The following is a 62,972-nucleotide window of genomic DNA, read 5'->3' as shown; positions in this document are numbered from 1 at the left end:
TTTTATTTGAAAGGCAGAGTTGAGAGAGAGAGAGAGCGAGAGAGCGAGCGATATCTTCCATCCATAGTTCACTCCCCAAATGGCCACAACAGCCAGAGCTGGGCCAGGCTGAACCCAGGAACCAGGAGCCAGGAGCTTCCTCCAGGCCTCATACATGGGTGCAGGGCCCCAAACACTTGGATCAACTTCCGCTGCTTTCCCATGCACATAAGCAGAAAGCTGGATCAGAACCAGAGTGGCTGGGACCCAAACTGCTGCTTATATGGGACACTGGCACTGCAGGTGGTGCTTAACCCACTATGCCACAGTGCTGGCCCTTGAAAAGGTGACATTTAAAAAGCCAAGCATGAGTGATAAAAAGCAGCCAGCCACGAAGCAGGTGGTTATACTTGCTGTGTATTTTAAGTAAACAAACTACTGAGGCTAAAGGTCAGTAAACCACATCTCATGGGCTAAATTTGATACACTGAATATTTTTTAATTTCATGTATGTTAAGTATTGTTTTTACAGTTTTAAATATTTGGAAGAAGAAAATCCATAGAAGGGGCCGGCACTGCGGCATAGCAGGTAAAGTTGTTGCCTGCAGTGTTGGCATCCCATATGGGTGCTGGTTTGTGGCCCAGCTGCTCCACTTCTGATCCAGCTCTCTGTTATAGCCTAGGAAAGCAGTAGAAGATGGCCCAAGTCCTTGGGCCCCTGTACTCATGTGTGAGACCCGGAAGAAGCTCTGGGCTCCTGGCTTCAAACAGGCTCTGCTCCAGCTGTTGCTACCATTTGGGGAGTGAACCAGTGGATGGAAGATCTTTCTCTCTGCCTCTCTGTAACTCTACCTTTCAAATAAATAAAAATTTTTGAAAAAAATATAAGAAGAATATTTTGTGACAAGTCAAAGTTACATGAAATTCAAATTTCAGTGCAAATAAAGTTTTTTTTGGAATATGATCAGGCTAATTCATTTATATATTGTTTACAGCTGCTTTGTGTTATAACAACAGACTTGAGTAGGGGCAACAGAAACCATATGTGCAAAAGGTATAGAATAGTTATTATCTGGCCCTTTACAAATGTTTGTCAGTCCCTTGCCTAGACTATAGGAGGTGAAGATAATGAAATGAGATGAGGCTGGAGGTATAGCATAGAAAAGGATTATTCAAGATCTTAAAAAACAGTAACAACAGAGATTGCTTTGGGGGAGAGGCACCAAGTAGATGGAATAGGGAGGGAGTTTACTGCTCTAGTCTAGGTGAAGACAGTTTTAAAAAAATGTGGAGAGTGCAATCTCAGGGAAGAGTTAGGGAGAAAATTCCAGAGGAAACTCCATGCAAAGTAGAGTAACACTGTGGTTCTGTGTGGAGGGTGTGGACGCACACAACTCAGGACCCCAGCAGCTGAGAGCCTTAGCACCAGCTTTGCAGAGTGAGATGAAACCAGACTGCAGCAGTCCAAGCCACTGGGGCGATAAAGCAGCGGGAAGAGCCAGGCATAAGTCTAGCTTGGAGTGCTGGGGGAGAGTATACCTGCCAACCTAGAGAAATGAAAAAAGGGGGAAGGTTCCTCTCTCCCTGACTACCTGGAACTGTTGTCCTGTAACTAGCCAAGGGTGGATGGCCATATTGGACATCTGCACCAGCTGCACCAGCTTGTGTCTGTGAGCCCTGCAATGAGCTGAGAGGAGATGATTGAGCCTGGCTGGGAGAATTGACAGGGGGCTTGGTGCTCATGACTGTGGGAGCCTTGTGTACTGGGACTGTGAAAACGCTGTGGCTGCATGAGAGGGTGCAGGGTGTGGCAATCACTGCGGGCAGCTCCACACCCTCTGGGCTCATTGAATCCTTGGTGAGGGTCATTGCTGTGGGATCTGTGCTTACACCAAGGACTTCACAGATCCTTTGTGTGGTTCTTGTGGCAGTCCAGATGAATATTGTACTTGCTGGGCTAGTGCCCAGGCATTGGTCCACTTGGTCGAGAGGAAGTGAGTATGAAACTACACCAACAGAGTAGAACAAACCTCTCCTCCTATAACAAAAGAAATTTACCAGGCCCAATTTGGGAGTCATATTGGACACTCCCCTTACCATGGAGCACCGAACAGAGCTCCCTGGCCACACCCAGCACACACCTCTGGGTATTCACTGAAAGAGCAGACACTCCACTAATCCACAGAGGCATAGTCCAAAGATAAAAGCCATCACAGGGAAAAAAAACCCCAATATATATGCCTAAAAATAAACACAGAAATTCAAGAAACAAGAATAAGGAAGACAACATGATGCTGCCAAAAGAATACAGCGACACTTCAATACCAGAGTGTGAAGATAAAGAGATTGAAAAAAATGCCAGACATAGAATTAAAAATATTGATCATAGGATTAGAAGCAATCAGAAGCAAATCCAAAAGCTAGAGAAATCCATACAAAACACGAAAGAAAATTTTTCTCGTAAAATTGGGATTTTAAAGAGAAATCAAAATGAAATATTAGAAATGAAGAATTCAATGCATCAAGTAAAAAATGTGGTGGAATGCCTTAACAATAGAATCAGTGAACAGGAGAAAGAATATCTGATATAAAGGACAAGTCTCTGGAAATTTTAGAGTAAGGTTAAAAACAAAAGAAGAAATTAGAAAACTAAAAAACAGTGTTGGAGATCTATGGGATACTATCAAACAACCCAACATATGGGTCTTAGGAGATCCTGAAGGCATGGAAATAGAGAATATATTAGAAGGCCATTTTGGTGAAATCATTACAGTAAATTTTCCTAATTTGGAGAAAGAAAGGGACCTCCAAGTGCAGGAAGCACATAGCACTCCTAATAGACATGACCAGAAGAGATCTTCACCATGATACATTGTGGTCAAACTCTCCACAGTACAGCATAAAGAAAAGATTCTAAAATGTGCACAAGTGAAATGCCAGATTACGTTCAGAGGATTTCCAATTAGACTCACAGATGACTTCTCATCAGAAACCCTACAGGCTAGGAGAGAATAACGATATATGTTCCAAGCCTTAAGAGAAAAAAGGTGTCATCCCAGAATATTGTACCTTGCAAAGCTCTCATTTATGAATGAAGGTGAAATAAAACCTTCCATAACAGAAATCGAAAGAATTTGTCACCACTTGTCCAGCCTTACCAAAGATGCTTAAGGATGTGTTACACACAGAAACACAGAAGCATGGTTATCACTATAAAGAAGGTGAAGGCAGAAAATCTCCCAATAAAAGTACAAAGGAAATCCAAAGTAAACAATAGGACTATTTAAGGCAAAATGGCAAGGCCAAGTTGTAACTTATCAATAGTCACCTTGAATGTAAATAGATTCAATTTTCCTGTTAAAAGATATGGCCTGGCATAATGGATTAAAAAACAGAACCCATCTATTTGTTGCCCACAAGAAACATATCTCACCAACAAAGATGCATGCAGACTGAAAGTGAAAGGATGGGAAAAGATATTCCATGCCAATAGAAACCAAAAAAGAGTAAGTGCAGCCATCTTAATATTAAACAAAATAGACTTTAATACAAAAACTGTTAAAAGAGACAAAGAAGGGCACTATGTAATGACTAAGGGATCAATTCAACAGGAAGACTTGACTATTATAAACATATATGCACCTAATAACAGGGCACCTAGCTACTGAGAAGAAATGTTAATGGATCTAAAGGGAGACAGGGGCTCCAGTACAGTAATAATGGGGGATTTCAATATCCCACTTTCAGCAATGGACAGATCAACCAGAAAGACAATCAGCAAGGAAACAACAGTTAATTGACATTATAGACCAAATGGACCTAACTGGTATCTACAGAAAATTTATTCCTACCATTTCAGAATACACATTCTTCTCATCAGTGCATGGATTTTTCCTAGGATAGACCACATGCTAGGTCATTAATCACATATCAGCAAATTAAAAAATCGGAGTCATACCATGCATCTTTTCTGACCATGAGATGAAGCTGGAAATCAACAATTCAGGAATATCAAGAACATATGCAAACACATGGAGACTGAACAACATGCTCCTGAATGAACAGTGGGTCATTGAAGAAATTTAAAGAGAAATAAAAACATTTCTGGACACGAATGAAGATGACAATACAACAAATAAAAACTTATGGGATACAGCAAAAGCAATGTAAAAAGGAGAGTTTTTAGCAATTGGTGCCTACATCAAGGAATTGGAGCAGCACCTAACAAATGAGTTATCAATACACCTCAAGGACCTAGAAAAACAAGAGCAAACCAAATCCAAAATTAGTATGTGAAAAGAAAGAATAAAACATAGAAACAAATAACAAAATTAAAGCAAAAAAATCCAAAAGGTCAGTGAAACAAAGAGCTGGTTTTTTGAAAAAACAAAAACAAAAACAAAAACAAAAACAAAAAAACCAAAAAAACCCCACCAACTATCTAAAAAAAATAGGCAGAAGATCCAAATCAATGAAATTAGAGATTAAAAATGAAATGTGACAACAGACACCACAGAAATAAAAATAATCATCAGAAATTACTACAAAGAACTGCATGCCAACAAATTGGGAAACAGATGAAATGGATAGATTCCTGGACACATATAACATACCTAAATGGAGCCATGAAGACAAAGAAAACCTAACAGACCAATAACCAAGACAGAACTCAAATCAGTAATATAGAGCCTCCCAATCAAGAAAATCCCATGACTGGATGGCTTCACTGCTGAATTTTACCAGAAATTTAAAGGATTAACTCCAATTCTTCTCAAGCTCTTCAAAATAATTGAAAGGGAAGGAATCCTTCCAAACTTATTCTATGAAGCCAGCATCATCTTAATGCCTAAACCTGAAAAAGATACAACAGAGAAAGAGAGCTACAGGCCAATTTCCCTGATGAACATAGATGCAAAAATCCTCAACAATGTACTAGCCAGTAAAATCCAACAACAGATCAGAAAGATCATTCACCCGGACCATGTGGGATTTATCCCTGGGATGCAGGAATGGTTCCACGTTTGCAAACCAACGTGATACACCACATTAACAAACTGATAAGTGATATTATTATCTCAATAGATGCAGAGAAAGCATTTGATAAAATACAACACCATTTTATGATGAAACCTTTAAGCAAATTGGATATAGAAGGAACATTCCTCAACACAATCAAGGCAATTTATGACATACCCACAGCCAGTGTCCTATTGAATGGGGAAAAGTTAGAAGTGTTCCCACCAAGATCTGGAACCAGACAGGGATGCCTACTCTCACCATTGCTATTTAATGTAGTCCTGGAAGTTTTAGCCAGAGCCATTAGACAAGAAAAAGAAATCAATGGAATACAAATAGGGAAGGAGGAAACCAAACTATCCTTATTTGCAGATGACATGATTCTATATATAGGGGATCCAGAGGACTCCACTAAGAGACTATTGGAACTCACAGAAGAGTTTGGTAAAGTGGCAGGATATAAAAACAGCATACAAAAATCAATAGTTTTTGTATACACAGAAAATTCCATGGCTGAAAAAGAATTTCTAAGATCAATCACAACTCACAATAGCTATAAAATTTAAATACATTGGAATAAATTTAACCAAAGTGGTGAGAAATATCTACAATGAGAATTATAAAACATTAAATAAAGAAATATAAGAAGACAGAAAAAATGGAGAAATCTTCCATATTCATGGATTGGAAGAATCCATATCATTAAAATGTCCATACTACCGAAAGCAATTTACAGATTCAATGAAATACCAACCAAAGTACTAGGGACATTCTTCTCAGATAGAGAAAAAATGATGCTGAAATTCATATGGAAATACAGGAGACCCCAAATAGCTAAAGAAATCGTAAACAACAAAAACAAAGCAGGAGGCATCACAATTCCAGATTTCAAGACATACTACAGGACAGTTATAATCAAAACAGACTGATACTGATACAAAAACAGAGGGGAAGACCAATGAAACAGATAGAAATGCCAGAAATCAGTCCATTCATCTACAAACAAATGGTGCTGGAAAACTGGATCTCCACACGCAGAAGTATGAAGCAGGACCCCTACCTTACACCTTATAAAAACTCCACTCAAAATGGTTTAAAGACTTAAATCTATGACCTGATACCTTCAAATTATTACAGATCGCTGGGCCAGTACTGCAAGCCACTGGCATAGGTGAAGACTTCTTGAAAAAGGTCCCAGAGGCACAGGCAATTAAAATAAAAATTGACAAATGGGATTATATCAAATTGAGATGCTTCTGCAGTGCAAAAGAAACACTCAGCCTAGTAAAGAGGCAACCAATGGAAAGGGAGAAGTGACTTGCAAACTATGCAACTGATAAAGTATTAATAACCAGAATATTTAAAGAGACAATAAACTCCACGACAACAAAACAAACAACCCTGTTGAGATGGGAAAAGGACTTAAACAGGCATTTCTCAAAGGCAGAGAGCCAAATGGCCAACAGACACATGAAAAAAATGCTCAGGATCACTAGCCATCAGGGAAATGCTAATCAAAACCACAATGAGGTTTCACCTCACCTCAGTTATAATGGCTTTCATATTGAAATCAAGGAACAATAATGCTGCATTTTCTTGTAAATAAAATTTATTGTTAAAAGAATCATAAATAAGTACTAAATTTTTGTTAATGATATTAAGGTAAACATCATTCACAATAATATCTTAAAAATAAAATACTTAGATTGTATTTTATTTTTTTTAACTTTTATTTAATGAATATAAATTTCCAAAGTACGACTTATGGATTACAATGGCTTCCCCCCCATACCGTCCCTCCCACCCACAACCCTCCCCTTTCCCACTCCCTCTCCCCTTCCATTCACATCAAGATTCATTTTCGATTATCTTAATATACAGAAGATCAGCTTAGTATACATTAAGTAAGGATTTCAACAGTTTGCTCCCACACAGAAACATAAAGTGAAAAATAATAGATGATTTTTTTTAAATGATGATGAAATCAGATCAGACCTATTGTCATGTTTAATCCCAGTGAGAGTCAAGTTGGGAATTGATAATTTCTTTTTTTTTTTTTTTTACAGAAGATCAGTTTAGTATACATTAAGTAAAGATTTCAACAGTTTGCACCCCCATAGAAACACAGAGTGAAATATACTGTTTGAGTACTCGTTATAGCATTAAATCTCAATGCACAGCACATTAAGGACAGAGATCCTACATGAGGAGTAAGTGCACAGTGACTCCTGTTGTTGACTTTACAAATTGACACTCCTGTTTATGGCATCAGTAAATCTCCCTATGCACCAGTCATGAGTTTCCAAGGCTATGGAAGCCCCTTGAGTTCTCCGACTCTTATCTTGTTTAGACAAGGTCATAGTCAAAGTGGAGGTTCTCTCCTCCCTTCAGAGAAAGGTACCTCCTTCCTTGAAGACCTGTTCTTTCCACTGGGATCTCACTCACAGAGATATTTTTGCCAGAGTGTCTTGGCTTTCCATGCCTGAAATACTCTCATGGGCTTTTCAGCCAGATCCGAATGGCTTTAGGGCTGATTCTGAGGCCAGAGTGCTATTTAGGACATCTGCCATTCTATGAGTCTGCTGAGTATCTCACTTCCCATGTTGGATCACTCTCCCCTTTATTTATTCTATCAGTTAGTGTGAGCAGGTACTAGACTTGTTTATGTGCTCCCTTTGACTCTTAGTCCTTTCATTATGATCAATTGTGAACTGAAATTGATCACTTGGAATAGTGAGATGGCATTGGTACATGCCACCTTGATGGGATTGAATTGGAATCCCCTGGTATGTTTCTAACTCTACCATTTGGGGCAAGATGGCGGAATAGTGAGGGCGTGCACCGATAGTCCGGGAAAATTTAGTTTAATAAAAGGGGAGTTACGGTAGCCTCAGAAAAAAGAACCAGGAAAATATTGCAGAGGAAACTCTTCTGGATCGAGTGGCAGTGAATCGGAGGACCTACTGGGAGAACAAGGTTGCCCACCGTGCGGAAGCCGAGCCGCGGGACCGAGCCGCAGAAGCCGCAGGGTCTGCGTGCCAGTGCTCGAAGGGGAGTACATGCCACACAGACAACAGCGGGGAGACTTGCGACGTCCAGGGCTCTGAGTCCACACATCGGCGCTGGAGGGGGAGGTGAGCTCAATAACCCGAGACATTGGTGGGGAAACGGGGGTCAGAATCTAGAGGGGGGCCGGAAAGTGCAGCAAACTCACTACCAGAAAGAAGGAAAAAAGCTTGGGGGTTTCTCTTTCCCCTAACCTTGCAAAGGTTGCAAGGCTGCAAGGCTTGAAGAATTCGCAAGAGACAAAGTGCAGGCCCCCTCTCTGGATTTACATATCAACGGGGGAGAGCTAAGGAACTGAGTCACTACAATTCAGTAGCCTAGGCAACCCAGTGGGAGTCCAGAGGAGCCTAAACAGACTCTGTGGGTAGAAGCCAGAGACTGGAAGCTAAATACCATCAATTCTGCACAGCCATGCCGTGCGGTGTTACTTACCCCCTGAATAAAATAAATAAATAAATAAATAAATAAATAAAAAGAGAGAGATTTACCACGCATAACCTGAGGGTGTCACCTTTGCACACCCTTAACCAGGAAGAACCAAGCAGAGCTCTCAGGCCGCACCCATCTCAAGCCTCCAAGGCTCCTCCAACAACAGGCAGTCCACTTAACACGGACATAGTATAAAAAAAAAAACGCACAGTGACGAAAGAAGAATTAACTATGCCAAGTAACAAACACAGAAATCGAGGGAACAAGATCAACGATGACACTATGATGCCTCCAAATAAACAAAACACCCCAAACCAAGATTATGAAGATGATGAGATAGAAGAAATGCAAGATATGGATTTCAAAAAATTTATGATAAGAACATTTAGAAGTTTTCAAAAGCAAATCCTTGAACTACAGAAATCCTTATTGGACAAGATTGAAAATCTCTCTCGTGAAAATGAAATTTTAAGGAAGAATCAAAATGAAACTCAGAAACTAGTAGAACAGGAAAGTGTGATAGTGAAGAGAAATCAAAATGAAATGAAGAGCTCAATAGATCAAATGACAAACACATTAGAAAGCCTTAAAAACAGAATGGGTGAAGCAGAAGAGAGAATATCGGACTTAGAAGATAGAGCACAGGAAAACATACAGTCAAACCAAAGAAAAGAAGAGGAAATTAGAAATCTAAAAAATATTATTGGGAATCTACAGGATACTATTAAAAAAACCAACATTCGAGTTCTAGGAGTTCCTGAAGGCATGGAGAGAGAGAAAGGATTAGAAGGCCTTTTTAGTGAGATACTAGCAGAGAACTTTCCAGGTTTGGAGAAGGACAGAGACATCCTAGTACAGGAAGCTCATAGAACCCCCAATAAACATGACCAAAAGAGATCCTCACCACGACACGTGGTAATTAAACTTACCACAGTGAAACATAAAGAAAAGATCCTAAAATGTGCAAGAGAGAAACGTCAGATTACTCTCAGAGGATGTCCAATCAGACTCACAGCAGACTTCTCATCAGAAACACTACAGGCTAGGAGGGAATGGCGAGACATAGCACAGGTGCTAAGAGAGAAAAATTGCCAGCCCAGAATATTATATCCTGCAAAGCTCTCATTTGTGAATGAAGGTGAAATAAAGACCTTTCATAGCAAACAGAAATTGAAAGACTTTGTGGCCACTCGTCCGGCCCTGCAAAAGATACTTAAAGATGTGCTACACTCAGAAACACAGAAACAGGGCCATCAATATGAAAGAAGGGAAAGGAAGAACACCTACCAGTAAAAGAGCATGGGAAGCTCAAAGCATATACTAGAAAATATTTCCGGGAAAATGGCAGGGCAAAGTCACTACGTATCAATAGTCACATTGAACATTAATGGTCTGAATTCTTCAGTTAAAAGACACCGTTTGGCTGACTGGCTCAAAGAACACAACCCAACTATTTGTTGCCTACAAGAAACACATCTCTCTAACAAAGAGGCATGCAGACTGAAAATGAAAGATTGTATTTTATTTTTAAGATATTATTGTGAATGATGTTCTCTCTGATTGGCGACAACTAACTGAGCACCAAAGGGGAAACTTGTTGAAGTGAAATGGACACTGTGAGAAACAGTGACTTGATCAGCTCTTGTCCTGACGGTTGATGTACAATGTAATACTTTATCCATTTTAGTATTTTTTTTGTTCTAGTACCATTGGTTGAACTCTGTAATTAACACACAATTGTTCTTAGGTGTTTAAATTTTAACTGAAAAGTGATCCCTGTTAGGAATTTGGAAAACATTATGTTGCGTGAAATAAGCCAATCCCAAAAGGGACAAATACCACTTGTTCTCCTTGATAGGTGACAACTAACTGAGCACCAAAAAGGAAACCTGTTAAAGTGAAATGAACACTATGAGAAACGGTGACTTGATTAGCCCTCACCCTGACTGTTGATGAGCAGCTTAATATGTTATCCCTCTTAGTATTTTTTTTTGTTTGTTCTACTTAATACTTTTGGTTGAATACTGTAATCAATACACAATTCTTCTTAAATGCTGAAACTTAACTGAAAAGTGATCGCTGTTAAATATAAGAGTGGGAATAAGAGAGGGAAGAGATGTGCAATTCAGGACATGCTCAAGCTGACTTGCCTCAAACGGTGGAGTTAGAAACATACCAGGGGATTCGAATTCAATCCCATCGAGGTGGCATGTACCAATGCCATCTCACTAGTCGCAGTGATCAATTTTTGTTCACAATTGATCGTAATGATAGGACTAAGAACCAAAAGGATCACATAAACAAGAATAGTGTCTGCAAATACTAGCTGATAGAATCAAAAAGGGAGAGAATGATCCAACATGGGAAGTGAGATACTCAGCAGACTCATAGAATGGCAGATGTCCTAAATAGCACTCTGGCCTCAGAATCAGCCCTTAAGGCATGCGGATCCGGCTGAAATGCCCATGAGAGTATTTCAGGCATGGAAAGCCAAGACACTCTGGGGGAAAAAAAAACCTAAATGAAAGATCTCCACGAGTGAGATCCCAGTGGAAAGAATGGGTCATCAAAGAAGGAGGTACCTTTCTCTGAAGGGAGGAGAGAACTTCCACTTTGACCATGGCCTTGTCTAAATATGATCAGAGTCAGTGAACTCAGGGGGCTTCCATAGCCTTGGCAGCTCATGACAAGAGCCTAGGGTGATTACTGATGCCATAAACAAGAGTGTCAATTTGTTAAGTCAACAACAGGAGTCACTGTGCACTTACTCCTCATGTAGGATCTTTGTCCTTAGTGTGCTGTACATTGAGATTTAATGCTATAACTAGTGCTCAACCAGTATTTTTCACTTTATGTTTCTGTGTGGGAGCAAACTGTTGAAATCTTTACTTAATGCATGCTAAACTGATCTTCTGTATATAAAGAGAATAGAAAATGAATCTTGATGTGAATGGAAGGGGAGAGGGAGTGGATAAGGGGAGGGTTGCGGATGGGAGGGGCGTTATGGGGGGGAAGCCATTGTAATCCATATTCTGTACTTTGGAAATTTATTCATTAAATAAAAGTTAAAAAAATACTTAGGTAGTGATACATTTAGCAACAAAATGTATAAGACATTTGTTCTAAAATTATATCCTCACAGAAATTAATGAAAATATAAATTAATGGGGAGCAATAGTAGCTCTTGACTCAAAAGCCTCACTATTGTTTTTCATTTTCTCTACAGTGAGGTCTAGATTAAGTGTAATCACAGTGAAAATCCAAGCAGGTTCCTTTGTAGATATGCAAAAGGTGACATGAAATTTTTTTGTGGAAATGTGATAGACCTGAAGTAGCAAAAGCCAACCTTGAAAGAGAAGAGAAAAATTTGAAGCACATATTCTACCTGACTTTAAAACTAACTATAAACTTAGTAATAAACATAACCAAGACAGATTGATACTCATGACAGGACAAACTGATCAACTGAACTCAATAGAACAGAACCTAGAGTTCAGGAATAGACTCATACACATATGGTCAAAAGGTTTTTTTATAAGGGCACCAAGAAATTCAATGGGAAAAAGAAAATTTTTTATTTAAATATTGCTTCAGCAATCTCAGGGAAAGGTTAGGAAGAAAACTGCAGTGGAAATTCCATGAAAGGAAGAGGGATGCTGTGAATCTGCACAGAGGTGCTGGATGCGCAGGATGAGCACAGACACAAGACTGGCCCCCAGCAGCCAAGAACCTGAGTGTCAGCTTTGGAAAGTGAGGTGAGACCAGACTGCAGCAGCCTGTGCCACTGGAGCTATAACAGCAGGGAGGGCCTGGCGTGAGATGGGCCTGGAGCCCTGTAGGGGACAGGATACCTACAAACCAAGCAGAAAAAAGGGACATGTTTCTCTCTCCCCATCCTGGTGCCCAGAAACTGACTGAGAGAAGGTGGGCACGATTTTGGACATATGTAACAGTTGCACCAGCTCGTGTCCATGTGCCCAGCAATCAGCTGAGAGGAGATGCCTGAATCTGGCTAGGAGCATTGACAGGGGGCTGGACATGCATTTGGGACTGTGAAGTGCTGCAATGTTCCCAAAACATCACAGTTTCTGGGGCTCAAACTGCCTAGTTGGAGAACCCACAGCAGATGGCTCTGGAAGCATCTTTGCTTCTCTGTGGACAGGATAGACTAGCGGGATAGAGAGGATCCTTGGCATGATGTGCCTGTAGGAGCTTTGTATCTGAGACTGTGGGAACACTATGACTGCACAAGATAGCACAGAGTATATCTATGTCTCTGGGCAATCACTGTGAGTGGCTCCACAGGATCAGAGCTCCCTGATTGCCTGCAGCAGGTCATTGCTGCAGGATCAGTGCTCACAATGAGGACTGCACAGATCCTTTGGGTGGTTCTTACAGAAGTGTGGGTGAGTAACACTCAAGCATTGATTGCCTTGGAAGAGAGGAGGTGAGGGTGTGACTATGCCAATAGAGCTGATCAACACTCCTTTCTGAATAAAGAAAATATCTACCATGCTCAACTTGGCTGTCACCTTCAATACTTGCCCCACCTGGAGCACTAAACAGAGCTACCTGGTCACACCCAGCACACACCTCTGGGTATTCACTGAAAGAGCAGACATCCCACTAAGCCATAGAGGCCCAGTCCAAAGATAAACGCTATCACAGGAAAATAAAAAACCAAGTATCCCCATAAATGCCTAAAAATAAACATAGAAATTCAAGAAACAAGAATAAGGAATACAGCATAACCCCACCCCCAAAGGAACACAACACTTCAATATTAGTATGTGAAGATAAGAAATTGAAGAGATGCTAAAATCAGATTTCAAAAGATTAATCATATTATTACTCAGAAGCAATCAGAAGCAAATCTACAAATTGAGGAAATCCATACATGACATGGATGAAATTTTTTTCCCATGAAATTAAGATTTTAAAGAGAAATCAGAATGAAATATTAGAAATGAAGAATTCAATAGATCAAATAAAAAATGCAGAGGAAAGCCTTAACAACAGACTTGGTGAGGCAGAAGGAAAGAGTATCTGAGCTAGAAGATAAATCTTTGGAAATTTTACAAGCAGGCCAAAAAAGGGAGAAATTAGAAAACTTAAAAGCAGTGTTGGAGATTTTTGGGGTCAATCAAATGACACAACATATGGGTCTTATGAGTTCTTGAAGGTGTGTAAAGAGAGAATGGACTAGAAGGCCTATTTAGTGAAATGACTACAGAAAACGTCCCCAATTCAGAGAAAGGAATGCCTAAATATAGGAAGCACATAGAACTCCTAATAGATATGACCAGAAAAGATCTTCACCATTACACATTGTAGTCAAGCTATCAACAGTAAAACATAAAGAAAAGTTTCTCAACTGTGCATTAGAGAAACACCAAATTACTTTCAGAGGATCTCCAAGAAGACTCATAACTGACTTCTCACATGAAACCCTACAGTTTAGGAGAGACTGCCAAGACTTAGTCCAAGTCTTAAGAGAAAAGAGCTGTCAACTTAGAAACCTGTACCACACAAACTCTCATTTATTAATGAAGGTGAAATAAAGACATTCCATAGCAAAGAGAAATTGAAAAAATTTGTCACCACTCATCCAGCACACAGAAACATAGTCATCACTATGAAAGAGTGTGAAGGTAGAAAATCTTCCAGTAAAGGTACAAAGGAAATCCAAAGTAAACAATAAGATTATTTATGCAAAAATGGCAGGGCCAAGGTGTTACTTATCAATAGTAATCTTGAATGTAAATGGCCTCAACTTTCCACTAAAAAGATACAGACAGGCTAAGTGGATTAAAATACAAGACCCATCTATTTGCTGCCTACAAGAAACACACCTCACCAACTAAGATACACACAAACTGAAAATGAAAGGATCCTAATGGAAACCAAATATCCTAATATCAGACAAAATAGACTTTAACATAAAAACTGTTAAAAGAGATGAAGAAGAGCACTATGTAATGATTAAGAGATCAATTCAACAGAAATATGTGACTATATGGCCGGCGCCGCGGCTCACTAGGCTAATCCTCCGCCTAGCAGCGCCGGCACACCGGGTTCTAGTCCCGGTCGGGGCGCCGGATTCTGTCCCGGTTGCCCCTCTTCCAGGCCAGCTCTCTGCTGTGGCCAGGGAGTGCAGTGGAGGATGGCCCAGGTGCTTGGGCCCTGCACCCCATGGGAGACCAGGAAAAGCACCTGGCTCCTGGCTCCTGCCATCGGATCAGGGCGGTGCGCCGGCCGCAGCGCGCCGGCCGCGGCGGCCATTGGAGGGTGAACCAAGGGCAAAGGAAGACCTTTCTCTCTGTCTCTCTCTCTCACTGTCCACTCTGCCTGTCAAAAAAAAAAAAAAAAGAAATATGTGACTATAATAAATGTATATGCACTCAATTACAGGGCATCTGGCTATTAAAAGAAATGTAAATGGATCTAAAGGGAAATGTAGACTCCAATACAATAGTAATGGGGGAATTCAACAGCTCTTTCATCAATGAACAGATCAATTAGACAGAAAATCAACAAAAAACAGTTAATTGACACTATGGACCAAATGGACATAAACTGATATCTCCAAAATTATTCAACCCATAGTTGCAGAATACAAATTCTTCTGAGCAGTGCATGGAACATTATCTAGGATAGACCACATACTAGGCAATAAAACAAGTCTCAGCAAATTCATAAAAACTGAAATCATGCCATGCATTTTCTCTGACAACTATGGAATAACGTTGTAAATCAACAACTTAGGAATCTCCACAACATATGCAAACACAAGGAGACTGAACATGTTCCTGAATTAACATTGTATAAAAGAAGAAATAAAAAATTTATAGAAATGAATGAAGACAATAATACAACACATAAAAACTTATGGGATACAGCAAAAGTGATGTTAAGAAAGAAGTTAACAGCTGGCGCCGTGGCTCACTTGGTTAATTCTCCACCTGTGGCACCGGCACCCCAGGTTCTAGTCCTGGTTGGGGTGCTGAATTCTGTCCCAGTTGCTCCTCTTCCAGTCCAGCTCTCTGCTGTGGCCCAGGAGTGCAGTGGAAAATGGCCCAGGTCCTTGGGCCCTGCACCCGCATGGGAGACCAGGAGGAAGCACCTGGCTCCTGGCTTCGGATCAGCGCAGTGCGCTGGCTGTAGCAGCCATTTGGGGAGTGAACCAATGGAAAAAGGAAGACCTTTCTCTGTCTCTCTCTCTAACTCTGCCTGTTCAAAGAAGAAGAAGAAGAAGAAGAAGAAGAAGAAGAAGAAGAAGAAGAAGAAGAAGAAGAAGAAGAAGAAGAAGAAGAAGAAGAAGAAGAAAGTTTATAGCAATTGGTGCCTACATGAAGAAACTGGAAAGGCATCAAATAAATGAGCTATAAATGTATGTCAAGGACCTAGAAGAACAACAAGAAACCAAACCCAAAATTAGTAGGAGGAAAAAAATAATTAAGATTAGAGAAGATGGGGGCCGGTGCTGTGGCTCACATGGTTAATCCTCCGCCTGCGGCGCCGTTATCCCAAATGAGCGCCAAGTTTTAGTCCTGGCTGCTCCTCTTCTAGTCCATCTCTCTGCTGTGGTCCAGGAGGGCAGTGGAGGATGGCCCAAGTGCTTGGGCCCCTGCACCTACATGGGTGACCAGGAGGAAGCACCTGGCTCCTGGCTTCGGATTGGCGTAGCTCCGGCCGTAGCTGCCATTTGGGGGTGAATCAATGGAAGGAAGACCCTTTCTCTCTGTCTCTCTCTCTCACTGTTTAACTCTATCTGTCAAAAAAAGAGGAGAAATAAGGAAAATTGAAACCAAAAAAGGCAATACAAATGCTCAGTGAAATGAGGAGCTGGTTTTTTGAAAAAAATAAACAAAATTGATACACTGTTTGCCCAATTAACCAACAAGAGAGGGAGAAGATCCAAATCAATAAAATTAGAGATTAAAAAGGAAATGTAACAACAGACACCACAGATATAAAAAGAATAACCATGAGGGTTGGTGCCGTGGCTCACTTGGCTTATCCTCCACCTGTGGCACCGGCACCCCAGGTTCTAGTCCCGGTTGGGGCACCGGATTCTGTCCCGGTTGCTCCTCTTCCAGTCCAGCTCTCTGCTGTGGCCCAGGAGGGCAGTGGAGGATGGCCCAAGTGCTTGGGCCCTGTACCCGCATGGGAGACAGGAGGAAGCACCTGGCTCCTGGCTTCGGATAGGCGCAGTGCTGGCCGGAGCGGCCATTAGGGGAGTGAACCAACAGAAAAAGAAGACCTTTCTCTCTTTCTCTCACTGTCTATAACTCTCTCTCTGTCTCTCTCTCTCACTGTCTAACTCTGCCTGTCAAAAAATTAAAAAAAAGAATAATTATGAATTACTACACAGAGCTGTACGTCAACAAATCAGCAAACCTAAAAGAAATAGATAAATTTCTAGACACACAAAATGTACTTAAATTGAGTCATGAAGACATAGAAAGCCTAAATAGATCGATAACCAACATGGAGATTGAATCAGAAATAAATACCCTCCCAGCAAAGGAAAGCTCATGGTTCATGTTCTGACTGCTTCACTGCTGAATTCTACCAGACATTTAAAGAAGAATTAATTTCAATTCTTCTCAAGCTAGTCAAAACAATTGAAAGGGATGGAATCCTCCCAAGCTCTTTCTATGAAGCCAGTATCACACTCATTCCTAAACCTGAAAATGATACAACAGATAAAGAGAACTATAGACCAATTTCTCTGATAAGCATAGACACAGAAAATCTCAATAAAATACTAGCCAATCATTTGTGACAACACATCAGAAAGATGATTCACCTGGACCAAATGGGATTTTCCCTGGGATGCAGGGATGGTTCAACATTCACAAATCATTGAGATACACCACATTAACAAACTGAAAAACAAAAACCACTTGATTATATGAATAGATTCAGAGAGAGCATTTGATAAAATACAACATCCTTTCATGATGAAAATCTTAAGCAATCTGGGTATAGAAGAAACATTCTTCTACACAATAAAGGTAATTTATGACAAAACCATGGCCAGTGTCCTACTGAATGGGAAAAAGTTGGAAGTATTCCCACTAAGATACGGAACAAGGCAATGGTACCCACTCTCACCATTAGTATTCAATATAGTTCTGAAAGTTTTAACCAGAATCATTACAAGAAAGAGTAATCAATGGGATACAAATCAGGGAGGAGGAAGTCAAACTATCTCTCTTTAGAGATGACATGAGTCTATACATAGCAGTTCCAAAAGCCTCCATTAAGACAATCGAAACTCATAAAAGAGTTTGGTAAAGTAAAATAAGCCAATCCCAAAAGAAATATACCATATGTTCTCCCTGATCTGTGGTAATCAATAGAATACCTAAAAGGTAATCTATAGAAATCCAGTTTACACTTTGAGATGCAATGATTTTGAACATCCCTGTCTCGTCTGCTGAGGAACAGTGTTTTTATTTTTCTTTATTCATATTATGTGTTGATCTCTGTAGTTATTATAAGGTTAATATTATTGTATAAAGTTTTAAAAATAGATCTTTGTAAAAAATAAGAATGGGGGCCGGTGCTGTGGCTCACTAGGCTAATCCTCCACCTTGCAGCGCTGGCACACCGGGTTCTAGTCCCGGTCGGGGCGCCGGATTCTGTCCCGGTTGCCCCTCTTCCAGGCCAGCTCTCTGCTGTGGCCAGGGAGTGCAGTGGAGGATGGCCCACGTGCTTGGGCCCTGCACCCCATGGAGACCAGGAGAAGCACCTGGCTCCTGCCTTCGGATCAGCGAGATGCTGAACCAATGGCAAAAGGAAGACCTTTCTCTCTGTCTCTCTCTCTCACTGTCCACTCTGCCTGTCAAAAAATTAAAAAAATAAAAAATAAAAAAGTAAGAATGGGACTAGGAGAGGGAGGGAGTGGGAGTGTGGGTGGGAGGGTTGGAGAATCACTCTGTTCCTAATTTTGTATATATGAAATGCATGAAGTGTATATACCTTAAATAAAAGTTTTCTAGGTAAAAAAACCAGTGCCTTAACCCTTGAATTGCCAAATGAAAACAACTACTTTGATCTCAAATTATAGCATACAAAAATAATTTGAGGTAGGCTAACATCTACACAATAAACCTAAAAATACAGGAGCTGACGTTGTGATGCAGCAAGTTAAGCCAGTTCGAGTCCTGGGCACTCCACTTCTGATCCAGCTTCCAGCTCATGCACCTGGGAAACCAGTGGAAGATGGCCCAATTACTTGGGCCCCTGCCACTGGTGTGGGAGATCTGAATGGCTTTCCTAGCTCCTGAGTTCAGCCTGGCCATTGCAGCCATTTGGGATAACAAACCAGAGGATGGAAGATCTCTCTTTCTCTCTCTCACTCTGCTTTTCAAATAAATAAAATATACATCTTTATAAAGCTAAAAATATGGGCTGCCTGTAGTGCCAGCATATGGGCTCTAGTTTGAGTCCCAGCTGTTCCACTTCTGATCCAGCTCCCTGCTGATACACCTGGGAGAGCAGTGGAGGATGGCTCATATACTTGGGTCCCTGAACCCACGTGGGAATCCTGGAAGAAGCTCCTGGTCCCTGGCTTTTAACTGGCCTAGCTGCTGCCATTGCAGTCATTTGGGGAGTGAGCTAGCAAATGGAAGATCTCTCTCTGTTTCCATCTAACTGTTTCTCTCTCTGTGTAACTGTGCATTTCAAATAAATAAATAAATAAATCTTTTTGAAAAAATCCCTAGAAATATGAGATTATTAGTAAAAATATAGGATAATATACTCACAAGAGGACTAAGGGATTCATAAAACACAAAAAGAACTAGCCATAAAAGGTAATACTGGTGTACTGGATTTCACAAAAATTAAAATCCTGTTTATAATATATATACCATTAAGAATATAAGTATGCAAGCTAGAGACTGACAGAAGATATTTGGAATAGGTATGTATAATAAAGGATTGGCTCAAGACTATATAGAGCATATGCATATCAATAAAAAACAAGTCAATAGAGAAAAAACCAGCAGGATAGGGAAGAGTGAAAATTTGTCACAGAGAAACAAAAATTAAACTGGAATAATTTTATAAGTTATAGCCCTAGAATCAGTGAAATACCTACAATCATGAAGCAAATGCTCAATGAAGCAAAAGGCATAAAACTTATTCTCAGTGTGGGCATTGTGGCATAGTGTGTTAGGTTGCTGCTTGGGATGTCCACATTGTACATCAGAGTACCTAGGGTTGAGTCCAGCCTCCATTTCTGACGCAGCTTCATGCTAATGCACATCTTGGGAGGTAGCAATTGATGGCTCAAGTATGTAGGTCCCTGCCACCCATGTGGGAGACTCAGAGTTCCTGGCTCTTAGCTTTAGCTTGGGCTAGCCTCAGTTGTTGGAGGCATTTGGAGAGTGACCCAGCAGGTGAAAGATCTGTGTCTCTCTCTGTCTCTGTTGCTATGTTTTTCAAATGAATAATAATACATAAACTTTAAAAACCCTTAGTTTAATAACCCATTAACCTCAGTTCCTTTTACATAGTACAGCATGTCTCATTTTCAAGAAAAAACTCCAGGCCGGCACCGTGGCTCAATAGGCTAATCCTCCGCCTGTGGCGCCGGCACCCCGGGTGCTATTCCCAGTCGGGGTGCCAGATTCTGTCCCGGTTGCTCCTCTTCCAGTCCAGCTCTCTGCTGTGGCTCAGGAGTGCAGTGGAGGATGGCCCAAGTCCTTGGGCCCTGCACCCGCATGGGAGACCGGGAAAAGCACCTGGTTCCTGGCTTCCGATCAGTGCGGTGCGCCAGCTGCAGCACGCCGGCCACAGCAGCCATTGGGGGGGGTGAACCAACGGAAAAAGGAAGACCTTTCTCTCTGTCTCGCTCTCTCACTGTCCACTCTGCCTGTCATAATTGAAAAAAAAAAAAGAAAGAAAAAACTCCAAGGCATATTAAAAATACAAGAAGCACAATTTGAAGAGACAGTAAGCATCAGAACCAAACTAAGATATGATGTATCAGATATGACAGACATGTTGGAATTTTCAGAGGGTAATTTAAAACAACTATGATTAATATACTAAGAGGTCTAGTGGAAAAACAGACAACATGTAAGAAGAGGTGGGGTGTATGTGACATCAGCAAGATGGTAAACTAGGAAACCTTGGACTCTCCTTTCCCCAGTGGACACACTTCTTACAGATACTCTGATTTCAACAACAAAACATGAAAAAACTCCTCTTGTGACAAATCCAGAAACTGAGATGTCGCTCCCCGTCTTCGTGGAGGAACGACACAGGACCCTGCGCTGTTCTTTCGTCTGCTTGGCCCTCCCCGGGTTTGCTGCTGGTTCTTCCCGGGTTGGCTACTGTCCCTTCCACCTCCGTGGAAGGGCGGTTCCCCCTGCCACATTCCCCACTTCCGCGGGGGAGCGGCACACCGCCGGCCGGCTCTCTCGGGGGCTGCACAGGTGTTCCTTCAGATAGATGTTCCCGTTAGATGTTCCTGGTGCATGCCGTCTCTCTCCTCCTTTATAGTCCTCCTCCGCCAATCCTAACTCGGCTGCCCACACGCCGAGTACGCTGCTCTCCTCCAATCAGGAGCAGGATCAGCTCCTGGAGGTCATCACTCAAGTTGGCAAGAGGCAGCTACGCAGAAGCTGTTTTCTCCTCTCCCAGCGCCATACTGTGGGAGAGCAGATGCATAGAATAAGTCTTAATTCCAGTAACTTAGTCTAGTCCGAGTTGCTCCCCACACTGAGAGGCTCCCTCATTTTGGGTGAGCATGAAAGACCTACATTGGAACCCATAGAGAAGTTAAAAACACTTTGTCAGAGTAATCCGTCCCCCAAGCTCAGTACAGAATGACTGTATGACTGTATGTAAAACTCAGCTCCTGGCCTTTCTTTGAGAGAGAAACAAAGTGGTTGAATCACTCATCCAATATTCCAAACTTTGGAGCGTGGCTTCCCAAAATACTGGCCTCTGTCACCTGTCCTAGAGCACTGATAGAGCCCTGCACACTTTTGACATTTGGTTTCAATTGAGAACAAAGGCAGCACTGTATAAATGACTTAATTCTAGCACAAATGTTAAGACAAAAGTTAAAAGTAACAAACTATAATAAAGTTAATGGATACACTTTAAAAGATGTATATTGCTACATTAAATAACAAAGTATGATGGGGAAAGAAAGTAAAGTTTAGAATTTTTATGTGATTGAAGTTTTTATGAGTTTAAAGGAAATTGCTAGGCTATCAGACATTTTATGTAAGTCCCATGGTATCCACAAATAAAATAACTATGTAAGACACACAAATGAAAATGATAAAGAAATCAAACTGTATCAACAGAAAAAATTAGTGTAACAAAGTAAGACAGCATGAGGAAAAGTAGGAAAAAAGAACCATATGAAACAAAAGAAGTTAAATAGCAATATGTGAATCCTTCCCAATGAATAATTATATTAAATATAAATGGATTGAACCTCCCAGTCAAAATATGTAGAATGCTTGAATGAATAAAAACAAAAGAGTGTACAAGAGACTCATTTTAGTTTTAAGGAAACACACAGCTTGAAAGTGAAGGGCAGGAAAAAATATTTCATGCAAATGGTAACCAAAAGAGAGCAAAGGTGGCTATATTAATTTAATTTTTTAAAAGATTTTTTTATTTGAAAGTCGGAGTTACACACAGAGAGAAGGAGAAGCAGAGAGAGAGAGAGAGAGAGAGAGAGAGTCTTCCATCCGCTGGTTCACTCCCTAACTGGCCACAATGGCCAGAGCTGTGCTGATCTAAAGCCAGGAGTCAGGAGTTTCTTCTGGGTCTCCCATGTGGGTGGAGGGCCCAAGCACTTGGGCCATCTTTTACTGCTTTCTCAGGCCATGGCGGAGAACTGGATTGGAAGTGGAGCAGCCCGGACTGGAACCGGCACCCATTTGAGATGCCAGCACTGCAGGCGGTGGCTTTACTCACTACGCCACAGTGCCGGCCCCAAAGATGGCCATATTTATATCAGACAAATAAGGGGGAAATACTGATAAAAGGGTAAAAATTTTTAGTTTTAAGATGAACAAGTTCTGGGGATCTAATACTCAGAGTAGTGACTATATCTAATAATACTGTATTGTATCCCTGAAATTTACTAAGACAGCACATCTCAAGTGTTCACACAATAAAAAAATTAACTGTGAACTAACAGGTTAATTAGGTTAATGTAGCAATAATTTTGCAATATATATGAATATCAAGGCATCAAAACACACTGTATACTTCAAATATATAAATGTTTACTTGCCAGTCATGCCTCAAAAATTGTTGGGGAGGGGATGGAACTGTGGCATCATGAGCTAAGCTGCCACCTAGGACACTGACATCCCATATTAGAGTGCCAGTTTGAGTCCTTGCTGCTGTACTTCTGATCTAGGTCCCTACTAATGCACCTTGGAATGCAGTTGAAGATGGCTCAAGTACTTGGGCCCCCGCACCTATGTGGGAGACCCAGATGGAGTTCCAGGCTCCTGGTTTTGGCCTGGCCCAACCTCCAGCTTTGGGGCCATTTGGGGAGTGATCCAGCTGATGGAAGATTTCTCTCTCCCTCTCTCCTTCCCTCTCTTTCTCTGTATCTCCCCTCCCTACCTTCCCCCCTTCTCTGCCTTTCAAATAAATAAATAAATCTTGAAAAAATCTAAGGAAACAGTCAATGAGATGGAAATAATCCAATTTTCTACTGCCTTATATATAAATTAACTCAAAATGGATCGTAGATTTACATGTATCCATAAAGCTTTACATTTTTCAAAATGTTACAGGGGCTAATCTTTGGAACCTAGGGCTTAGTGAAACATTCTTAGACTTTACACAATCCATCAAAGAAAAAAAATCAATAAATTGTCCAAATTAATACTTCGTGAAAAGAAGAGATCTTCGGTTCAAAATTTGTGAAGAGGATGAAAAGATAATCTATTATATATGTTGGTAAGGATTTACATACACAACATATAAAGAATATGTGACCTTGTTAGAAAGATAGATTTAAGATGCTCCATCTAATAAAAAAAATGGAAAAATCTTCCATGTTCATGGATTGGAAGAACCAATATCCATTCTTCCATAAGCAATTTACAGATTTAATATGATACCAATCAAAATACCAAAGACATTATTCTCAGATCTAGAAAAAATGATACTGAAATTCATATGGAAACACAGGAGACCTCGAATAGCTAAAGCAATCTTATACAACAAAAACAAAGCCAGAGGCATCACAATACCAGATTTCAAGACATACTACAAGGCAGTTATAATCAAAACAGACAGTTACTGGTACAAAAACAGATGCGTAGACTAATGGAACAGAATAGAAATGCCAGAAATCAGTCCAAACATCTACGACCAACTTATATTTGACCAAGGAGCTAAACTAAAACCATTCCCAGGAGCAAGGATCAAGTGCCCGGCAATAATAATTAAAAAGGAGAGAATGTCCAACATGAGAAGCAGTCCACATGGCAGACCCATAGAATTACAATTGCTTTAAGTAACACACTGACATCAGAATCAGCCCTTAAGTCATTCTGGTCTGGCTTAAAAGCCCAAGAGAGCATTTCAAGCATGGAAAGCCAAGACACTGTGGCAAAAATGTCCTACATGAAGGATCCTTGAGTGAGACCCCAGTGGAAAGAAGTGGCTATCTAAGAAGGATGTAATTTTTTCTGAAGGGGAGAGAGAACTTCCACTTTGCTTATGGCCTTATCCAAATACTGATGGAATTTGTGGACTCAAAAGGCTTTCATAGTCTAGGCAGCTCATTTTAAGAGCCTTGGGTGGTCACTGACATCACACATAAGAGTGTTAATTGTTAAGTTAACGACAGGAGTCACTGTGCACTAACTCCCCATGTAGGACCTCTGTCCTCAATGAGTTGTATTGAGAGTTTTTTTTAAAGATTTATTTATTTATTTGAAAGTCAGAGTTACACAGAGAGAGGAGAAGCAGAGAGAGAGAGAGAGAGAGAGAGAGAGAGAGGTCTTCCATCCGATGGTTCACTCCCCAGATGGCAGCAACGGCCATGAACTTTGCCGATCCAAAGCCAGGAACCAGGAGCTTCCTCTGGGTCTCCCATGTGGGTGCAGGGGCCCAAGGACTTGGGACATCTTCTTACTGCTGTCCCAGGCCATAGCAGAGAGCTGGATCGGAAGTGGAGCATCCAGGTCTCGGACTGGTGCCCATAAGGAATGCCGGCACTTTAGGCCAGGGAGTTAACCCGCTGAGCCACAGCACCGGCCCCATATTGAGAGTTAACTGTAAATCCAGTTCTCATACTCTGTGTGTGTGTGTGTGTGTGTGTGTGTGTCTGCAAATAGTTGAAATCTTTACTTAGTATAGAGTTGGTCTTCTGTGTACAAAATTAATTGAAAATGAATCTTAATGGAGAATGGGACTGGCAAGGGGAGAGGGAGAAGGGGGAGGGGTGGGAGGGCTAATATGGTAGGAAGAGTAACTATATTCCTAAAGCTGTACTTATGAAATTTATAGTCCTTGAAAAATAAATTAAAATATGTTAATAAAAAAAAGATGCTCCATCTAAATTTACTGTTTGCAAGAAAACAACTAATCAGGGCTGGCGTGGTGGCATAGTGGGTTAAGCTGCTGCCTGCAGCACCACATCTGATCCAGCTCCCTGATAATGTGCCTGTGCAGGCAGTGTAGGATGGCCCAAGCTTTTGAGTACCTGTATCTATGTGGGAGACCCTGAGGAAGCTCCTGGCTCTTTGCTTTGGCCTGGCACATCCCCTGCCATTGTGGCCATTTGGGGAGTGAACCAGTGGATGGAAGATTCTCTCTCTCTCTCTCTCTCTGTATGTGTGTTTGTGTCTCTCCTTTTCTCTTTCTCTCTAACTCTGCCTTTCAAATAAATAAAACAACTCATTTTTAAAAGAAAGCAAATAACTCCTGCCTTAGAATCAACCCTTGGGACATTCGGATCTGGCTAAAAGGTCCATGAGAGTCTCACAGGCATGGGAAGCCATGACACGGTGGCAAAAAGCAATCTAAATTAAAGATCCTGGTGAACAAGACCCCAGCAGAAGGAACAGGCCATCAAGGAGGGAGGCGCCTTTCTCTGAAGGGAGGAACGAACCTCCACTGTGATATGGCCTTGACTAAACAAGTTCAGAGTTGATGAACTCAAGGGGCTTCCATAGCCTAGACAGCTCATAGCAAGAGTCTCGGGTGATTGCTGATGTCATAAAAAAGAGCGCCAATTGTTAAATCAACAATGGGAGTCACTGGGTACAGCCTCCCCACGTAGGATCTCTGTCCTTAATGTGTTTTACTATGAAACTTAAAAACAACACTACTAGTCGAACAATGCCCTATACCTTGTGCGGTTGTGTCAGTGCAGCCTGTTGAAATCCTTGCTTAGTGTATACTTAGTTGATCTTCTGTATATGAAGGTAATTGAAAATGAAACTTGATGAAGGGCGGGATGGGAGAGGGAGTGGAAGAGGGGAGGGCTGCGGGAGGGAGGGAGGTTGGGGGGGAGGAGCCACAACAATACACAAGTTGCACTTTGTAAATTCATTTATTAAATAAAAAATTAAATTAAATTAAATTAAAAAGAAAGCAAATAATATAATTAGAATTTGAGTAAAAGGCATGAGGAGACATTTCATTGAAATATATTCACATGTGGAAAATATGTAGGCATATGAGAAGATATTAATATTAGCCATTAGAAATTAACAAATAAAACTACAATGAGACTTCACCACACATCTAGCAGAATGAAAATAGCAAGTACTGATAGGGATATAGATAAAATATAGCGGTCATTTACTACTGGTTCAAATGGAAAGTGGGAAGAATTTTGTATTTTCTTGAAAGTTAAATACACTTACCATAAGACCCAGCAATAATACTCTTCACCATTTATCAGAGAGAAATGAAGATTTTTGTTCACATAAAACTTGAATAGAACTTCAATACAACTTCAATACAAACTTCAATACAAGAATGTCCAAAGTATCTTTATTCATATTAGCCACAAAATGATAATAATCCATCCCTTCAACAGGTGGATGGTTAATTAAATTGTGGTATGTCTGTACCATGAAATACTGATCAACAATAAAAAGCAACAAATTGGGTGGACCTCTTACTTATCTAGCCCAGGAGAAGATAGTTTAACGAAAATGGAGATAGTGTAGTCTCAGGGAAGAGTTACGGAAAAAACGACAGAGAAAACTCTACCGAAATTAGAGGGACACAGTGGAACTACATGGAGGGCATGGATGCCCATGGCTCGGGACTCCAATAGCTGAGAGCCAATGCACCAACGCTGGAAAGTGAGGTGAGACAAGACTACAGTAGTCTGAGACACTGGCGTAAAAGCGGCAGGAAGATCCTAGAGGGAAAAAGGCTTGAAGCCCCATGGGGGAAAGTGTACCAGTCTAACTAGAGGAAAGAAAAAAAAAAGGACGATACGGTCACGTTTCCCTCTCTCTGATCACCTTACAAAGGCGTACAAGCCAATAGAGCAGGTGCCATTTTGGATATATGCAACAGCTCATGTCTGTGCCTGGCAATCAGCCAAGTGCAGACTCCTGACCCTGGTGGGGAGAAATAACAGGGGGCTAGGAGCTTTTGACTGTGTGAAGCTTCTGAAATGGGACTGTGAAAAAAAAAAGAGTGTGTGTGGGAGAACTCATGGTGTGGCTGAAACTTTAGCAATCTCAGTGGGAGATGCCACAAGCTTGGATGGTCCTGATTAACCTGTGAGAGACATTGCTGGGGAATCTGAACTTACACTGAGGATTGCACAGATCATTTGTGTGGTCCTTGGGACAGAGCAGATAAATATTATACCCACTGGTCTAGTGCTCAGGCACTGGTCTCCATTGAGGAGAAGAGCTCAGCTGAGTAGAATTAGTTCCCTTCTGATTAACAAAAGAAAGAGAAGATTTACCATGCCAAACCTGGGTGTGTCACCTTAGGCACATCCTTAACCCTGGAGAACTGAGCAGAGCTCTCTGGCCATATCAACTAGAAGCCTGTAGAGATTCACTGAAAGCAGACAGTCCACTTATCTACAGAGTCATAGTACAACGATAAAGGCTGCCACAATGGGGAAAAAAAGAAGAAACCAACGAGTATCTTCACAAATGCTGAACAACAAACACAACATTCCAAGAATCAAGAATAAGGAAGAAAACACGACTCAAAAGAACACTTCTTTATAAAATATTATGAAGACGACGAGATAGAAGAAATGAAAAAAAAAGGAACTCAAAAAATCGATCATAAGATTACAAAGAAGTAATCAAAAGCAAATGCATGAACTACTGAAATCCATGCAAGACATGAAAGAAAATCTCTCTAGTGAAATGGAAATTTTAAGGAGGAATCAAAATGAAATGAAGAATTCAATAGAACAAAAATATGCAGTGGAGAGCTTTAAAAACACAATCAGTGAGGCAGAAGAGAGAATATCAGATTTAGAAGACAGAGCACAGGAAAGGATACAGTGAAACCAAAAACAAGAGAAAATTAGAAATCTAAAAACATTGTTGGAAATCTATAGGATACTACAAGAAAACTCAACACTCGGATTCTAGGAGTTCCTGAAGGCATGGAGAGAGAGAAAGGATTAGAAGGTCTTTTTAGTGAAATACTAGGAGAAAACTTACCGGGTTTGGAGAAAGAAAGAGACGTCCAAGTACAGGCAGCACACAGAACACCCAATAGACATGACCAGAAAAGATCCTCACCACAACACATTGTAATCAAACTCACCAAGTGAAACATAAAGAAAAGATTCTAAACTGTGCAAGGGAGAAACACCAGATTACTTTCAGAGGATATCTGATAAGATTCACAGCAGACTTTTCATGAGAAACTCTGTAGGCTAGGAGAGAATGGCAAGGTATAGCCCAAGTCCTAAGAGAAAAAACCTGTCATCCCAGAATATTATACCCTGCAAAGCTGTCATTTGTGAATGAAGGTGAAATAAAGACCTTTCATAACAAACAGAAATAGAAAGAATTTGTCATCACTTGTCCAGCCCTGCAAAAGATGCTTAAAGATGGCCGGCGCCACGGCTCTCTAGGCTAATCCTCTACCTTGCGGCGCCGGCACACTGGATTCTAGTCCCGGTCGGGGCGCTGGATTCTGTCCCGGTTGCCCCTCTTCCAGGCCAGCTCTCTGCTGTGGCCAGGGAGTGCAGTGGAGGATGGCCCAAGTACTTGGGCCCTGCACCCCATGGGAGACCAGGATAAGTACCTGGCTCCTGCCTTCAGATCAGCGCGGTGCGCTGGCCGCAGCGTGCCGGCCACGGCGGCCATTGGAGGGTGAACCAATGGCAAAGGAAGACCTTTCTCTCTGTCTCTCTCTCACTGTCCACTCTGCCTGTCAAAAAAAAAAAAAGATGCTTAAAGATGTGTTACACACAGAAACACGGCCATCAGTACAAAAGAAGGTAAAGGAAGAAAATCACTCAATAAAAGACCATGGAAAGTTCAAAGAATAAATCAGAAATATCTTTGGAAAATGGCAGGGCAAAATCACTACTTATCAATCGTCACATTGAATGTAAATGGCCTCACTCGGATCTGGCTGAAAAGCCCATGAGAGTATTTCAGGCATGGAAAGCCAAGACACTCTGGCAAAAAGATCTCTGTGAGTGAGATCCCAGTGGAAAGAACAGGTCTTCAAAGAAGGAGGTACCTTTCTCTGAAGGGAGGAGAGAACCTCCACTTTGACTATGACCTTGTCTAAACAAGATAAGAGTCGGAGAACTCAAGGGGCTTCCATAGCCTTGGAAACTCATGACTGGTGCATAGGGAGATTACTGATGCCATAAACAGGAGTGTCAATTTGTGAAGTCAACAACAGGAGTCACAGTGCACTTACTCCTCATGTAGGATCTCTGTCCTTAATGTGCTGTACATTGAGGCTTAATGCTATAACGAGTACTCAAACAGTATATTTCACTTTGTGTTTCTATGGGGGTGCAAACGGTTGAAATCTTTACTTAATGTATACTAAACTGATCTTCTGAAAAAAAAAAAGAAAAAAAAAGAAAAAAAGAAAAAAAAAGAAAGAAATTATCAATTCCCAACTTGACTCTCACTGGGATTAAACATGACAATAGGTCTGATCTGATTTCATCATCATTTAAAAAAAATCATCTATTATTTTTCACTTTATGTTTCTGTGTGGGAGCAAACTGTTGAAATCCTTACTTAATGTATACTAAGCTGATCTTCTGTATATTAAGATAATCGAAAATGAATCTTGATGTGAATGGAAGGGGAGAGGGAGTGGGAAAGGGGAGGGTTGTGGGTGGGAGGGACGGTATGGGGGGGAAGCCATTGTAATCCATAAGTCGTACTTTGGAAATTTATATTCATTAAATAAAAGATAAAAAAAAGAATGTAAATGGCCTCAACTCTCCAGTTAAGAGACACAAATTAGCTGAATGGATTAAGAAACAAAACTCATCTATTTGCTGCTTACAAGAAACACATCTTTCCAAAAATGTGCATGTAGACTGAAAGTGGAAGGTTGGAAAAAGATATTCCATGCCAACAGAAACTAGAAAAGAGCTTGTGTAGCCATCTTAATATGAGACAAAATAGACTTTAACACAAAAAACTGTTAAAAGAGACAAAGGGGGGCACTATATAATGAGTAAAGGATCAATTCAGCAGGAAGATTTTTTTTTAAACTTTTATTTAGTAAATATATATTTCCAAAGTACAGTTTATGGATTACATTGTCTCCCCCCCATAACTTCCCTCCCACTTGCACCCTTCCCCTTTCCTGCTCCCTCTCCCATTCCATTCACATCAAGATTCATTTTCAATTCTCTTTATATACAGAAGATCGATTTAGTATATGTTAAGATTTCATCAGTTTGCACCACACAGAACATAAAGTGTAAAATACTGTTTCAGTATTAGTTATAGCATTAATTCACATTGAACAACACATTAAGGACAGAGATCCCACATGAGGAGTAAGTACACAGTGACTCCTGTTGTTGACTTAACAATTTGACACTCTTGTTTATGGCATCAGTAATCTCCCTAGGCTCTAGTCATGAGTTGCCAAGGCTATGGAAACCTTTTGAGTTCGCCAACTTCAATCTTATTTAGACAGGGTCATAGTCAAAGTGGAAGTTCTCTCCTCCTTTCAGAGAAAGGTACCTCCTTCTTTGATGGCCTGTTCTTTCTACTGGGATCTCACTTGCAGAGGTCTTTCATTTAGGTCCTCTTTTTTTTCCCAGAGTGTCTTGGCTTTCCATGCCTAAAATACTCTCATGGGCTCTTCAGCCAGATCTGAATGCCTTAAGGGCTGATTCTGAGGCCAGAGTGCTGTTTAGGACATTCACCATTCTATGAGTCTGCTGTGTATCCCACTTCCCATGTTGGATCATTCTCTCCCTTTTTTATTCTATCAGTTAGTATTTGCAGACACTAGTCTTGTTTGTGTGATCCCTTTGACTCTTAGACCTATCGATATGATCAATTGTGAACTGAAATTGATCACTTGGACTAGTGAGATGGCATTGGTACATGCAACCTTGATGGGATTGTATTGGAATACCCTGGCACATTTCTAACTCCACCATTTGGGGAAAGTCTGATTGAGCATGTTCCAAATTGTACATCTCCTCCCTCTCTTATTCCCACTCTTATATTTAACAGGGATCACTTTTCAGTTAAATTTATGAGAAACAGTGACTTGATCAGCCCTTGTCCTGACTGTTGATGTACAATTTAATACTTTATCCCTTTTAGTATTTTTTTGTTCTAATTAATACTATTGGTTGAACTCTGTAATTAACACATGATTATTCTTGGGTGTTTAAATTTAGGAAGATAAACTATTATAAATTTTTTTTAAATGCCCGCAGCTGCGGCGGCTTAGGCCCATGTCACGAAGAGTCTCCAGGTGCGGCAGCCACTCGGGGCGAGGGAAGCGGCCCGCAGCTGCTGAGACGAGTGCGCGAGAGGCCAACCTCTTTGGCCGCAGGCAGCGAGCCTCGGGACTCCTTTGCAGCCACCTATTCCTGCGGCGTGAGGCCCGCGTGTCCCCTCAGCTCTGGGGCACTGCCACCGCTGCCTCGCTCCCTCTCCAGCCCACACAGCCGTGGCCTGGAGCACGCGCTGACGCAGGGGCCTATAAATGTATATATACTTAATTACAGGACACCTGGCTATTTAAAAGATATGTTAAGGGATTTAAAGGGAGACTTAGCCTCCAATGCAATAGTATTGGGAGACTTCAGTACTCCACTTTCAGCAATGGACAGATCAACTGAACAGAAAGTCAACAAGGAAACCGCAGATTTAATTGACACTATAGACCAAATGGACCTAAAAGATATCTACAGATCTTTTCATTCTACCGTTGCAGAATACACATTCTTCTCAGCAATTCATGGAACTTTCTCTAGGATGGACCATATACTAGGCCATAAAGCAAGTCTCAGCAAATTCAAAAAAATTAAAATCATACTATGCATCTTCTCAGACAATGGAATGAAGCTGGAAATCAGTAACTCTGGAATCTCTAGATATGCAAACACATGGAGACGGAACAAAATGCTCCTGAATGAACACTGGGTCAAAGAAGAAAGCAAAAGAGAAATGAAAAGCTTTCTGGAAGCAAATGAAGATATCAACACAACATATCAAAACTTATGGTATACAGCAAAAGCAATGGTACGAGGAAAGGTTATAGCAATAGGTGCCTACATAAAGAAATGGGAAAGGCACCAAATAAATGAGCTATCAATGTATTTCAAGGATCTAGAAAAACTACAGCAAACAAACCCAAAACTAGTAGGAGAAGAGAAATAATTAAAATTAGAAAAAAAATCAACAAAATCAAATCAAAAAAATTACAAAAGATCAGCAAAACAAAGAACTGGTTTTTGAAAAAATAAACAAAATTGACACAAATTGGCCCAATTAATCAAAAAAGGAGAGAAGAAGACCCAAATCAATAAAATTAGAGATGAAAATAAAGCATTTGATAAAATAGAATACCCTTTCATGATGAAAACTCTAAGGAAATTGGGTATAGAAGGAACTTTCCTCAACACAATCAAGGCAATTAATGACAAATCCATGGCCAGCATCATACTGAATGGGGAAATGTTGGAAGCATTCTAGCTGAGATCTGGTACTAGACAGGGATGCCCACTCTCACCATTGCTATTCAACATAGTACTGGAAATTTTAGCCATAGCCATTAGTTAATAAGAAAGAAATCAAACGGATACAAATTGGGAAGGAAGAAGTCAAACTATCCCTCTTTGCAGATGATATGATTCTTTATTTAGGGGATCCAAAGAACTCCACTAAGAGACTATTGGAACTCATAGACAAGTTTGATAAAGTAGCAGGATATAAAATCTATAAACAAAATCAATAGCCTTTGTATACACAGACAATGCCATGGCTGAGAAAGAACTTCTAAGATCAATCCCATTCACAATAACTACAAAAAGAACCCAATACCTCGGAATAAACTTAACTAAAGATGTCAAAGATCTCTACGATGAGAATTACAAAATCTTACAGAAAGAAACCGAAGGAAATACAAAAAAGGAAAAATCTTCCAGGCTCATAGGTTAGAAGAAGCAATATCATCAATATGTTCATTCTTCCAAAAGCAACTTACAGATTCAAAAATCTGTAATATTTTAAAATTTTAATATTTAAAAATTTTAAAATGTGATACCAATCAAAATACCAAAGACATTATTCTCAGATTTGGAAAAAAATGATGCTGGAACTCATGGAAACACAGGAGACCTCAAATAGCTAAAGCAATCTTATACAACAAAAACAAAGCCAGAGGCATCACAATACCAGATTTCAAGACATACTACAAGGTAGTTATAATCAAAACAGACTGGTACTGGTACAAAAACAGATGTGTAGACCATTGGAACAGAATAGAAATGCCAGAAATCAATCCAAACATCTACGACCAACTTATATTTGATCAAGGAGCTAAAACCAATTTCTGGAGCAAGGACAGTCTATTCAACAATTGGTCCTGGGAAAACTGGGTTTCCATATGCAGATGTATGAAGGAAGATACCTATCTTACACCTTACACAAAATTCCACTCAACATGGATTAAAGATCTAAATGTATGACCCAGCACCATCAAATTATTAGAGAACATTGGAGAAACCCTGCAAGATATAGGCACATGCAAAGACTTCTTGGAAAAGACCCCAGAGGCACAGGCAATCAAAGCCAAAATTAACAACTGGGATTACAACAAATTAAGACGTTTCTGTACTGCGAAAGAAACAGTCAGGAAAGTGAAGAGACAACCAACAGAATGGGAGAAAATATTTGCAAATAAAGGATTAATAACCAGAGTCTACAAAGAGATCAAGAAACTCCACAACAACAAAACAACGCACTTAAGAGATGGTCCAAGGACCTAAATAGACATTTTTCAAAAGGGGAAATCCAAACGGCCAACAGGCACATGAAAAAATGTTCAGGATCACTAACCTTTAGGGAGATGCAAATCAAAACCACAATGAGGTTTCACCTCACTCCAGTTAGAATGGCTTTCATATAGAAATCAATAAACAACAGATGCTGGCGAGGATGTGGGGAAAAAGGTACCCTAATCCACTGTTGGTGGGAATGCAAACTGGTAAAGCCACTGTAGAAGACAGTTTGGAGATACCTCAGAAATCTGAATATAGCCCTACCATATGACGCATCCATCCCACTTCTGGGAATTTACCCAAAAGAAATGAAATCAGCAAATAAAGGAGCTATCTGCACCTCTATGTTTATTGCAGCTCAATTCACAATAGCGAAGACACGGAATCATTCTAAATGCCCATCAACAGAAGACTGGGTAAAGAAATTATGGGATACGTACTCTATGGAATACTGCACAGCTGTTAAAAAAATGAAATCTGGTCATTTACCGCTAAATAGATGTATCTGGAAAAAATCATACTTAGTGAAATAAGCCAGTCCCACAGGGACAAATATCATATGGTTTTCCTGATCTGTGACAACTAACAGAACACATAAAGTAAACCTGTGCAAGTGAAACTGACACTATGAAAAACAATAACTTGATCAGCCCTTGTCCTGACTGTCAAGGCATAGCTTACTATTTTATTCTCTTTAGTATTTTCTTTTTCTACTTAATACCATTGATGAGCTCTTTAATTAACACAGGATTACTCTTGGGTGTTTAAATCCAATTTAAAATTGATCCCTTTTAAAAATAAGAGTGGGAATAAGCGGGGGAGGAGATGTACAGTTTGGCACACGCTCCCTCAGACTTACCCCTAAGGGTAAAGCTAAAAACTTGCCATGGGACTCCAAATCCCATTAAGTCAGCAGATACCAAACCATCTTACTAGTTAAAGTGATCAGTTTAAGTTCATAACTAATCATAAAGATAGGATTAAGTGTCAAAGGGATCACATAAATAAGACCAGTGTCTGCTAATAATAATTGGTAGAATTAAAATGGAGAGTATGATCCAACATGGGAAGTGGGACACACAGCAGACTCATGGAAAGAGAAATGCCCTCAACAGAACTCTGGCCTCAGAATCAGCCCTTAAGGCATTCAGATCTGGCTGAAGAGCCCATGAGAGCATTTCAGGCATGGAAAGCCAAGACACTGTGGCAAAAATGACCTACATGAAAGATCTCTGTGAATGAGATCCCAGTGGGAAGAACAGGCCATCAAAGAAGGAGGTACCTTTCTCTGAAGGGAGGAGAGAACTTCCATTTTGATTATTGCCTTGTATAAATAAGGTCAGAGTTTCTGAACTCAAGAGCCTTCCATAGCCTTGGCAGCTCATGACAAGAGCCTCAGGTGATTATTGACATCATTAATAAAAGTGTCAATTGTTAAATCAGCATCAAGAGTTACTGTGCACTTGCTCCCCATGTAGGACCTTTGTCCTTAATGTGTTGTACTATGAGAATTAACGGTGCAAACTGTTGAAATCTTTACTTAGTATAGAGTTGATCTTCTGTATATAAAGATAATTAAAAATGAATCTTAATGAAGAATAGGATGGGAGAGGGAGTAGGAGATGGAATGGTTTTTAGGTGGGAAGATGGTTATGGGGAGGAAGAACCGCTGTAATCCAAAAGTTGTACTTTTGAAATTTATATTTATTATATAAAAGTTTTCTATTAAAAATAAATGAATAAGCTATAAAAAACAAATAAAACCAAACAAAGTGGAAAAAATAAAAGATTGGGTGGACCACAATGACATGGTGAATTAAAAAAAGCTAATCCCATGAGGCCAGTACTGTGGCATAGTGGGGTTAAGCTGTCGCCTGCAGTGCCTGCATCACATATGGGTGTTGGTTCGAGTCCCGGATGCTTCACTTTTGATCTAGCTCTCTGCTATGGCCTGAGAAAGCAGAAGATGGCCCAAGTCCTTGGGTCCCTGCCCCATGTAGGAGACCTGGAAGAAGCTCCTGACTCCAGGCTTCAGATCAGCCTAGTTCCAGCCGTTGGGGCCACATGGGGAATGAACCAGCAGAGAGAAGATCTCTCTCTCTCTCTCTCTCTTTCTCTCTCTCCCCCTCCTTCTCTGTGTAACTCTGCCTCTCAAACAAATAAATAACTTTAAAAAAAAAACAATCCCAAATGATAAGAGTAGGGGTCATTGTTGTGGCATAGCAGGTAAAGGCTACCTTCTACAGTGCCGGCATCTCATTTGGGCGCTGCTTCATGTGCTGTCTGCTCCACTTCTGATCCAGCTCCCTGTTAATGGCCTGGGAAGAGCTGTGGAAGATGAATCAAGTGCTTGAGTCCCTATCAATCACTTGGAAGACCCAGAAGAAACTCCTTGCTTCAGCCTGGCCCAGCCCTGGCTGTTGTGGCCATTTGGGAGTGAATCAGTGGTTAGAAGATGTCTCTCTCCCTGTCTCTCTCTCTTGCTCTCGCTCTCTCTCTCCCTTTCAAATTAATAAATAAAATCTTTAAAAGAAAAGAAGTAAAGTCTAATGGGTGAAAAAATTGAGGAAAGGGGAATTTGCTCAACCTTATACAAGGTGTCTAAGAAAAAATTAAAATAATACTCATTGTTGAAAGAATGAATGCATTCTCCCTAGAATCAAGACCAAAGATGAATGCTCTTTCTGCTTTGATTTGACATTATACGGTAGGTTCTGGGAAATGCAACTAGACAAGAAAAAGAATGTAAAGGTACCCAGATTGGAAAAGAAGAAGTAAAACTATCATTATTTGTAGATGGTAAGATTTTTTTAAAGATTTATTTATTTATTTGAAAGTCAAAGTTAAGAGAGAGAGGGAAAGAGAGACAAAGGGATGTATCATCTGCTGGTTTACTCCCTAGACAGCTGCAACGGCCAGAACTGGGCCAGGCCATTTGGATTTCCTCTTTGGAAAAATGCCTTTTTAAATCCTTTGCTCATTTCTTAACTGAGTCGCTTGTTTTGTTGTTGTTGAGTTTCTTGATCTCTTTATATATTTTTGTTATTAGTTCTTTATCAGTTGCATGGTTTGCAAATAATTTCCCATTTGGTCTGTTGCCTGTTCATCTTGCAGTACAGAAGATTCTCTATTTGATGTAATACTATTTGTCAATTTTGACAGTCACTTTGGAAAACAATTTGGCAGTTTCCTACATAACTGAATATACTTGTTTTTTTTGGGGAAAACCAGCTCTTTTTTTAAAGATTAATTTATTTGAAAAGCAGAGTTACAGACAGAGAGGGAGAGGGAGAGGGAGAGGGAGAGGGAGAGGGAGAGGGAGAGGGAGAGGGGGAGAGAGAGAGAGAGAGAGAGAGAGAGAGAGATCTTCCATCCACTGGTTTACTCCCCAAATGGCTACAATGGCTGGGGCTTGGTCAACCCAAAGCCTGGGTCTGGGAGCTTCATCCAGGTCTCCCACACAGGTGCAGGAGCCCTAGTGCTTGGGCCATCTTCTGCTGCTTCCCCAGGTGCATTAGCCTGAGCTGGACTGGAAGTGGAACAGCCAGGACTCTAACCCATCCCATATGGGATGCTGGCAATGCAGGCAGAGGCTTAGCTTTCCATGTCACAGCTCAGGCCCCTGAATATACTCTTACAATATAACCCAACAATCATACTCCTTGGAATTTACCCCAGGTCAGTTAAAAACTTATTTCTACATAAAAACCTACATACAGATGTTTATAGCAGCTTTATTCATAACGGCCAATCTTGGAAGCAACTAAGGCATTTTTCAACAGGTGAATAGATAAATAAATTGTAATATAGCCTGATAGTGAAATATTTTAGCAGTAAAAATGAACTATCAAGCCATGTAAATACAAGAAACTTAAATAGAGAGTACTGACTAAAATTAACCAATCTGAAAGCCAAAATACTGTATGATTAAAATTATATGATATTCTGGAAAAGACAAAACTGGAGGCAGTGAAAAGACCAATTGCTTACAGTGGTTAAGAGAGAGGGAGGGATAAAGAGTGGAACATTTTGGGGCAGGTGCTGTGGCGTAGCGGGTTAAAACCACCACCTGCAGTGCCGGCATCCCATATTGGCGCTGGTTCGAGTCCCAGCTGCTCCACTTCCAATCCAGCTCTCTGTTGTGGCCTGGGAAAGCAGTAGAAGATGGCCCAAGTCCTTGGGCCCCTGCACCTGCACGGGGGACCCAGAGGAAGCTCCTGGCTCTTGGCTTCGGATTGGCGCAGCTCTGGCCTTTACGGCCAGGTGGGGAGTAAACCAGCAGACGGAAGACCTCTCTCTCTTTCCCTCTGTCTCTCCCTCTCTCTCTCTCTGCCTCTCCTTTTCTCTCTGTGTAACTCTGACTTTCAAATAAATAAATAAATATTTTAAAAAAAGAGTGAACATTTTTAGGGCAGTGAAACTAGTCAGTATTGTGTTATAATGACAGGTCCATGCCATTATACATTTGTTCAAACTCATAGAATGTACAATGTGTCATTATACATTTGTCCAAACTCATAGAATGTACAATGTGGAATATACACTGTACAATGTAATGTAAATTGTGGGCTTTGGGTAGTAATGATGTTTCAATTTAGGCTAATTATAACAAATATATCACTCTGGTTTGGGATGCTGGCAGTGGAGGAGTATGGGAGTGGTGAGGTGTGGAGGACAGGGTATATATGAGAATTCTGTACTTTCAGCTTAATTTTGCTATGAACCTGAAAGTGCTGTAACACATAGTTTCTTGGTTAAAAACATCACTTCTGAGCTTCAAACACTGCAGGGCATGGTCAGGGCACAAGAATGCAATATACAACTTTAATAACAATACAAAAAAGGAGGAGGATACCTTTTACAGATGTTCCAAAGGTTTGGCTTGCTTGTGAATTCTGACTAGCCAGCAGAGCCCTAGGATAAAGAGATACATTGTAGTTTACTAAGAATAAACTGACAGTAACAATTTAAAAAGTCATTGGGATTAGAATGTTCATGCACACACTCATACCAAATATGGCCAATTTGTGCTGGAAAGGAGATTAATTGAGGATACTGATATTATGATATTAATTTGTAATGGGATATGTTTCAATTTTTAAAGATGGGGAGAGATGTGAAATTTGGAATTTTAATTTTCATGAACACATATGTGACAGAAAAAACCATGGAACTTGGGGCTCTGAGAAATAAACTAAATGGAGCTACTGTATTTTTTAAATTGAATTTCCTAAACAAACTAAAGTCAGAACATTTAGCCATGCAGAAACAGGGTATTTTCTCTTTTTTTAAAATCATAAAACAGACCTCACATGGCTTCCAGCCACTTGGAAGGTCTGACTTTTTAAAGAACACTGTTTGCACGTAGGAGAAGCTGCTTTATCAGAAATAAATAGATTCATCACCTCTCTCACATTGAAACTCTCAAATTTTCAACAAAAGATGGGGGTCATGCTCATAATAAACACCAGCAAAATCCTAAAGAAGACGACACTCAAAACTACCCATGGAAACAGACCAAAATCAAATTAAATTCAAGTCAGCATTGTGGGGCAGCTGGTTAAGATACTGCCTGGGATGTCAGCATCCCATATGAATGGTAGTTCAAGTCCTGGCTGCTCCACTTTCTATCCAGCTCCCTGCTGATGCACCTGGGAAAGCAGCAGAAGATGGCTCAAGTGCTTGGGTCCCTGCCACCCATGTGGGAGAACTGGATGGTGTTCTAGGCTTCTGGCTTTGGTCTGGCCCATCCCTGGCTGTTGCAGCCATTTGGGGAGTGAAACAGCAGATGGAAGATTCTCTCTCTCTCTCCCCTTTTCTTCCTCCTCCCCGTAACTTTGCCTTTTAAAGCAATAAATAAATCTTTAAAAAAAATCAAGGCCGGCGCCGCGGCTCACTAGGCTAATCCTCCGCCTAGCAGCGCCGGCACACCGGGTTCTAGTCCCGGTCGGGGCGCCGGATTCTGTCCCGGTTGCCCCTCTTCCAGGCCAGCTCTCTGCTGTGGCCCGGGAGTGCAGTGGAGGATGGCCCAGGTGCTTGGGCCCTGCACCCCATGGGAGACTAGGAAAAGCACCTGGCTCCTGGCTCCTGCCATCGGATCAGCGCGGTGCGCCGGCCGCAGCGCGCCGGCCGCGGCGGCCATTGGAGGGTGAACCAACGGCAAAGGAAGACCTTTCTCTCTGTCTCTCTCTCTCTCTCACTGTCCACTCTGCCTTTCAAAAATAAATAAATAAATAAATAAATAAATAAATAAATCAAAACAAAACAAAACAAAACAAAAAACCCACAATGCAGCAACAGAATATCACAATCAGTCTTTGGTGATGGAATTATCATTAGTGACTTAATTGCCCTCCTATATTCCTTTCCATCTGATACCTAGAGTAACATTTCAAGCTCAGAAAAAGTACAGAAAAATCTTACTCTACTTTACTGTCTTTCTCCTCCCCGGATGTCCCCCAACCCAAGTAAGCTTAAACTCATGCACATATAAATTGAGGGGCCTGTACTTATGTTGCCACTTGTGACCTTCACATTATCATCAGTGTCACTGTCACTGTCACTGCCTTCATCTTCTTTCTTTCTTTTTTTTTTTTTTGGAGTATACACAAACTTTTTTATTTCTACTAATAAACACAAAAAACTATTCACTTAAGAATATCCAATGTAATAGAACATAGAGCTGAACTTTCACAAACTAAACGTTGGGCTAATAATTTTCTGTAACTGTATGATATATTTCATTTAACCTTTCATATGAAACTTAAAAATATACATAAATTCAACTTCTAAGATTCTTTGTAATAAATAACAAAGATATTGAAACCACATTTGATATTACACTTATTTTTGTCAAAAAAGTTACTATAAAAACAGCTAGAAATTTGAGAAGAAAGTAAAAAAAGGTATAAAATAACTAAAAATGTTCTTCCACTTCAAAAACTGACACCAGAGGAGAAAAGACTTTCTGCATCCATAAGTGACTTCCTCTTTGTGTGTCACAGAAAGAGTTCAACATGCTTTACAAAACCCATTACATTTTAAGATCATTTCCAATATCTGCTATAATAAATCAGGAAATCCATTTATTCAAGGTTACTTATGGAGAATTAATCACAGAAAATCTTAAATCCTTTTTCAAAATTATAGTACTTTACTGTATTTGGCATTCTTATACATAATGATGTGAATTCAAAGACTGAAACTATTTGGTATATAATTAAACATCACAGACAGGCATAAAAGAATTTAACATGTACAATTCTTTGTAACAAATATTTCAGAAACAAATCAGAATATTAGCACAATGTGATCTCCTTTGGCATTCTCTTCTGCTTAAGCAGCATTATGTAACATACAGAGTTGTTCCAAAACACTTGTACATACTTGATACAGCCTCAAAACATGTAATTGAAAAATCAGAGAAAGTGAGACCAAGAAAACTATAAGCACTACACACTCTGATTTAAAAAGTAAGTTTAAATACAACAAAAACAAAAAAACAGGTCAGCTATACAACATTTACAGACTTTTTAAGAGAGTATAACCATTTTGTCAAAATTCAGTCATCAACATACAACCTTATTTCCCATCTAATGTTAATGAGAATGTATTTTATATTAAATGGGACATTGAGGCAATGTGCCAAAAATTAAAGTACAACCTTAAAGTTTAAATTTCACACTCCAAATATCAAAAAAGCAATTAATTCCTAAAATCATGAAAACATGATAAATTAACTACACAGGAGAAAAAAAGGATATTAAGTCATTTCATTCTTTCTTAATATCATATTGTAAAAATAGATGTACTTTTAAATTCAGCCCAGAGATAACATACTTCATAAGGTCATTATTCATTTAAAATAGTGTAAATGTTTACAAAGAACATTTAACTTAAATTTCAGTTGTTTATAAAATGGTACTTGCAAGACTGACCTACATAAGGAAATAAGTGTCATCAAAAGAGATGGTAAACTATAAATATAAAATAGATCACAACATTAAAACCTCAGAGTGCTCTATAGGAAAAATCAATAAAGAATCTTTCTGTCAGAAAAGTATTTTTGCATTACAAATCTGAAGTACACATTTACATATAAATTCAACAAGGAATACATTTAAGCCTTGCATTGCCACATAATTAGAAATTTTGTTATGACAATAAAAATGATGTACATTTTGAATATGTGTATACCAAAACCAAAAAGTTAATGTTTGTTTTTTTCCTTTACTGGCAACTTTGGATGCATTCTTAGGTTTCAGTTCCCAGAGAGCATTTTTTTACAAATCTCGAAGCTGCACCCCTGTCCAGTTTGCCAGCCTTTTTCTTGTCTGCTATTTCCTTGACTCTGTTCATGTACACTCTGATTCTTTCCAATTCCTGTTTTACGGGATGTTCCTTAGGATTAACTCCTTGAGTTGCCAAATAAACCCAAAACATTGAATTTAATGTGTACGCAGAAACTAAATCCACTTTTGCTTGTTCAAGTGGGTCTAACTTTTGTAACAACTCATTTCTGGAAACAGACATCATGGTCTTCAGCATCTCATCCACAGTGCTGATGGAGTTCTCAAATGCAGACAAATACTCATGAATTTCTACTGGATAGTCTTCATTAATTTCTTCACCTGCCATTATGACCAGCTCAAAGCCTCCGACTCCTCGCCTCCTGGAGAGCTGTTGCGCGATCCATCTTCTTTCTTGATGGGTACCTATAAAGTGATTAACATATGGGAAAGTCAAAATGGAAACAGGGTACTATATTGAACTTCTGGTAATCAAAGAAGGAAGATTTAGGTCTTTTTTGAAGATACGCTTTATTTTTGTTTTTTGACAGGCAGAGTTAGAGAGAGAGAGACAGAGAGAAAGGTGAATACAATGTTCTAATGATGGCAGGTTCCACAATTTAACAATACCAGATAACCTGGGGGGATTCAGTAGTTGGTTTTAGAATATTTTAGTAGTTTTATTTGATGACTATAACCTTTCATTCCCTTCTATTACTTACTGCTGATATTATTTCCTTTCTTTCAAACTCTCAAAAAATATTATATCCATCAAAGTGTCATCCAGTCAAACTCTTTAGTGCTATCATTTCAGGGTACGTATACTGAAGCTACTTGAGAAATTGTTATTTACACAGTTGACCCTATATAATTGTAATCCCCAAATCAATACTTACAATTCCTCCTCAGTTATTTGCAGACACTCCCAGAGTGATGAAAAATTTGATGATTCACCTGATATACACATTCCCAGCTGGGGCTGAACAAACTGATATTTTGTCTCCTTGTTTCAATTCTTAAACTGTAAACTAGCATTACTTGCACTGTCTTTCTTTTTTTTTTCTTTTTTTTTTATCTTTTATTTAATGAATATAAATTTCCAAAGTATGACTCATGTGTTACAATGGCTTCCCCCCCCATACCGTCCCTCCCACCCACAACCCTCCCCTTTCCCACTCCCTCTCCCCTTCCATTCACATCAAGATTCATTTTCGATTATCTTAATATACAGAAGATCAGCTTAGTATACCTTAAGTAAGTATTTCAACAGTTTGCTCCCACACAGAAACATAAAGTGAAAAATAATAGATGATTTTTTTTAAATGATGATGAAATCAGATCTGACCTATTGTCATGTTTAATCCCAGTGAGAGTCAAGTTGGGAATTGATAATTTCTTTCTTTCTTTTTTTTTTTTTTTTACAGAAGATCAGTTTAGTGTACATTAAGTAAAGATTTCAGTCGTTTGCACCCCCATAGAAACACAAAGTGAAATATACTGTTTGAGTACTCGTTATAGCATTAAGCCTCAATGTACAGCACGTTAAGGACAGAGATCCTACATGAGGAGTAAGTGCACAGTGACTCCTGTTGTTGACTTTACCAATTGACACTCCTGTTTATGGCATCAGTAATCTCCCTATGCACCAGTCATGAGTTTCCAAGGCTATGGAAGCCCCTTGAGTTCTCCGACTCTTATCTTGTTTAGACACGGTCATAGTCAAAGTGGAGGTTCTCTCCTCCCTTCAGAGAAAGGCACCTCCCTCTTTGAAGACCTGTTCTTTCCACTGGGATCTCACTCACAGAGATCTTTTTGCCAGAGTGTCTTGGCTTTCCATGCCTGAAATACTCTCATGGGCTTTTCAGCCAGATCCGAGTGCCTTTAGGGCTGATTCTGAGGCCAGAGACTTGCACTGTCTTTCAATGTAACATTTTCCACATTTCAGTCAGTGATTTTTACCATTTAAAATGGCTCCCAAACATAGTGTGCCTGTGCTGTCTAGAGTGTCTAAGCACAGGAAAGCTGTGAGGTCCATTATGGAGAAACTATATGGATTAGATAAGCTTTTCTGAGGCCTGAGTTAGAGGGCTTTTGGTCATATGGTCAGTGATAGTGAAGCAACAATATATTTAAACAAGGTAGATTTAGACTGAAACACATACAAAACAATGTAATGTGTTGATTGGTTGACAAAAAAGTGACCATACTAAGAACCTAGCCCTGTATTTCCCTTGGGGCTAAAGGTTTAGTGTTGGCTAATTTGATGTAACAGGGGTTTTAGTGATGTTCTGTGATGCTGTTCTGAAACGTTATTCTTCCAAGCCCTATCCTTTGCATAATTTTAGTTATGAGTTTAGTAAGTTAGTGAGTTTCATAAGTAGTAAGCATACTTAGCATATTTTGATGTGTTAAGCTGTGTGAGAACAAGAAGGTAGAATAGAAAGCACCTCTCTTGTATGCCTCAATAGCAGCAATAATTTAACAACCATCCACAGACAAAAGTGCCTTTCTGGGAGATTTGGGATTGAGGTAGGAGATTGTAAAACCCCGTGGAGCCCAAGACTAAGGAGAGGAAGTTGTGAGCACACAAGCCTATGTCCAGGTGGCAGGCTTGCTGAAAATGGTCCTGGCTACCACCCTGTGCCTAATGAATTCAGTTACCATCACATTTGGACCCAGGCCTGTCAGCAGCTACGTCTGCCAAGAGACACAGGAGGAATCATGTCCATCTAAGCCTTTGGTAGCTGGCCTGCAGACCTCACTTCCAGATGTGGGCCCTAAAGGGGCCTGTCACCTGACTCCAGTTCCTCCCTGTTGTAGCCTAGAGCTGTCTTGCCTGCACAAGAATATGATAGAAAACATGTCTACCCCTGCTACTAAAATCAGGTCTGCTGAACTCCAACCTACAGCAGCCACTAAGAACCTAGGGGCCTGCATTACGGCACAGTGGGTTAAGCTGCTGCCTGCGCTGCCTGCGATGCCGGCATCCCATATGACCACCAGTTCAAGTGCCAGCTGCTCAAATTCTGATCCTGATACCTCCTAATGTGCATAGGGAAGCAGTGGAAGGTGGTCCAAGTGCTTGGGTCTCTTCCACCCACATGGAAGACTGAGGGAGTTCCAGGCTCCTGGCCATTGCAGCCACTGTGGGGAATGAACCAGTGGATGGAAGATCTCTTTTTCTCTCTCTATAACTCTGTCTTTCAAAAAATATAAATAAATCTTTTTTTCTAAAAAAAAACTGATTAAAGATGAAAATGACTTTGCAGATACGACACCAAGAGCACAGGTGAGAAAAGCAAAAATAAGTACATGGTACTACATCAAATTAAAAATTTTCTGCACAATAAAGGAAATAGCCAACAAATGAATAGGTAACCTCTGGAATGGGAGAAAATATTTGCAAATCATATATGCAATAGGTGATTAATACCTAAGTTATATAAGGAATTGCAACTCAACAGCAAAAACTCAAATAGCCTTATTAAAAATGGGCCAAGGACCTGAACAGTTTTTTCAAGGAAAATATATACAAATGGCAAAAAGGCATGCAAAGATGTTCAACATCACTAACCATAAAAGAAATACAGGGACCGGCTTTGTGGCATAGCAGGTAAAGCCGTCGCCTGCAGTGCCGGCATCCCGTATGGGCACAGGTTCACATCCTGGCTGCTCCACTTCCAATCCAGCTCTCTGTTATGGCCTGGGAAAGCAGTGGAAGATGGACCAAGTCCTTGGGCCCCTGAAGTCATGTGGGAGACCTGAAAGAAGCTCCAGGCTCCTGGCTTTGGGTCGGCCCAGCTCTGGTTGTTGCGGCCATTTGGGGAGTGAACCAGCTGATGGATGACTTTTCTCTCTGTCTCTGCCTCTCTCTGTCTGTAACTCTACCTCCCTGACCCTTTGGAACCAGTGGATTGAGGACCCCTTTCTCTCTCTTTCGTTGTCTCTCCCTCTGCCTCTCTGTAACTCTGCCTTTCAAATAAATGAATATATCTTTAAAAAAAAAAAAAAGAAATGCAAAGCAAAACGACAATGACATGCCATCTCACACCTGTTAGGTTGGCTATAATTAAAAAATCAAAAGATAAGAAGTATTAGTGAGCATGTAGAGAAAAGGGGATCTTTTTACACTGTTGGATCAAATGTAAATTGATAAAACAATTATGGAAAAACAATTATGGAGTTGCCTCAAAAACTTTAAGAGAACTCTCATAGGATCCAGTAACCCCACTTCTGGGTATACAAAGGGGCTTCAAGAAGTTCATGGAAAATTCACACTATCTTGTAATTACATTTCTGTATGAATATAAAAAATTAAACAATTTTAATTTTTTTTACAGAGCGAGAAAGAATGAATGAGAAAGAGTAAGCGAGCACTCCCTTCTGTTGGTTCATCCCTTCAAAAATATCTGTAACAGCCTGGCCCAAGGCTGGGGGCTAGAGCCAAGAGCCAGAAACTCAATACAGGTCTCCCATATGGATGTAATAACAATTACTTGAGCCATCTTCCCTGTCTTCCAAGATCTGCATTAGCAGGAAGCTGTAGTCAAGGACCAGAGGTGGGTATGGAACCTGGACACTGCAATAAGGGACAAGGTGTCTTAACCACTATGCCAAATGCCCACCCTCTATCAACTTTTTGAAGCCCCTTCATATATCCAAAAGTAATGATATTAACATCTCCATGAGATATCTACACCTCTATGTCCACTGCAGGATTATTCACAAGAGTCAAGAAATAACCTAAATGTCCAATGATGGATGGATAAAAAATGTGGTATGTATATATACAATGGAGTAGTGCCATTTGTTAATACATAGATGAATTCAGAAGACATAATGGTTAGTAAAATAATCCAGACACAGAAAGACCAAATATGTACGATCTCATCATGTATAAGTGGATCTAAAAAGTCAAACTCGCAAAACCAGTGTAGAAGGTTGGTTACCAGGGGCTGGAGAGTGGGGTGAGGAGAAGGATATGTTGGTCAAAGGGTGCAAACTTTCAGTTGTAAGATGAATAAGTTCTAGGGATGTAATGTACACCATAACGACTACAGTTAATGATAATACTCTCTGGTGTGCTTGGAAGTTGCTAAGAGAGTAGATCTTAAGTGTTCTCACTATGAAAATATGATAGCCATGAGAGACAATATATGTGTTAACTCATTATGGTAAGCATTTCATAATGTGTATCTAATCATTATTTTATGTATCTAATCATCATCTATGTCAACCATACCTCAGTAAAGCTATGTAATCAATACAGTATAACAAAACATTACATTTTTACCCTATACATTTGTATAATTACTATGTATCAATTAAAAATAAAGTTAAAATATACATAGATTAATGGAAGAGAAGAACAAGCTGTACATGGTCCCTTTGTTATTTCCCATGCTCTTCAGTTTCTCACATTTCATTTTCATTCCCTTCATCCCACTTAAATTCTGCAAGTCTTTATCCTCAGGATTGTTGACCCTAGTCTCTTGAAGAACATCTTCCTGGTGAAGAAATGATTCTTCATGGCTAGAAAAAATGACATAATAATAAACATTCTGGAAGAGCTTTTTGTTCCAATGCCCAACTGCAGTATGAAACAGAAACTGGAGTGGTAATCTATCTTGTAAAGTGCAACCCAGGGAATATAGCCAAGTGAATAAACAGTTAAGATTGAATTTTATGTAGGTATTCCATGTGCGTGCTAGGGACTCAAGTACTTGAGCCCACCAAAGTACATATTATCAAGAAGCTGAATCAAAAATGTAATGTAAATGAGCAAAATTGACATTTTGAGATTTGATTATTGTTTATAGCCCTTGTCTAACCTCTTAAGGCAAAGTGGTTTTTTCTGCCTACTTGTTGAATTCTTTATTTAGTGGAGGGTTAGGCTTATGATTATAAAGTAAATTGAAAATTAAAAAGGAAAAGAAAAGGCAGAGGAGCTGGGATACGAATCAGGCTCTCCCATATGGGATATGGGAGTCCCATGCATTGGCTTAACCACTGTGCCAACCATCACCCCTTGACTTAAAAATATTATTTATTTATTTGAGAGGCAGAGAGACAGGACAGACAGACAGACAGACAGACAGACACACACACACACACACACAGGTCTCCAGTCCACTGATTCACCCCTTAATGTCCATAATGGCCTCCTGGCAGGGCTGAAGGCAGGACCTAGGAACTCAAATGCAGGTTTTTTCTTCCCTTTTGATTTCTTTTTTACTACTTTGTTTTGGCTAATGATAGCAATTTTTTTAAAAAACAAAAGATTCAGTTTGGTATTTTCACCCAGTTTATTCCTCCTTTTAGTTCAAGCTACACCTACTAACATAATTTTGATTTCTACCATTTGAAATAAGAACAGGTTTATCAGTAATAACAGGTGCTTTCTTTTTAACCACTTGTTTTGGTTAATGACAACGTTTTAAACAAAAGCTTCAGTTTGGGATTTCCACCCAGTTTGTTCTTTGTTCTTGCTTTTAGTTCAAGCTACACCTACTAACATAATTTTGATTTCCATCATTTGGAATAACAGGCTTATCAGTGGTAACAAGTTGCTTAAACTATGTTAAAATGCTGCTGCTGAACCACCCACAGTAGAAAACACACACTTTTCTGGGAAATTTAAGCTGCACTTCTGCGAGACAATGGTGGCACTTAGAATATTTATTACTTTCTGCTCTCATTATTACATAAATAAGCTCTGTAGGAAATATAAATCTTAACTATTGTTTTCTCCCAGAGTTCCTCTGGGAATTCAGTCTATCAGCTCTCTAAGGCAGGATACATCATTTTTCAGAATTATTAGCAACAGTGGTCCATTTAGACTCAGGAGGATCCCAAGCTGAGAGCTGAGCATACAATGGAATTTGGCACTCATCATCCCTCCATGGCAAGGACTGCAGAAAAACCTGAGAAATCAAGATCCCAAAGATACCTTTTCAGGGATTTATTTTCCAGTGGCACTCTTTTTTTGAGACAGAGCAAATGATCAATTTCAATCAGTGGATGTGACTAAAGGTTCCTTTCTGTTGGAAAAGTCAGTGTGATAAATTTATAGCTACTGCTCCAGAATGTCCCATAGACGGGTATATATTATGTAGTGTTCATCAAAGTACATAACAAGATAGTCCATAATCTAGTTCATTTTGATTGGATATAGATGTCACCACAAAGAGGGCAATTGTTAATGTGAACAAAAGATTTCATAACTTACCTCAGTAATGGTTTGTCTTCAGGCTTATGGGTGTCATCATCTGTACATAGGGGGAAAAAAGCTAAAGTGAAATCTCAAACCAAAGTGGGTAGGGTAAGGAAAGGAAGAGGCTGGAGCACCCACTGAACTTAAAATGTTAGTGGAAGAAGAACCCTAAGAAAGCTAGTGGCAGAGGAGCCTTTCCTTGTCAGCAGATCCTGTTATCTCTCTTTCTACCCCCAAAGGATTTAGGTTCACTAACACTGACCCTAATAGGCACTGATTCTAAATGTAACCAAAATTTTGTTAAACTATCAGTAAGTTAGAGGAGAGACAGTAGCATTCACCAAATTTGGAATAAAAATTTGCAGTACTGGCCCCTTTAAATTAATGAGAACAAAGAAGGAAAGAATTGAAATTATTGAATATTTTTTCTACTTCAGCATTCTCTAAAAGTCATGAATTGCTAAAATGTGCTAAGAATCTGAATTTATTTTCTCCCAAAGCATTTAAAAAGCATTATTTTTAAACATCCAGGTTCAAAATCATAGTGAGTTTAATGAAAATAAAATGTGTGCATTTAATGTTAGAGGTCAAAGTGCTTTGAAGATACACCTACACTTATTATTGCATGTTTTAGGAGGCAAAGAAACAGGAGAACGGGGGTATGCATTGTGCAGAAGGTTATGCTACTTTCCTATAGAAGGAAAAATAACCCAAAGTGTATGCTAAATGCCTCCATATACATGGCTTGTTTGTCAGAAAGATCCTTAAATTTGTGCAGTACAATATCAGATGGCTTACACAGGAGGTGAAAAATAGTATCAATTGATACTGGAAGGGCTGGTGCTGTGGTGTAGTGGGTAAAGCTGCCGCCTGCAGTACTGGCATCCCATATAGGCGCCAGTTTGAGTCTTGGCTGTTCCACTTCCAATCCAGCTCTCTGTTATAGGCCTGGAAAGCAGTAGGAGATGGCCCAAGTCTTTGGGCCCCTGCACCCACATGGGAGATCTGGAAGAAGCTCCTGGCTCCTGGCTTTGGATCAGCACAGCTCTGGAGGCTGCAGCCATTTGGGGAGTGAACCAGCAGATGGAAGACCTTTCTCTCTCTGCCCCCCCCCACTCCGTGTGTGTGTGTGTGTGTGTGTGTGTGTAACTCTTTCAAATAAGTAAACAAATCTTTAAAAAAATTCATACTGGAAAATTCCAATTTATTCTAACCTCCCCTCCCTTTGCAAAGTGAATTCACCTAAATACCAGAGGAGAAACTTTAGCTCTTAGGCATGGAATCCATCCCTTAGTCACTTCAACTTTCACCTCCAGAGGGAAGTGTCCCCACCCACAGCCCCAGAGCTGTTACTATAGAATCCTCATTTGTCTCAAGGCTTAGAAAACTGCATTGTTAATTATTCTGACTGCTTTCAGTTAAAGGGGACCCTTCTTGTAGTTGAGTAGTTTTGGTGACACGAGGGAATCTAGCCTAGTAGAAAGAAAAATGAGTTACAAGTCAGAAGGGAGGTAGCATAACAAGCAAAAACTCTGAGGAGGCAGGGAGAAGTTTCCCCTTTGCATCAAGGACGTTTGAGAGAGAGGCAATCTGAAATCTCTCTGAACCCATGAGCAGGGGAGGTCCCCTCCTCCCTCAGTGTAAAGACAAGAAAGTAGGTCCTTACCACTGTGAGGCCCACGTTTTTCATCTTCCAACTCCAGGTGGCCTGGCACACTGCCCTCTGCTTCAGTCAAATCTGCTTCCTTCTCTTTAGTAGACATAGCTCCAGAACTAGGCCTCTGTATTTGGAGATGGAATAGGGATAAGCCTAATGAAGCAACTGGCCATTGACAGTAACTGCTCTAACAGCCACAACAACTAGCCTGGATGGAGGGAAGTAAGCAAGCATTCAAGAGAAGGATGCTGTGGTCTAGGATTGGGCAAAGATGAATGAGAGCAGGGATGTGGACAAGTTGAGGAGAAGGTAGAGGGAAGGGACTTACAAATCAATAAATTAGGCAGTTTGAGCTCTCAGTTTTCTCATGAGATGCCCGCCTGGTCGATCAGGTGTACTTCTTTTCACTAAACTTTTTTTCAACATTCACTTGCCCTTCTGTGTCCGTGCCTTCACACTTGTTCATGACATCAGACAATGAACTCTTATGGCTGAGAACAACTACCCATTCCTGTTTCATTTTGGATGTCCCACTGAGATTGTCAGAAGGGCGAGTGAAGATAGACTATTTCTATTTCTTTTTCTGGAGATTGTTGTTCTCTGCCATGGTCACTAAAAACACCTGGATGCTGCCAGCCAGTAAATTAGGCAGTTTGGCAGTCTTTCCCCAAAAGGCAAAGTAGTGGAGACTTAGGCTAGAGCATCAAACTTTCATCACAGCCCTTTCCCCCCAGTCTTTCCCCCCCTCAAAATTGTATAGATGTGATGGAGAAATGGAGGCAGGAATCATGCCTTATGCTAAAAGGGAGGAGGAGCAGAGGACGAAAATAGTATATAAAGCTTTTAGGACTGGCAGACCTAGAACATAATGGCACCTTTGGTCTCCACTAGGATGGACAAGCTAATAAAACATCACAGAAATACAAAATACTTGGCAGAGAAGGTAGCTAGCCCCATCTCTTCCCTTCATTAACCTATAGGGGGTAGCGGCACACTGACTGAGTCAGGTACCGGATTTACTTACTTTAGAAAATTGCTTAATCTTGATGCCTGACCGTTGTTCCCCGCTGACTGCTCCAACCGTTACAGAAACCGTTAAGCATTACTTGATTTCCCAGCAGTACTTGCGAAACTCGCGTTACAGTTCTTGGATTGTGTAATAGTCCAATTAAGAAGCGCCAGAGACCGCTGAAAGAAACCATGCCCAAAAAAACTTAACCCCATTGGCCACGCCCTGATGATGCACAGACGTAACCATTGGCAACCCCAGCCGACATACATAGGTCTCCGCCTAGTCTTGTTTTGGAACTCGATGTCATGCTTAATGTGCTAGTGCTTGCTGGCACGTCTTTTCTAAAGCCCGCACTGAAGTCATGAATGCGCAGCGACTCTAACAGATCCGCCCCTCATCTGCGTCCTCCCTCCCTTTGACGCCATTTCCTGATGACAGCTACTTCCGTCCTGATTACCTTCTCAGTTCTTGTTGACGCAGCAACACTACCCACTGCCCTTTTCTCCAATGATCAGAAAGTCACCATCGGTTCTATTTTGTTTCCATTCAGTACCGTGTACGTGAACCACCATAATGAAGCCTGCTGTTCCCTCTCTTCACACGACACCAGCTCCTTTTTAGCTTTTGTCCAGGAAAAACGCCTTTTCCTCTCATGATAACGCCCAGGCCTATATACTTCTTTGGGAAAGTCTGATACATGAGAATTGGCCACAGAGGGTAGAAAGGGGCCATGAGATCAAAGAAAGAGGCAAAGAAATCTTGGCTGAGGCATGGTCTTGGGGGATGGCTGGAACCACTTGTCAGGAGAAAAATGGTTTTATAGAATAAGATGGGCTGTGGCTAAGTGGAATGCACCAGGACTTTCCCACGAAATAGTAACATTCATAAGAGGTGTTCCAGTCATCAGTTAAGAGGGGTAGATTAATTTAACAACTTTGTTCATTTGGTATGATTTCTGGTAACTGTCATTCCGGGTTGTCTAAAGGACAAGGTGACGCTTATGACTAAGATAGCTGTGATCATGTCAAGGTGGATCCCTACAATACTGGTTTTATATTATGCACACTCTTATTTTGGAAGACAGGGACCTGTGCAATCTAAGGTAGGCACTGCAGAGCCAAATGGCTCTTTTAAATCCTTCTTCATGAGTGAAAAGGAAGAAAGATAAAAGGGAAAAGAAACATATCAAAAATGCTGAGTGTTGTGTTGTATGTTACAATTAGGGATGAATATTACTTTCGTATTGATTTTTCATATTTCACTATATTTCTACAGTAACCATTAATTTTCAAAATTAGCATTAAAGGGCCAGCATTGTGGCAAAGTGGATTAAGCTGCCTGTGTCTCCAGCATCACATATCTGCCCCTATCAGGCAGAGCCAGTTCGTACTTGTCCTCTACCATCCACAGGCGAGAACGGGATAGTTCGTGGTTCCTGGTTTTAGGCTGACTGTTGCAGGCATCTGGGAGTGAACCAGCAGATGGGAGATCTCTCTCTCTCTCTCCTCCCCCCATCATTCTGCCTTTCAAATAAATAATTTTTTAAAAATTAGCTTTAAAAAAGAACAAGTAGAGAAAGGATTACCAAATTATGGATGCCAGGCACATCCAGGATTTATTTTCAGACTTCAGAGATTAATGTTTATTTTAAAAATACAGCAAAATATTTGAAGTAAAGTATGTATTGTTAAAACATTTACTAGCAGCATTTTATAATACAGATAATTTTCTTCTTTATAATTTTTGATTAACATGCAATATATGTACACCTTTATGGGGCATGGTGCATATTTCAACATTTGCATGTAGTATAAATTGATCAAATTAGGCAATCAGCATCCCACCCTTCCTCCATGTTTGGTGCCTACCAGCTCCTATCTCCTTTAGTTCATTATTGTGATTAATAGTGATCCCACTATGCTGATAAAGACAATAAGGCATACATACACAGTGGAATATTACTCAGACATAAAAAGAATGAAATCTCGACATTTGCTATAAAATACATGGAACAGCATATCATTATTCTAAGTGAAATTAGCCAGACATTGAAAGACAAATACTGGTCCTCGACTGTGCTTTTGTGCCCATTAGGCAACTCCCCTCTATTCCACTCCTCCCTACCCTTCCCAGTCTGTAATAATTACTATTCTAATTTCAGATCAACTTAGAGAGAGAGAGAGAGAGAAAGAGAGAGAGAGAGAGAAGAAAATGGCTGCAGCCAGGGCTGGGCCAGGCTGAAGCCAGGAGCCAGGAGCCAGGAGCTCCATCTGGTCTCCCATGTGGGTGCAGGGGCCCAAGCAGTTGGTCCATCTTCTGCTGCTTTCCCTGGTAGGTTAGCAGAAAGCTGGATCAGGGGGCTGGTGCAGTGGTGTAGCAGGTAAAGCTGCTACCTGCATTGTTGTTATCCCATATGGGTACTGGTTCAAGTCCTGGCTGCTCCATTTCAATCCAGCTCTCAGCTATGGCCTGGGAAAGCAGTAGAAGATGGCCCAAGCTGGGCCCCTGCACCCACATGGGTTAACTGGAAGAAGCTCCTGGCTCCTGGCTTCGGATCGGCGTAGCTCTAGCCATTGTGGCCATTTGGAGAGTGAACCAGTAGATGAAAGACTTCTCTTTTTCTCTCTCTCTGCCTCTCCTTCCCTCTCTATGTAACTCTGACTTTCAAATAAATAAATAAATCTTAAAAAAAAGAAAACTGAATTAGAAGTGGAGCAGCTGTGACTAACCAAAACCCATATGGGATGCCAGCAGCATAGCTTAACCTGCAGCACCCTAAGGCTGGCCCATAACTCTGCTTTCACATTAAAAAATCTTTTAGAAAAAGATTTAGTTATTTTATGTGAAAGGCAGAGTTACAGAGAGAGAGAGAGAGAGAGAGAGGTCTTTCATCCGCTGGTTCACTCCCCAGATGGCCGCAACAACTGGAGCTGAGCCGATCTGAGGCGAGGAGCTAAGAACTTTTTCCAGGTCTCCCACACAGGTCCAAGGGCCCAAGGACTTGTGTCATCTTCCACTGCTTTCCCAGCCCATAGCAGAGAGCTGGATCAGAAGAGGAGCAGCGGGACTCAAACCAGTGCCCATATGAGATGTTGGCACTATAGGTGGTGGCTTTACCTGCTAGCCACAGTGCTGGCCCCATAAATAAATCTTAAAAAAAAAAAAAAAACTACAGTGAGATAGAAGTAATAGGTTCCAGGGTCCTTTTTTTATACAGTCCATTCTTTATCTGAAGACAGGCAAGTGGCACCTAACTCAATTCAAATGATTAAATGTTTCTACAAGAATTTTAAATTTAAAAGTCTTTAAGGAATTCTTCCTGGCATAAGTCAAGGATTCTTCTCCCATGTCACTCCACTCCGATAAAAGCAGTATTTCTATGTTAAAAGATAAACAATGTCTCCTTTTATAGTTCCTTCTCTTTAACTTACTCTAATGGACTTTGTGTGACATTGGTGGTTTCTTTCTGTCTCTGTTAAATGCATTGTTCCAACTACTTGGGTTCTGAATGGACCTTGGAGTTCTTGGACGTTTTTATCGACACTACCAGTCACAGAGGTAAGGGGAAGTATGAAAGTTTTAGCTTATGTCATATTCACAGTAGACATCAAGGCAATAGGACTGATCAACTATGAGAATAAAAAATATATAACCAGTCAGGATCTTTGAAACTATCTCACATTTGACTTCCAAGAAGAAGAGGGAAAGGAAAAAGATCTGCCAGAAAGCACGGCTTGAACTACTAATAGAACTAAGATCTTTCATCTCATAGCCCAGTGCTCTCTTCACCTTATTACTTACATAATTTATCAAATAAACACCCCAATAAACATCTGGTCATCGTTTTGAACAGGACAACTGGTTTTTGGTGTCACTACACCCAGGGGCTGTCACTGACAGCTTATGCCATATTTTAAACTTTTCTTTTTTTTAATGATTTATTTATTTATTTGAAAGTCAGAGTTTTACACACACACACACACACACAGAGAGAGAGAGAGAGAGAGAGAATCTTCCATCCGCTGTTTCACTCCCCAAATGGCCTCAACGGCCTGAGGTGCGCTGATTCGAAGCCAGGAGCCAGGAGCTTCTTCCAGGTCTCCCACGTGAGTGCAGGAGTCCAAGCACTTGGGCCATCTTGTACTGCTTTCCCAGGCCATAGCAGAGAGCTGGATCTGAAGAGGAGCAGCTGGGACTAGAACCAGTGCCCATATGGGATGCTGGCACTGCAGGCCACGGTGTTAACCTGCTGTGCCACAGCGCTGGCCCCTAAACTTTTCATTTCCTCTACATCCGTTGTAAATATATCTCTACCTTGGGCCAACCCTTCAAAGTTCTGTGTGCTACTTTCTCAGGTGAGAACAGGTATATTAATAGCCCTATTTCTCTCTATATAATCTGGGGAGTGAAGCAGTGGATGAAAGACCTCTCTCTCTGTCTCTGTTTCTGACTCTGATTCTGCCTTTCTGTAACTCTGCCTTTCAAATAAATCGGAAGTGGAGCAGCTGGGACTTGAACCGGTGCCCATATGGGATGTTGGCACTGCAGGTGGCGGCATTACCCACTACACCACAGCGCCAGCCCCCATGTATTTCATATATACAGATTTAGGAGCAGTGATACTTCCCACATAACTTCCCTCCTTCCCCATGCTCCCACCCTCCTTCATTTCTTATTCTTTCTTTTAATTTTTAAAAGGATTTATTTATTTTTCTAAAACCTGGAAGAAGCTCCTGGCTTGTGGCCATTTTGGGAGTGAACCAGCAGATGGAAGACCTCTCTCTCTCCTTCTCTACCTCTCTCTGTAACTCTTTCAAATAAGTAATTTTAAAAAAAGAATCATTTGTAGGGTTGGACAAGTGGTGAAAAATTCTTTCAATTTCTGATTGTTTTGGAAGGTATTTATTTCATCTTCATGTGGAAATGAGAGAGCTTTTCTGGGTACAGTGTTCTTTCTTTTAGGACTTGGACTGTGTCTCTCCATTCTCTCCTCACCTATAGGGTTTCTGATGAGAAATAAGCTGTTAGTCTAATTAGGGATCCTCTGAAGTTGCATTTGCTGTCTTCCCTTATGCAATATGTCATGGGATGATACAAAAGTTTCTGATTAGATATGGCTCCTCAATATTGGCCTTTTCTTTATAAATTCTTTATAAATTACCTAATCTCTGGCATTCTATTATAGCATTCAAAATGACCTAAGACGCTGGGATCAGTTACTACTTCACTCACTGTGTAATATTATCACTCTGGTCTTGAACCCTGCCTCAGGTTTCTCCCTACAAAATTAGGATAACTTGTGTAAGATCAGTGGTTATCAATTTTCTGTGGAGGTAGGAACAAAGATGGAGGCTGAGTAAGATGCTTCACTGACACCCCCCCCCAACTGAGACACTAGTGTCAGCTGCTAAACACACACCAAATCACCTTCACAAGAGCTATGGTAGCCACGTTGGAGATCACGGTGCCTCTTATTGATATAATCATTAGAAACAAACAAAAAACCTCATATTGAAGAAAACAAGAAGGGAAGAATTGCTTTCCAAGGTGCGTGGTGTAGAGATAGCTCTTTCTTGGGACAAGGAGAGGAAACTGAATTCCAGTGCTAGGCCCACTGCAAAATTCATTCATTCAGAATGAGCCCCACCTTCCCCAGCAACCCCTGTTCTCAGACCTGTACCAGCAGGGGTGGGAGTCCTTTTTTTCTGCCAAGGACCATTTTGATATTTATAACATTAACAGGTCATACAAAATGATCAACATAAAAATTAGCCTGCTATAGATTTGCTGAGTTTTGAGTCCCCCCTACTGATGCCTTGGCAGGGCCAGACTAAATGATTTTGTGGGCCTGATACAGCCCATGGGCTGGACATTATCCACCCCTGGGACTATTTGGACCCTCTACATCCAGGCAGGCTCTACCACCCTTCTCCTAACTGCCAGCAGAAAGCAAAATTCTAGGGACCAGAGTTGTAGTCTTTCAGGTAAATCTGCCACCTTTAATGCCAGTATCTCATATGGGTGCTGGTTCATGTCCTGGCTGTTCCACTTCTGGTCTAGCTCCCTACTTATAGCCTGGGAAAACAGCAGAAGGTGGCTGAAATATTTGGGAGACTCAAGTGAAGCTCCTGGCTTCAGCGTGGCTCAGCCCTGGCTGTTGCGGCCATCTGAGGAGCAAGCCAAGAGTTGGAAAAATCTCTCTCCCCCACCTCTGATTTTCAAATAAATGAGTAAATCTTTTTTAAAAAGCAAGAAAAACTCCAACTGCGTAGAGAGGCCAGAAGAGGGAGCCTCAGAGCTCAGAGCAAGGCCTACCTGCCAACACCCAGCGTGTGATAAAGCTCTCTATTTTCCAGCCAGTGCTCACAGACCAAGACTCTAGATTTGCTTGGCATCAAGTAGAGACCAGTGCTCCAGGATGTTGGACTCATTTTGGCGTGTATCACTACTCACCTCAGGTAGGCCTGGTGGACTCCCTGGAACTTCATGGGGACCAGTGTTTGTGAGTATGATCAGCCTGGGACCAGTCTTGGGTGGCCAGGGAGCTGCTCTTATGTCCCTCCCCCAAACTGAGGCAGGCAGCACAGGACCACATGACTGTGTCCTGGAACTCCATACTTGGTTAGTAAAGCCCAGGTCTAGGCAGATCTCATCCTAGGATTGTCCCTTTGGATAGTCTGTGGACTTGTCCCAGTATCAGGCAGAGACCAAGCCCCTGGTGAGACAGACCTGTCTTGGCATGTATCACCACCCACCAGCAACTAACTGGTCAGTTCTAAGTTTGTTAACAGACAGTTAACAGATTGGTGGCTGCCTAATTTTCTGACCCTGAGCAAGTTGATTTGCTTTAAGTTTCAGTTTTCCTACTTATAGAATGAGAGAGTGGCAGTATGGTGTCTTTAAGGTCTCCCTGCCCCCAGCTCATATATTTTAATTCCCTCATAAAGGTAAATCAGGATTTTTCTGCTTTGTAGTTATCAGAGCTTCAGAATAGGTAAGGTGGCAAGGATTGGGAGAAAGCAATTCAGAACAAGAACACCAAGATGTGGAGCTAACTGAGTCAAGGTATAGTAAAATTAGTAGAAAGGTCATGATTCTGGTATATGACCTTGGATAAATCACTTTTCCTTTTGTGTCTGATTTCCTTATCTCATTTTAAATTTTTTTAAAAAGATTTATTTATTTATTTATTGAAGTCAGAGAGAGAGAGAGAGAGAGAGAGAGAGAAGTAGAGATATCTTTCATCCACTGATTCAACTCCCCAGATGGCTGCAACAACAAGGGCTAAGCCAGGAGCCTGGAGGTTTATCCAGGCTTCCCACATGGGTGGCAGGGGCCCAAACACTAGGGACATCTTCTGCTGCTTTTCCAGGCCATTAGCAGGGAGCAGAATCAGAAGTGGAGCAGCCAGGATACAAACTAGCGCCCATATGGGATGCTGGTGTCACAGGCAGCGGCTTTACCCACTATGCCACAACACCAGCCCCTGATTTCATAATCTCTAATGTGGATATAATTGTGTCTGCACTATCTAGCAGATTTTCTTATGATTTAAAAAGCTATTAAAGTGTTAAAAAGCCCTATAGATCTAAAACTGTGATTATGTAAGTGAAGTCCTAGTTAGGACAGGATTACAAAACATTTCCTTGGTATATTAGGTGCCCATTATTTACAAATTACATACATCATTGGCAGAATAACTTCTGTGGACTCAAGGACTTATGCCACAAACCACATCTGGGAGTCCTGCTCATTTCCAGGAAATCTGTACATTTGATTGGCCTACATTTAACATAGTTGCTGATTAACTTGCCTTGATTAATGCCTTCTCTGTTCTTATATACTGTACTGGGATTTCCTTCTAGGAAACAGAAGAATTTTTTTTACTTTTTATTTTTTCTTAAAGATTTATTTATTTTTATTTGAAAGTCAGAGTTACACAGAAAGAGGATGGGTGATGAGGAAGAAGTCTTCCATCTGCTTGTTCACTCCCCAGTTGGCTGCAATGACCGGAGTTGTGCCGATCCGAAGCCAAGAGTCAGGAGCTTCTTCTGGGTCTCCCACATGGGCGCAGGGGCCCAAGGACTTGGGCCATCTTCTACTGCCTTCCCAGGCCATAGCAGAGAGCTGGATTGGGAGTGGAGCAGCTGGGACTTGAACCAACACCCATATGGGATGCCCAAATCTCATATGAGAGTGCCTGGGTTCGAAGGAGACAGAGGAATCAAAAACATGCTCCCTGCTGTCCCTACTCCACTCCCCTGCTGGCAGAACCATGTTTTAGTTATGGGGACAAGACTACATGACTACAGTGTTCTTATTTTATAAATTAAAAATTGGGATTTGTGGTCTAACAAGTACACATGTTCTTTTAAAAAAAACAGATTTATTTATTTTATTTGAAAGACAGACAGAGAGAGAGAGAGAAAGAGAGAGAGATCTTCTATCCGCTGGTTCATTCCCCAGACCAAAGCCAGGAGCTTGGAGCTTCTTCCAGGTCTCATACGTAGGTGCAGGGGCCCAAGAACTTGGGTTATCTTCTGATGTTTTCCCAGGTGCATTAAAAGGGAACTGCATCAGAAGTGGAGCAGCCTGCGCATGAACTGCCACCCATACAGGATGCTGGTGTCTCAGGCAGTGGTTTAACCTGCTATGCCACAACACTGGCCCTGTACACATGTTCTTACGGACACATTTGAATAACATTTAAAGTTTGTACTATAAGAAAAAAATCAGGATGGTTATAATAAGAAATATACACCCTTGAAGAAATAGCATATTTTGTATAGAATTAAATGTCAATTGAATGAGGCATATTATTATAGGGAAGATTTCATTGACATGGTCACATCTGATATGAGGTAGAAAGTGTCCATTGTACAGGCTTATAGAAAGAGGGATGAGAACACTGTAAACATGAACATAGTAGCAGTTAGATTAGCAAATTGTTCCACATTGGAGGGAATCCAATGTTGTGTAGCTGTTGCTGTCACAACTTATAAAATTTCTGGTGTGGTCTAAATAATAAACCCAAGCCCATATAGTGCAAAGTTTTAATCTGGCTTTATGTTACCTGGCACAGCAGATTGATCTTCTTTGTGCCTTACTTACACTTAAGATGAACACATTAAGAGTGGCTATCAGATGGAATGAAGAAAAGCCCTAGCTAATTCAGGGGACATGGAAATGTAAAAGTAATCAGTTTGCAAAGACAACACCAATTCATATATGCATTAAAATGTCAGGCCTTGGCTTGTCAGAGTGCAGCCTACTAGCATATGTTTCATCCTTCAACTTGGTTCCTTTTTGAGTCCCCAGGCAGTTTTCTCAGTGTTTACAAAGGTAAGTTTTCTTCCATGGGATTGACCCCAAAGTGCTCACTGGGTGTCTTAAGATGCCAGGTTCCATCAGGGGAGAGCCAGGAGATTTTTCTATTTCACAGTGTGGTGGAATGAGAAGGCCATGCCAAGATGGGCGCTGGCAACGGAAACTGCTTGGCAACAGGCTGTGATTTGATGGCTTCGGAAACCACATGACAACGGAGCCTAACTGGCAACAGGCTGTGATTGGATGGGTTCAGAAACCACATGGCAACGGAGCCTGCCTGGCAGCAGACTGTGATTGGATGGCTTTGGAAATTGCCCGGCAACAGGCTGTGATTGGTTAGGGCATAGACCGCCCCTTGACCGGATTGGCTGCCTTGGCTATTTAAGCCACTGTACCAACTGAAATAAACGAGTCTGCGAGCTGCTCGCCTCTTGCCTGCTGCTTTCACCCGACTCCCGGGGTCTGTGTTGCGACTCCGCGCCTCTTGCCCCCACCACACTCCTCCTCTCAGAATGAATCCACAGAATGGTGCAGTTATCAATGAGAAATAATAGATGGAATTTTCACATTCAGTGTACAAAAGGAACTCACAAAGATACATAGGGTTGTCCCACAATGTTAAATGTCCTAAAATTTTAAACTGGAAAAATCATTAAAGATCCTTGAAGTTACTAATTTGAAAGCATGACACTGAAGCCCTCATGATTTCACAGTTAAGAAACAGAAGAGGCAGGGCTAGCATCCCGGCTTTAAAATACATAGTCCAGTTTTCTCTCCATTCTACTATGCTGTCACTCACAAATCATGTAAGAATGTCTAACATTTATTGAGTTTTTGCTTTATGCCAGACAGTTTACATGTATCATTTCACTAAAATATCACAATACCCTAATAATTTGGCACCATTAATATGGTGATGTTAATGATTAATGAGGAAACTGAGGTTTAGAGAGCTTAATTTTCCTAGGTCAAAGAGATGTTAAGTGGCTTAATTCAGGGCACTTCAAGAAGTTCATGGAAAACAAAATTGAAAAGTAAGTTTATTTTGATGCAAAAAGTTGAAATACATGCGTACTTTCCCATAATATTCATTTTCCATTAAATTTTTAAAGACCCCTTAATTAGCACCAAATCCCATTATCTTCATAATTATGCTATACTTCCTTAAAATCTTAGACCTTACTTGGAAGAATGCTCAGCCTCACTAGAAGTAAGTGGAAACTGAATTGATTAGTGAATTCATTTAAATTAATAAGAATAAAGAAGCCTTCTTTGTCAAGAAGCAGGAACACTTATGCATTGCTGATAGTGATATAATTAGGCAGTACACAGATTTATAGAGCACACATATGTATAAATTAAAAGGTATATGTATAAAACCATCAATATTTTTATTAATAGAAAAGTTGAAATTGTCCAAAAACTCACACTGGAGAAATGTTTAAATCTTATAATTATAGACTGCTGAAAGTAGAGTCTTTGAAGTCATTTTGTTCAAATACCATTTTTTT

At 40.6% G+C, this 62,972-nt stretch overlaps 1 protein-coding gene and 1 pseudogene across 2 annotated transcripts; both read right to left on the bottom strand.

The window, feature by feature from the left end:
- Positions 1-40,540: 40,540 nt before the first annotated feature.
- LOC100357940 (nuclear nucleic acid-binding protein C1D pseudogene) lies at positions 40,541-42,672 on the bottom strand (annotated as a pseudogene). The gene has a single exon (XR_016228208.1). The product of XR_016228208.1 is annotated as a nuclear nucleic acid-binding protein C1D pseudogene (transcript).
- Positions 42,673-47,588: 4,916 nt separating this feature from the next.
- On the bottom strand, positions 47,589-52,280 carry LOC127484871 (uncharacterized). The gene is made up of 4 exons (XM_051827217.3): positions 52,147-52,280; positions 51,132-51,246; positions 49,481-49,520; positions 47,589-47,784 (listed from the first exon to the last, which is right to left on the bottom strand). The coding sequence occupies exons 2-4, from the start codon at positions 51,226-51,228 to the stop codon at positions 47,589-47,591; spliced, it is 333 nt and encodes a 110-aa protein (XP_051683177.1). The 5' UTR covers positions 51,229-51,246; positions 52,147-52,280.
- Between the last annotated feature and the right edge of the window lie 10,692 nt (positions 52,281-62,972).

Source organism: Oryctolagus cuniculus, chromosome X, assembly GCF_051225735.1.
Source record: "Oryctolagus cuniculus isolate XC-2025 breed Fujian yellow rabbit chromosome X, ASM5122573v1, whole genome shotgun sequence".
In the NCBI taxonomy this organism is placed as follows: Eukaryota; Metazoa; Chordata; class Mammalia; order Lagomorpha; family Leporidae; genus Oryctolagus; species Oryctolagus cuniculus.
This window is presented reverse-complemented; position numbering and strand designations above follow the sequence as displayed.

What these genes read in the sequence shown, in the direction of transcription:
- LOC127484871 (XM_051827217.3), bottom strand. Translation starts at nt 51,228, where the DNA reads ATGTCTACTAAAGAGAAGGAAGCAGATTTGACTGAAGCAGAGGGCAGT. An exon ending in AAAACGTGGGCCTCACAGTG is followed by an intron (nt 49,521 to 51,131) that starts GTAAGGACCTAC and finishes CCCTATGTACAG; the next exon opens with ATGATGACACCCATAAGCCT. An exon ending in GAAGACAAACCATTACTGAG is followed by an intron (nt 47,785 to 49,480) that starts GTAAGTTATGAA and finishes CATTTTTTCTAG; the next exon opens with CCATGAAGAATCATTTCTTC.